Source organism: Lolium rigidum, chromosome 6, assembly GCF_022539505.1.
Source record: "Lolium rigidum isolate FL_2022 chromosome 6, APGP_CSIRO_Lrig_0.1, whole genome shotgun sequence".
NCBI classification, from domain to species: domain Eukaryota; kingdom Viridiplantae; phylum Streptophyta; class Magnoliopsida; order Poales; family Poaceae; genus Lolium; species Lolium rigidum.
Window position 1 is genome coordinate 313,672,511 of NC_061513.1, and position 72,089 is coordinate 313,744,599.

Genomic DNA, 72,089 nt, shown 5'->3' on the forward strand with positions numbered 1-72,089 from the left:
CATGATTGTCTTGATCCTTCGGTTTGAAAAACACCCTCGGTGTGATAACCTAGCTTAGACAGCCTCCCTAAGATGTTTTTACCCTCATCAACGACGCCGTTAGAATACTAACTGCTAGTTACTGGATAAGTTAACTCTGTTAACCATCGATTCTCAACCGTCGGGGAAACTAACCCATACCCCTATCCACGCCGACTACTTTCAAGATCAGCTGGAGCATCTCTACTACGCCAAGAAAGCAGAAGCCCCTACCTTCAAGAGTGACTGCACCTCTGCGAGAAGACATACTAATTTGGACTAACCTTGGAGCATAACCGCACTAACCTCGAGCATATCTTCTTGAAACCACCCTCTAACACGTCGTCTAACAAGCTGAGGGAACAATAGCATCAAAGCCAAGCTGCATCACCTGGTTCATCCGCTCCTCATCAAGTGAAGCTCCTGAAGATACCTCAAGACTCAAGATTAGGTGTAGTTTAACCGCACACTTCTCAACTGGTACAAGTCAGCACCAACTCTCAAGCTCAAGATTGTCTCCGACGACCTTCGTTGCTACTTCATATGGACACAACCAGGCGCTTCATCGACTTACTAACTTACGCACATTATAAGGTTTAGTAAACACCGTGAGTGCCTTTTGAAGCCGTGGTCTACATTTCTCCCCCGAAGATTCTTCAACTAAATACTGAAGATCGACAACTTCTTCAGAAGCCCCAGACAGAACTAAAGGCGTAAGCTCCGAGTTTTTCCGAGAACCCGGTGAAAAATCTTAAGGGTGGAAGACTTCGTCTTCCACTATAAATTGGAGCTAACCCTAACATTTTTAACCTTTCTAAAAACACCGATGGGAACTTGGGATGCACTAACCCCTCTTGGAGCCGTGGACTACACAACGCCCTCAGAAGATGTTCAACTCAAGACGGGAGATCAATGGCTTCTTCAAAAAAGCGCCCGACAAGACCTATGGCTGAAGCTCTAAGTTTTCAGGAACCCCGCTGAACAAATTTAAGGGTGGAAGACTTCGTCTTCCACTAAAATATTAAGCTAACTCTAAAAAAAAAAAAAAAAAAAATTCACCCCTGCTAAAGAAACTGCTCCAGTGCACTAACTTTCCCAGAATCTTGAACCCCCGCTAGGATCGCTTAGAAACTACAGATCTAACACCTGCATGGAGTAGTCAACCTCTTCAAGAAGCTCGCCATCGGCAGAAATCTATCATGTCTCCCAGAAGCTGAAGTTGCGACCTTCTCAACAATGGCACATCTACATAAGAATGGAGTCTAACTTTAGCCAAACTTTACAACCCCTCTAGCCCTACGCTTAGTAATCTCGGGACGAGATTATTTTAAGGGTGGAAGATCTGTAACACCCCACTTTTTGCAACCTTGATTATTTGTCCTTATTGCCAAAAATTAGGGGGAACAAAAAACTTTTTCTATAGGTTTAGTAGATGAATTGCCTTGATTTGTTTGTTATGATGAATTGCCTTGATCTCGTTGGTAGATGAATTGTCTTGATTTGCTTGTTGAGTTTTGTCTTGAGCTACCTCATAGAACAACACCCCTAGTGGTTAAACAAGCAACTCACCAAATAAAACACATGTGTGGCTTAGGAAGAATTGTTTTCCTTCTTACTACATCAAACCTCTCTCCTGATGACAACATGAGTGTGCCATCTTGATTTTTCTCTTTGTGGTACAAGATAGCTCGATCATCCTTAATTCACAACTTGGTGATCTCAATGCATGGATCTCATCTGTGCATCTCCCTCTACAATTTCCACATCCTGCATGTCTCATTCTACCCTTGCATCGCATATATTCAACTTGATCTTATACCCTATCCAATGATTCAACTCTAGATCACTTCCTTCACTTTTACCTCTTGTTTTTATTCAAGTTTAATCTTCACAAAACCAAGAGTGGGAATGATGGGTACATTTTGTAGCCACCATCTACCCTTGAGAACACTCCTCCCTAAATTAGTTTCCCTCCTCAAAAATCCTACTGTTTTCCTTCTCTAGTTTTGATCACAAAACTACTTCTAGTTTTATTAAAAATTTCCAAGATTTCTCTTCAAAGAAAACAAGGAACTGAAATGGGTTTTGTTTTTCATCCCATTTCTACCAAGTATTGATTTATAAAACATTATTTCTATTTTGCTTTGTTTTAACAAAAAGCTTGTTTATGGTACCTATACCATTTCTTGTTTTCCTCTTGATTATTTTACATTTGAGAAAAACTCTACCTAACCTGAGAAAGTAAGTAGAATATTTTGAGCTCCTATGTTCCAACTAGTTTTCTCTCAACATTTTCAAATGCCATTCCACTTGAGATCATTCCCAATTGTCCCTAGACAATTGAGGTGTTTCAAGTACTTTTCAAATAAATTCTATTTCGAATGACAACTCTTGCACATCTTGTGTACATCTCTGATCTACCCCATAATGTTCCTTCATCCTCCAATTCTTGATCAAGTAGATGAACTCTTGATACTTTCTATTGGACTTCCTTCAACTAAACCCTAGACTCAGAGAGTATTTCAAACCACTCCAAATTGACCTCTTATTTGTAGAGCAACTATATTCCATCATACCCATCTCAATCCTCTATTATTTTCCATCATCACCTTGACCTCTTGAATTGATGACTTATGTCACCATATTCATCATTAGAATTGCATCATTATTCCCTTCACTATCTCCCTAAAACTTGGACTCTATATCCCTGGAAGAAAACCTAGTTTCCTTGCATAACACAAGTGGTGTCGTGTGTCTTGCATAGGCACTTGAGCACCATGTGTCTCATCTTGTTTGGAGTAGTCAAGTCTCAAATCTTGTGGAGGCCATCTCCAAGATGGCATGCACATGAAACCTTGTACATCACCATCATCTTCTTGGCACAAAGACATCATGCAACAAATACCATCATGGTATATTTTACCATCACAATCCTCCCCCATCTCTATATCTCTCACATTGTTCATTTTTATTGGCATGAATGGAGCCGGCCAAATGGTGTATGCATGGCAATTTCGGCCAGCCATGCCTCTTCATTTCCTTCCTCCACAAGTCTTGCCTCCCACCTAACCCAATCAATAAATGGGCAGCCACCATCCTTGGCCAATCAAAAAAGGAGGCAGCCACCCCTTTCCCTCTATAAAAACTCCCTAGCCGGCCACCTCCACTCCTCTTGCTCTCATTTTTCTTCTCTCCACTCACTCCTCCACCTTATCTACTCCCTCACACTCTTCTCCTACTCTCCCCCACGAAAATGCAGCTCCACCTAGCTCCCATGGCCGGCCATGGCCATGGAAAGAACTCCAAGATGAAGCTCCCTCCTCCCTCAAGCTCCTCCTCACCATGAGAGCCTCCCTCTCCTTCTTCTCCCCAACCCTAGATGGTTTTCTCTCCTCTTCCTCTTCCTCCATTGCTAAGATTGGATCTTGATGCAGGTGCGTGTTGGTCCAAGCATGGAGAAGCTTGAGCAATCCTCAGATCTGAAGTTCTTGAGCAAAGTTCGTCCAAATCCCTGCAGTAATTTCTGCTATCTTGCTGTTTCAGATTCTGGTACGAACTTGTAAAATCCACCAAATCTCGTGTGCAGATCCAAATTGAGTGATTCAAAGTTCCCCGGATAGGTATTCAAAAGATCTACAACTTGGCGTTGGTCCCATCCTCAAATTCGCTACATATTCTCCCTGGTAAATAAAGTTCTGGAAACATGCAGATTCACTGTTTCTTAGATTTGTTCCGTTTTACAAAACCTTTTTGAGCAAACTCAACTGCGGCCGAAAGCCCTCTTCAATACCTTCATTTTGGCGGTGGTTTCACTTCGATTGACCTCTTGAAACTGAAATGGTTCACAGATCAAGATCTGGACAGATCTGGCTTTGTTGAATTAAACCAGGAGCTTGAGAACGAATTTTTGAATGAAACAAATTGGGTAAGAACCAGCTTTTCAATACCTTTCCGATGCAGCCGACCTCATATTTTTATGAGCCGTGTACGATTTGTGGTGAATTAAACTTGTTCTGTGTGTTCTGCAGACATGGCTGTTAGCTTTTAAATCACCAAAAATCCATTTTTGAACCTAATTGAGTGATTCCAGTTCTGTAGGACTACGGAATGTTTTCTTAATCATCTCAAACAAGTTTCAAACCTTTATCTGTTCTGTAACTCTAGAGGTAAAGCAAATGGTATAGACATGAAGTAATCTTGTCAATCCATTTGTGAGAGTTTAAGAAATAATTTTTACCCAAATCCAATTGTGTATGCCTCTCTGTTTAAATACCTTTCAAATGCCAGTGGTCCCATATTTTTAGGATTTTTCTACGATTTATGGCTTACAGATCTTGTTTTCTGTACAGATCAGATTCAAACAAATTCCTAAATTTGTAGGTTTAATATTTTTGAGTGAATCCAATTGGGTTAGTCTTGTATTAGTACTGGCCATCTAGGAAAAATAGTGTTAGTCTCTGTTCATGCATTTTCGTTACTGTTAGTAAGGTATATGTGTGACATGCATTGTTGGACCAAAACTTGTTGGGTTTATTTAAAAACCTTGACCAACTCTTTTATTTAGAACTGGGCAACCTTTGTTTTATGCTTGCAAAACAAAACCTCTGCAACTCAACTTTAGCCCTATTGTTTTGCTTAAGTTTTCAAATGATGTGGAATGTGGTTTGCTTCCTATTTTGGATGTTGTGTTATGTGAGCAAACTAAGTTAGGAAAACTGTTTTCTACTTTTCCAAAAATGTTTGAAAATGTTTTGTGAATGTATTTGATGTCAAACTAATGCTCTTGTCCTCTTTATGATGTTATCTACCAGGGGATACTTAGTTGTGCCATGGTGATACCTAGAGAGGCAATTGCTAAGTCGTGGCACTCTCATACCTTTACTAGGTAAATAAATGGGGTTTTCTTTTAGTTGCTTTGTAGTATCTATAAGTCTTTTGTATGTTAGCCCTTAGTAAAGTGGTTAGCTATTGATTGTTGAATGTTGCATGCTTGTTATGTTTGGAGCAATGTGATTGATTGTGTTCCTTTTATATTTTCCGGCGATAGATGCGAACAATTTCGGAGGAGAAGAAGAAGAAGTGGAATCGGACAAGGATTTTATTTGTACTCGTGGCAATTCTTATTTGATGGAGTTGAAGAAGTCCAGGGACAAATAAGCCAAGGCAAGCCATCTTTTGATCTCTGATATGATGTCTCTTTGGATGTCATCTTGTGCTATCAATAGCATCATGGTTCTATGTGTGATGATCTCCATGTTGTTGTCATCTATGCTTGGATGCAAGCATGGTACCTCTAGTAGTTTTATCTTGTCAAGGTCTTGGTAATTGGTTGGGTGTATGGTATCATGTCCATTGCTACCCAACTTGTTTTCTATTTTTAGCTTGATCATGTTCCACCTCGGGACAAGATTCATACTACACCACCTTCTAGTGTAGAAGTATCAATACCATGACCTTGGTGTATTCTCAAATTGTGATGAGTATGCCTAATTCCCTAAATGGTGTTGGTGTTGGTCAATTCTCATCCCTATCTGTTGATTGGGTTAGATAGCACCACAAATCTGAAAGTATAGTTTCATCTTATGTTGTCATAATACATGCTTAGCCCAAGCAAGTATGATCCACTCCAATACCTCTTTTTCATACCCTCAATGGTGTGATGACCCTCATCTCGGCCATAGTGTTGTATTAGTCAACTCATGAAACTTTAGGTTGGGAACCCCTCAAGGTTTACCTTGTTGTAAATGTTTATGAAAACCTTGGGTGAGGCAACCTTACCCAAGCGTATGGTTTATGAAAGGAAAGGATCTTGACAAAGATGGTTGGAAAGAGGAAAGTGTGGGTGTGACTTGGGTTTTTGAGAAAAACGACACATGGTTCTTTGTATTCGCCCGGAACAATTACACAGCGCAACCACATTATCCAAAGTGGGTACGGGCTTAGTCTGACGTCTGTTGAAATTGGCATAAGCCACCTTCACAACTCTCTAGGAGGGTCACGATGACCTCTGACACCGGGTTGCGCTCTAAGGAGGCAATACATCGCATTAACTTGCAGCCGGACGACTACTGAGGGTCTTCTGTCATGGCGCCGGAGATACGCTCAAAAGGAGGTATGCTACCGGGGTGCCGGGAAGGGGCAAGCCCGCAGGGAAGGACTCTTGTCAAGGGAGACAGGCGAAGGACTATGACCGATTATCCGAGCCTCGCATACTTTTGTATGTCGAACCGGGGATGATCCCGGCGGATTTATCGGTTCTTGTGGGGAAAGTGCGCACACTCTGCAGAGTTAAAACTATTCGAATAGCCGCGTCCGCGGTCATGGACGGTTGGGATGGCCGTTACCGAGCCGTGTCGAGTTTTGGTTTAGAAAATGATTTCCAAAGGAAATGTGTGTGTTGGATGTACCGGAAGGGTACGGAAAGGCTGGTGCCGACCATATGGAGATGGTCGAGGAAAATGAAACAAAATTGGGTGACCCTTCCTAGTGTTTCATGTAGAGGGACTCTTCTTCAATAAAGATATAGAGATGTCGTAGTTTATCTTTTGAAGTATCTTCTTCAACAAAGATATAGAGATGTCATAGGACTTCCCTAGTATCCCCATCAATTGAGATGGTGGTATGCTACCTCTTCTTTAACAAAGGTATAGAGATGTCATAGGACTCCCTTAGTGTCCCCATCACTCGAGATGCCGGGATGCTATATCCACAAGAGAAACTATTTCTCTTCCACATGCTATATCCACAAGAGAAACTATTTCTCTTCCACATGCTATATCCACAAGAGAAACTATTTCTCTTCCACATGCTACATCCACGAGAGAAACTATTTTTTTCTCTCTTGTCTTCTCTAGTTGGAATTTTTATCACCTTCTTGATGGTTTGCGAGTACAATTCCAAATGTACTCACGGCTTTGTCCCTGGCTATTTACTTGGCCAGACTTGAAGGAGTTCGACAGATGAAGAAGGAGTTGACGACGTCTATGCGAGCTAGGAACGTCTTCCCGCTCGGTTCTCGTAGGGTTATGGCGAGATGACTTGGGTACTGCGCTGCTGAAGTGATGATGCTACTCGATGTTTAGTTAGGCCCTTCGAGGCTATTATGTAAGTATTGGTCATGTGACCATGTTGTAATTTTCTTATTCCGCTTTGTAATGGATGGTGTAATTTGATATCAGTTCGGTTATGTGTTCACGGTGCACTGATCATGGGATCGTGAACTGTATACATAACAGGGAATTTCGGACAGCTAGTCCGGGGTCCCCACAGCGCCATTCCATCTTCTGTGGTCGATCTTCAGCGTCCAAGGTTTACTGAATTTTCACGGCCAGATCGGGCCGCGCTTTCCTCAACGTGTGCAGGTATTGCGCCTCGGCTTCCTCCAAGCTACATAGCCGCTGAACCCTACGCTTTTGGGAGTGACTGAGTCCATCAGGGCACCACCTTGGCCGGTGGTATCTATCTTCTTCTTCTTCTTCATCTTCCAATTCCTCAAGATCTTCCACCCGAGATGACTCAGCTCGCCTGTTCTGAGATGGGAGAGGCCCTAGACGTTTGAACACTGACACGTCACCTGTGTCCTTCTACTTCTGTCTGCATTCCGGGCAGTTGTCGATTGTAGGTAATCGGCTCATTCCTGAATCCCAGCAGTGCTTAAAGAAAGGACAATCCCAGTGTCTGTCCATGTCTTCCTGCTCTCTTGGCTTCTCCTTTGTGCAGCGCTCATATCCTTCGTCGTCTCTATCATACCGACGATATTTTCCATAGTCTACGTCAGACCGATGATATCTTTGGTCATCTCTGTCGTACCTCCGACGTCGGTCGTACTGACGCTCGTATTTGTTAAGGAGATGCGCGGAGAGCGGACGTTGGTACCGCACGTCTCTCACCTGTTCCTCGGTGAGGTATCGTCTGTCATCATGTCGGGGCTGGTCGCATGGGCCGGCCTCCTCCTTTTCCTTGCCACGGGAGTGACCGCTTTCTTCTTTATCCTTGCCATGGTGGTATACAGGCCCTGCCATGTTAACGTCGAACGAGAAATCTAGCCGACGCCTTGCGGAGTGATTAAGTTCCACCATGTTGACGCCAGGGAACGGGTGTGTGTCCACTTTCATGGCAAACTGCCCAAAGATCAAACGTCCTTGTTCTATCGCTGTTTGGATCTGCCGACGCAACTCTTTGCAGTCATTGGTGATATGGGTGAACGAGTGATGCCACTTGCAGTACGGTCCCCCGTTCATTTCTTGCGCCGTAGGGATCTTATGGCCTTCGGGTAACTTCGGCTATTTTTCTTTAAGCAATAAATCAAATATTTGCTCAGCTTTGCTTATATCAAAGTCAAACCCTTTTGCATGCCCTTGTTGTTTCACCCATTTGCAGGACACGGGAGCTGCCCCCGAGCCCATTCAGCCACGGCTACTTACTGGTCTTCTGTAGAATCCTCAACTTCTTCTGTCTCGACCAGGCCGACCGGACGCTTGAACTTGTCTTGGTACAATTCTGGGTGGCGATGCTCATACAATGTTAATTTCTGGACCATGTGCGCCAATCAACTGTACTCTACTTGGAAAGCCAGATCCTTGATCAGCGTTGCGAGGCCCAATGCTGCCAGATCGACTGCTTCTTTCTCAGATAAACGAGCCGAATAACATCGGTTCCTGGCAGTCCTGAAAAGCTGAATGTATTCCGACACTGATTCTCCCCGTTTCTGCCGCACCAGCGCTAGATCGGCAATGCCAGCCTCAGAGCTTCTGAGTGATATTGAACATGGAACTGCTCTTCCAGTTGCTTCCACGTCCGGACTGAGTTTGGTGGCAACGAGGTGTACCACCCAAAAGCTGATCCCGTGAGAGATTGTGCGAAAAACCTTACACGTAACGGGTCTGATGCTGAAATCATGCCCAACTGTGCCAAATATCGGCTCATGTGCTCAATTGAGCTAGACCCCTCTGATCCATTGAATTTTGAGAATTCAGGGAGCCGATACTTGGGCGGCAGCGGGATCAAGTCATACTCGTCGGGGTACGGCTTGGAATAGCCGATTGTTTTTCTCTTTGGCAGATGCCGAACTAGTCTCTCAAGATTGTACTGATTTGTTCCATGGTATGAGCTGCAGGGACCGAGCTTTCATGACTCGTTCCAGTGGCATATTTAGCTAGCCATGCCTGTTTATCGGCGTCTGCTCCAGAAATCCCTCCTGCCACAATCTGGTTCGTGCGCGCCAAGTTATTGCAGTCCGGCACGTATGTGCAGATGTATCCATGTGGGATTTCTTTAGGCGGCTCATAGAGGAATTGGCAATCGCCAGGATCACCTCCAACCTGGTAGACGACGTATGCTGGTGAACCCGGCGGCTCTGGCGCTGCAAGCGCGAATGGCACTGGCGGTCTGGTCTGGAACGGTATCTCTCCCTGGCGCGTTCCTAAGGCAGGCCCTGACAGAGAGTACTGATGCTTCATGATTTCCTGAACCACGCGAACCGCAACGCGCTCGAAAGCGTTTACCAGGATCTCAGAATGACGGTGTAAAGAATGAGCCACCATGTAATTAACTTCCTGGCGCAGAGCTCTGGTACGTTCTTCTGAAGGGGTAGATAGATCTGTCTCGTCGAGAGCGCCTTCGGCTGAGAACCCTTTCCACCTAATGCCATGTGAACGGGTCTTCGTGAAAGAGCCGATGAGGTCGGCTTCGACGAGAGCCTTAATCTCATCATATTTCTTCTTGTGCTCCTCAGGCAGATCTTCGTACTTGACTGGTTCGTCTGCCATCTCAGCTGCAGATGTTGACGTAGTTGCTGAAGAATGTCCCACCGGGCGTGCCAGAATGTGTTGCCTACCAAAACCCACCGGCGAGCAGCGACGGGCAACACGGAGAGCCGGGAGGCTCCCAGGACTGCTGGTGGGCCCTGGTCCCTCGGGCAACGGCCCGCAATGCTCTGGCACGCGTCCTAGCTGGTGCTGAAGGATAACGTTGCATAGAAAACAAAAATTTTCCTACCGCGAACACGCAATCCAAGCCAAGATGCAATCTAGAAGACGGTAGCAACGAGGGGGTATCGAGTCTCACCCTTGAAGAGATTCCAAAGCCTACAAGAGTAGGCTCTTGTTGCTGCGGTAGACGTTCACTTGCCGCTTGCAAAAGCGCGTAGAAGATCTTGATCACGATCGCTTCCGGTGCCACGAACGGGCAGCACCTCCGTACTCGGTCACACGTTCGGTTGTTGATGAAGACGACGTCCACCTCCCCGTTCCAGCGGGCAGCGGAAGTAGTAGATCCTCTTGAATCCGACAAGCACGACGGCGTGGTGTCGGTGGTGGTGGAGAAATCCGGCGGAGCTTCGCTTAAGCGTGCGGGATGTGGTGGAGGAGAGAGACCGCTAGGGTTTGGGGAGAGAGGGGGGTTGGGCGCCGGTCCTCTAAGGGGTGCGGCCAAGGCTGAGGCTTGAAGTGGTCAGCCCCCTCTCTATGCCCCTCATTATATAGGTGGAAGCCCCAAGAGTTCTAGTCCAAGTCTTCGAATAAGACCCCAACACTAAAACCTCCCATATGTGGGAAACCTACTCAAGGAGGGAGTCCTACCCAAGGTGGGACTCCCACCTTTCCTTGAGGTGGGTTGGCCGGCCACCCTAGGGAGTCCACCTTGGACTCCTCCCCTTTAGGGTTGGCTGGTCATGCAAGTGGAGTCTCTTCGGGACTCCACTTTCCAAAGTACCATTCTTCCGGACTTTTCTAGAACCTTCTAGAACCTGCCATAAATGCACCGGATCATTTCCAAACTTGGAATATGAATTCCTATATATGAATCTTATTCTCCGGACCATTCCGAACTCCTCGTGATGTCCGGGATCTCATCCGGACTCCGAACAAATATTCGAACTCCATTCCATATTCAAGTACTACCATTTCAACATCCAACTTTAAGTGTGTCACCCTACGGTTCGTGAACTATGTGGACATGGTTGAGTACTCACTCCAACCAATAACCAATAGCGGGATCTGGAGATCCATAATGGCTCCCACATATTCAACGATGACTTTAGTGATCGAATGAACCATTCACATACGATACCAATTCCCTTTGTCACGCGATATATTACTTGTCCGAGGTTTGATCTTCGGTATCACTCTATACCTTGTTCAACCTCGTCTCCCCGACAAGTACTCTTTACTCGTACCGTGGTATGTGGTCTCTTATGAACTTATTCATATGCTTGCAAGACATTAGACGACATTCCACCGAGAGGGCCCAGAGTATATCTATCCGTCATCGGGATGGACAAATCCCACTCGTTGATCCATATGCCTCAACTCATACTTTCCGGATACTTAATCCCACCTTTATAACCACCCATTTACGCGAGTGGCGTTTGATGTAATCAAAGTACCTTTCCAGCATAAGTGATTTACATGATCTCATGGTCATAAGGACTAGGTAACTATGTATCGAAAGCTTATAGCAAATAACTTAATGACGAGATCTTATGCTACGCTTAATTGGGTGTGTCCATTACAAAGCATTCATATAATGATATAACCTTGTTATTAATAACATCCAATGTTCATGATTATGAAACTAATCATCCATTAATCAACAAGCTAGTTTAAGAGGCATACTAGGGACTTCTTGTTGTCTACATATCACACATGTACTAATGTTTCGGTTAATACAATTATAGCATGATATATAAACATTTATCATAAACATAAAGATATAAATAATAACCACTTTATTATTGCCTCTAGGGCATATCTCCTTCAGTCTCCCACTTCCACTAGAGTCAATAATCTAGTTTACATTTGTAAAGATATAACACCTTGGCCTTCCGGTGCTTTATCATGTTTTGCTCACAGGAGAGGTTTTAGTCAGCGGATCTGACACGTTCAGAAACGTATGTATTTTGTAATTCATTTGCGTCTCAACGCATCACTCATTTTCAAATGAGTCGGCATTAAATATGTTTGGTCTTCTGGTGGAACCTTAATTCCTCGGTCTGAAATATGTCACTAATATTGTCACACACAACATAGCTTCAAAGTTCTGACACTATCGGAACTACACCAAGTTCTCAAAGAACTTCTTGATTTAACATCATTTGTCATTGTCAAAACAATGACATACTCTGCCTTCTTTTGTAGAATCTGTCACAATATTTAGAACTCTTCTAAATCTAGCATAGACAACTTCTAGCTCATTGTGCTACCTTTTAAACAACACTTAGTCTAATTTGAGATTTGAAATTTTATTTTCATATGTGACAAAATTAGTATCGGTGCAACACCTTACAGCGATTTTTTTTGTCATTTCTCCATATAAAACTATATATATATATATACTTGGTTCTTCTTAAGTACTCAAGAATATTCTTACTGTTTTTCAGTGATTATCACATGAATCATGCTCATAACACTCTTAGAGCATAGGATATCTGATTGTGTACATATTATTCGTGATCTATAATCACTCATGTGTTTTTACTCATTGAGTGTCAGATACACTCAAGTCTTGTTAAAACTTCACATGACAAGAACATCTTCTTAATATTTCTATATTGAACTATTTCAATATCCATTCTATGTACTTTGACTTAAACTTATTTTGTGTTTCAATCTATCTTCATAGATCTTGACACTAAATTTGTTTCAGATCCATATCTTTTCATTGAAGTTAATTTCTCAATGAAACCTTTTTAATCAAGTATATAATTACATTATTTATAACCAACTATATGTCACCTACATAAAGTATTATAAATATGTCTTAGCGCTCCCACTTAATTTCTTGCAAATGCAAGCCTCTTCATCGTCTCTGATGAAATCAAAAACTCTTTGACTATTTCATCTGGTGAAGATTCCAACTCCGTGATACTTACTTCATCCAATTTGAAGTCGTTTACCTATCTAGTATTCCACGGACCAGCAAAACTCCTGGTTGTATCTTGTATACACCTTTAATACACACTTCTGATAAGTAATGTATTTTGCCATCCTACTAACATATCTCATAAAGGAAATATGTAGTGTTTACTAGAATAATCCATATGGACTTTAAGCATTGCTACGGAAGATCTAATCTTGTCGTAGTCAACTCTTTGAACTTTGTCGTAAACAACTTTTCGACAAGTCGAGCTTATTCAAGGATAATCCATCCAAGTCCATCAATTTTATAGATCTATTTACTTTCAAAAAGTATTCATCTATCTTGGATTTCATGGCGTATAGCCATTTTAATGGAGTCAGGGCCCATCATAACTTCCTTGTTTGTAGTTGGTTTATTATTGTTCAAAATCAATCCTTTGTCCACAAATCATTCATTTGATCACAAAGTAAACCATACCTACAAGGTTCAATATGTACTTCGATCTCCATGACTAAAACACTTTGTAGTCATGGGAGCCATGATCGTTGTGGCCGCTTCCGAAACCAATTCCGATGCTGCACTACTCTGATCATTATGCTCAGTGTTCATAAACCTTATCAAATTATATTGTCCTCCCACTCAAATACTTCACTAGAAACAATTTCTCGGAAATAAGAAACATTGACAAACACTTTTGTCTTTGTCTCGTGGGAAGAATTCCCAATCAAATCTCTGGGATAACCAACAAAGACATTCATCCGATTTTGGTTGTGTTGCGGTCGAAACCCACCGGTGAGCAGCGACGGGCAACACAGTAGAGCCGGGAACAACTTAGGGCTTCGGTTGGCCCTGGTCCCTCCGAGCGACGGCCCGCAAAGCTTTCTGGTCACACGTCCGATGCTGAATGCAAGGGCGTGCCACCTGACCTATACCCGGTCGGAAGGTGATGGAGATGCCTCGCTTAGTTTCCTGCATGGCATACACGTAAACATTAAATACGAGCCTCGATCGGCTCTCAGGTTATCCTGTGAATCGGCTCATGGGAGCCGATCCACCCATGATTCGTACGAGGTGCACGAATATATGGTGGTCCTGCTTGATCAAGATACAGCTGATAAGATCTACGACGATTTGGGGTTTTCACCGCATAATCGGAACATCCTACTCAGGATTGGGCCTCGCGGCCACGCACGGTGATCGTAAGCCGATCCTAGACAAGGCCTAAAAACCAACACGAGGTTGATTCCCGGAACGTCCTGTCTAGGACTTGCGAACGACACCCTACGTGCCGCTGGATCCTCCAGCCCCTTATAAGGCCTAACTATTGCAGATATTAAACTAATCCTTGAAGAATCAAGGATCAACCGTAACGGATCAAATCTACTATACTATGATCAAGCGGGGTGCCGCCCTACACCTAAGATAGGTGTAAGGGCGGCGAGACATGCTAGGGGTTGCACTACGCAAGCATATGATACGAAGAACTATGCTAACCCTAACACATCTATGATAACTACGTTGCTCGCCATCAAAAAGGCTTCAGTACGAGCAACGCATGAACAACGTGGAGCTTAGTGCTGCCTAGATCGCAAGATGCGATCTAGGCAGCATGTCGCTACCGATAGAAACCCTCGAGACGAAGGAGTTGGCGATGCGCCGAGATTGATTTGTGTTGGTTGAACGTTGGTTGTTGTTTATTCCATAAACCCTAGATACATATTTATAGTCCGTAGACTCTCTAATCGTGGGAAAAGCCCCAACCGGGCACGGGCCCAACTCTAACTAAATCGACACGTATCCTACTATGTTACAGATACAAGGGCAAACGAGCCCAAACTTGCTATTCAAGGCCGATTCACGTATATTCTTCTATATATAATCTTCAAGTCCATCTTGATCGCGGCCCACCTCTGACTCGGTCAAATTCTGGTGATAACACATGCCCCCCTGGTTTTGGAAATGACATTTCCAAAATCATTACGCTTTCCTTTCGTCGGGTCATGTCGTGGCAGAGCAGAACCGTCGCAGCAGTTTTCATCATGACGCCTTGCCTTCTCAACTTCTCTGCACGATTCAACAGTCCTGGCACCACCCCCTCGGAAATCACCATAGCATTAAATCTCCTCGCCCCTTTTACTTTTAACCGCGCAAAGCGGTTTACTTCTTCATCCTCCAGCTTCCGCGATGAGCCGTCGGCAAACAAAAAACCCTCCTCAGCCCCCATGGATTCCTCTTCCTCTTCCAGCCTGTCCTTCCAGTCCTCCTCCTTCAGCGAGCTTGAGCAGGAGGTCGATCTGACGGCCATCTACGAGGCCCGCGCCCCAGAGTATTGGGACGCGCGGGACTGGGACTTCTCCATCGAACTGGAAGACGACGAACCTCTCACTGATGGGGAGGAGGATCTCCAGTTCCTCGTCGACGGTGAATTGGTACCGGCGAGTGATGACGACCTCTTCCCATGGGAGGCAGTCCTCTCCTCCGACGAGGAGGAAGAAGAGGCGGAGGAGTCGGAGGACGACTCCTCCTCCGCGGGATACCCGCCGGCCAAGCGCTTCCGTGGCTGGGCCGGGTCGGAAGACGATGATGACGACGAGGAGGATGAAGCCCCTACCAGCGACTTCATCAACAGCGACGAGGAGCCTGCTGGTAGCAGCGCCGCCAGCAGCTTTGATGACGGCGACGATGGCAGCGACGGCCCTTAGATTAGGGAGTAGCATAGGGCTAGTAGTAGTGGTGGTGCATTAGGCATCGGATGATCTTTTGAGAGCCACCGGCTCTTTCTTGTAAAGAATCCCTCTTAGATCAATGAAAATCGTCCTTCTGCTGCGATTCTCCATTTGTTCAATCTCAAATCTTCCGACTGCCAAAACAAGTTAATGCACTAAGAACCGATAACAATGTATCGGCTTTTCTCCCTCGCATGCTAATAAGGCCGAACTTAGATCACAAATTGGACAGATATCCAGGTAAACACTCCTCGAACTGTAACTTGATATCTGACCACAACCTTTGCGATCTCTAAAGTCAATGTCTGTGCATCGGCTCTGTCAAAAGAAAATTTTCCTACTGGCCAGTTTCATGTACTAGCCTCCACATTTTACTATCCATCAATTCTTCACTGATGATCCTGAGATCTGGTTGACAAAACAAAGTCTCCCGGAACACCTCTGAATTCCTCCAACCAGACCAGACAGTCTTCCTCAAACACTCATCATTTTGTGAAGAAGGTTGTAATGAAGGTTTAGCCGATGGTACCCCAATCGGCTCCTGAACAGAGCATCCAACAGGCCTGCTGCCCCCCGAGCCTTACTTGAGGCGAGTTCGTCAGAAAAGGATGCACCAAAGATCGATTACCTTCCTTCCTTCGAAAGTCGATATACCTCCTCTGACTTCGACGACCATTAGTTTATCCAATGCTCGAGGACTGTCGGCAACGCGTCAGTCCCTGACGATGATCTGCAAGAGAACCCCGGGACTCGTTGCTGAATCGGCTTAGGTGCTCGAGACCGGCATTCCCGTAATCACAGCACCACTCTTCGGTGGCAATTGCGATGTAGAACCAGCCGACTCCGACCAAATTGGGTTTCCAGGGCCAAGAACTTTCGGGATGAGTTGCCATTGGCCTCCCAGTTATAACGCAGGACCAGCCGATTTTGACCAAATCGGCGCAAAGATTTTTTAGGGCGAGCTGCCCCCCGAGCCTTAATCAAGGCGAGAATACCGGCGAGGATGCATAGGCTATTGATCGCCGAACGTCGATGTCGCAGAGGAACACCAAACCGAAAACCATCTTGGCGAAAAAGTGAGCCTTGAGCCCATAGCCAGTAGGTCTTGGTCTTGTGTAACTGTACTATAGTCGATGGCCGCGCATCGGCTTTATATCATGAAATTTTTTTTTTTGTACGGGCCGATATTTTATCGGCCCCAATATGTATGGTACTGCGCATATATTGCACATGTTTCATCTGGACATGTTCTCCTGATTAGGTGCCCCCCGAGCCGAATCTGTCAGGGGACGGCAGATATCGGCTCTGTAACTCGTACGTCGACCTCGATAGGACCAAGGACGAACACACTCAGAACATGTGGTGAGGATAATTTTGGCCGATTGCTGGAATCGGCCTCCACATTGATTGAAGCGCTCAATGAAGGTTCTGTAATGTCCCTTCATAATTTTTTGGGGCCGATCCCAAGAATCAGCCTCGCCTTGTTTGCCCATTGGTTTGTCCTTGCTACTCGGTCAGGCTGGTGGATAGAACCAGCCCAACCTCTGACTTGATGCGCCTGCTGTCGTCCACCTTGAGTGCATCGTAGAATCGTGGAGCACTAAGCTCCGTTGGAAGGACGAGCACCATGTTTGTACCAGCCGATGCTTCTCCATCGGCTTTCCTTTGCTTGGGACGCCACTCCATTTTTCGTGGTCGACCCTCTTCATCCAGGGTTCGCTGAACTTTTGCAGCCAGATCAGGTCGCGCCTTCCTTAGCGTATGCAAATATAACCTTTCGGCTTCCTCCAGGCCGCGCAATCGCTGAACCCTGCGCTTCTGAGAACGGCTGAGTCCGTCAGGGCACCACCTTGGACGGTGGTACCTGTCTTCTTCTTGAGCTCCTCGGTTAAGTCATCGTATGTGACTGGCGTGCCATCCGCCATCTCAGATGTAGATGGCGATGTGGTTGATGTAGAAGCTAGTCCCACTGGGCGTGCCAGAATGTGTTGCGGTCGAAACCCACCGGTGAGCAGCGACGGGCAACACAGTAGAGCCGGGAACAACTTAGGGCTTCGGTTGGCCCTGGTCCCTCCGAGCGACGGCCCGCAAAGCTTTCGGTCACACGTCCGATGCTGAATGCAAGGGCGTGCCACCTGACCTATACCTGGTCGTGAAGGTGATGGAGATGCCTCGCTTAGTTTCCCGCATGGCATACACGTAAACATTAAATACGAGCCTCGATCGGCTCTCGTAGTTATCCCGTGAATCGGCTCATGGGAGCCGATCCACCCATGATTCGTACGAGGTGCATGAATATATGGTGGTCCCGCTTGATCAAGATACAGCTCGATAAGATCTACGATGATTTGGGGTTTTCACCGCATAATCGGAACATCCTACTCAGGATTGGGCCTCGCGGCCACGCACGGTGATCGTAAGCCGATCCTAGACAAGGCCTAAAAACCAACACGAGGTTGATTCCGGAACGTCCTGTCTAGGACTTGCGAACGACACCCTACGTGCCGCTGGATCCTCCAGCCCCTTATAAGGCCTAACTATTGCAGATATTAAACTAATCCTTGAAGAATCAAGGAGCAACCGTAACGGATCAAATCTACTATACTATGATCAAGCGGGGTGCCGCTCCTACACCCCAAGATAGGTGTAAGGGCGGCGAGACATGCTAGGGGTTGCACTCACGCAAGCATATGATACGAAGAACTATGCTAACCCTAACACATCTATGATAACTACGTTGCTCGCCATCAAAAAGGCTTCAGTACGAGCAACGCATGAACAACGTGGAGCTTGTGCTGCCTAGATCGCAAGATGCGATCTAGGCAGCATGTCGCTTACCGATAGAAACCCTCGAGACGAAGGAGTTGGCGATGCGCCGAGATTGATTTGTGTTGGTTGAACGTTGGTTGTTGTTTATTCCATAAACCCTAGATACATATTTATAGTCCGTAGACTCTCTAATCGTGGGAAAAGCCCCAACCGGCACGGGCCCAACTCTAACTAAATCGACACGTATCCTACTATGTTACGTATACAAGGGCAAACGAGCCCAAACTTGCTATTCAAGGCTGATTCACGTATATTCTTCTATATATAATCTTCAAGTCCATCTTGATCGCGGCCCACCTCTGACTCGGTCAAATTCTGGTGATAACAGGTTGTAAACTTATTTACTTATGCTATGCATACCAAAATTTAAGAAAAGACTATCACGTTTCTTACCTATGCCATAACTCGTATGGTGTCATTTCAACGGATCATGATGATGCTCTATTTAGTGTAAAAGCGGTAGTCACTAAAGCATAATCCACAAAAATATAATGGCGTCATAATATTTTTATCTCATCATTAATCCAACAAGGTTTGGATACATATCTTGGAGACTATATCATCATTATGATACTCCAAGAAATGTGAGTTGTTGAACAATTTCATAACTCTCTTAGATGTTCGCTAAAACTCGTAATTCAAATATTTTCACCATGATCCAATCATAGATATTTGACTTTTCTATTACGGTGATTTCCACTTCATGCTGAAATTTATTTGAATCCATTCAAATGTTTTAAACTTCTTCCTTATTGAATATATCCACATATATATACTCAATTCATTGTTGAAAGTTTTCATGAAGTAGAAGAATCTCCCGCACACAACTATGCCCAGTGAACCACATACATCCTGATGTATTTTTCCACTAAGTTAGTTGCCCGTTCAACTTTTGGCCTATGACCGGTATTTAAATCATTCCCTTTAGAAAAGATTTGCAAGCACCAAACGATTCAAAAATCAAATGACTCCAAAAATCCATTTGCATGGAATTCCTTCATGCGTTCCTTTCTAACATGACCTAAATGGCGGTTCCACAAATAAGTGGAATTCAAATCATTTGCCTTATGGCATTTTAGCGTCGATGTTATGTATGTGTGTTTCACCATTAAGATTTATAATAACTTATCCATCGTACATGGAGTAATGTCATAATTTGAACAACTCATTGTTTTCATTTGACCAGAGCAAAATAACAATTATTAAGTTCTTTATTATAAATTCTAATGGCTAGATAGAATGCCAACGACGAACACAATAACACTTTATTTTGTTCCGTACGTGCATTCCTATCATATTCCTTGTCGACTCACTTAGGCCATTGTATTCTTGTATTGCGTTGTTTTGTATGACACTTCATACCAACCAATATGGTACTAATACCCAAGAATTTCATTGTGTGACTTAACTAGGAATACAACCATAACATGTATATCATTTATATACACCTGAGCTACACTTTCTAGTCTTTTCTTTTCTTTTTGCCAAAATATCTTTTGCAGTTTCTCTTTTAGCTTTCCTCATTATTCAGAAAAATACTTCAACATTAATAACTTCTAGGTTTGTTGGTCAAATACCAATAACCTTGAGGTTCTTACTTTGAAGTTGATCATCATATGACAAGTGTTCTAGATTTCACTTATTAGTAACTTTGTAATATGATGAACAATTTCACTCATATCTATCAATTCATGATGACTTTTTGAGACCATGTCTGTACATGCTAGGCTCATAAAGTTTAACCTTAGTATTTGCACGTGCAAATCTGGCTTGCACCCGTTGTATGCACACGTAGAATCTATCACACCCGATCATCACGTGATGCTTCGAAACGACGAGTCTTAGCAACGGTGCATACTAAGGATGATAACTTCATGGATATGCGAATATTATTAGTGCCCCAATAGTTGGAGGATTGTGACACCTGGCGTCTTCAACCTTCATACATTCCCATAAAACTTATGAGTTTATGTAGTCTCACCAAATTTATATTCTATCATCTTGCAATAAGGTCTTAGATATCACATATATCTCATACCTTGATTATTTCTGAAAACTAAATTTTCAGCTCCTTACTTTTCAAGCAGATTTGAACTTCAAGTTTCACGGAGACAAGATATCTTTAGGTACTAATTGAAACCATAGCTCTTTGAATCAATAATGTGAGGTTTACTAAAAGTTTGCAATAGGACTTAATCAATTCTTGATTTTTTAACAATACGGTACTAATCCGTAAAGTTTCTTATCAGATTTAACAGTATTTCTATCTCAATAACAAGACTAGCGCATAGTAGTAAACGGATGCCAATACTACAAAATTAATACAAAATACTACTCAGACTATGTTTATGATAATTAGTTCATGTTTTAATCTAATTACTAATGAACTCCCACTTAATACAACATCCCTCATAGTTGTTAAGTGGTACACGATCCAAATCCACTATACCAAAACCGATCATCACGTGAGATGATGTAGCTTCAATGGTGAACATCAACATGTTGATCATATCATCCATATGACTCGTGTTCAACCTTTCGGTTTCCGTTGTCCCGAGGCCATGTCCGTACATGCTAGGCTCGTCAAGCAAACCCAAGTATTCCGCGTGTGCAACATGGCTTACACCCGTTGTATGTGAACGTTGAATCTATCACATCCGATCATCACGAGATGCTTCGAAACGACGAACTGTACAACGGTGCATACAAGGGGAGAACACTTTATTATCTTGATATTAATGTGAGGGATCATCTTATAATGCTACCGTCGCGATCTAAGCAAAATAAGATGCATAAAGGATTAACATCACATGCAGTTCATATGTGATATGATATGGCCCTTTTGTCTTTGCGCTTTCGATCTTCATCTCCAAAGCACGGACATGATCTCCATCATCAACGGGCATGATCTCCATCATCGTCGGCGTAGCGTCAAGGTACATGGCGCCGTCTTCATGGTTGTTCACCTCATGTAGCAACTATTACAACTACTTTGAAATACTACTCAACATGAAATTTAAAGACAACCATAAGGCTCCCGTCGGTTGCCACAATACAATAATGATCATCTCATACATATTCATCATCACATCATGGCCATATCACATCACCAAACCCTGCAAAAACAAGTTAGACGTCTCTAATTTGGTTTGCATATTTTACGTGGTTTAGGGTTTTTGAGAGAGATCTAATCTACCTACGAACATGAACCACAACGGTGATACTAGTGTTGTCAATAGAAGAGTAAATTGAATCTTCACTATAGTAGGAGAGACGAGACACCCGCAAAGCCTCTTATGCAATACAAGTTGCATGTCGAACGAGGAACAAGTCACATGAACGCGGTCATGTAAAGTTAGTCCGAGCCGCTTCATCCCACTATGCCACAAAGATGCAAAGTACTCAAACTAAAGACAACATAAGCATCAACGCCCACAAACCATTGTGTTCTATTCGTGCAACCATCTATGCATAGACACGGCTCTGATACCACTGAAGGATAACGTTGCATAGAAAACAAAAATTTTCCTACCGCGAACACGCAATCCAAGCCAAGATGCAATCTAGAAGATCGGTAGCAACGAGGGGGTATCGAGTCTCACCCTTGAAGAGATTCCAAAGCCTACAAGAGTAGGCTCTTGTTGCTGCGGTAGACGTTCACTTGCCGCTTGCAAAAGCGCGTAGAAGATCTTGATCACGATCGCTTCCGGCACCACGAACGGCAGCACCTCCGTACTCGGTCACACGTTCGGTTGTTGATGAAGACGACGTCCACCTCCCCGTTCCAGCGGGCAGCGGAAGTAGTAGCTCCTCTTGAATCCGACAGCACGACGGCGTGGTGTCGGTGGTGGTGGAGAAATCCGGCGGAGCTTCGCTTAAGCGTGCGGGATGTGGTGGAGGAGAGAGACCGCTAGGGTTTGGGGAGAGAGGGGGTTGGGCGCCGGCCCTCTAAGGGGTGCGGCCAAGGCTGAGGCTTGAAGTGGTCAGCCCCTCTCTATGCCCCTCATTATATAGGTGGAAGCCCCAAGAGTTCTAGTCCAAGTCTTCGAATAAGACCCCAACACTAAAACCTCCCATATGTGGGAAACCCACTCAAGGAGGGAGTCCTACCCAAGGTGGGACTCCCACCTTTCCTTGAGGTGGGTTGGCCGGCCACCCTAGGGGAGTCCACCTTGGACTCCTCCCCTTTAGCGTTGGCTGGTCATGCAAGTGGAGTCTCTTCGGGACTCCACTTTCCAAAGTACCATTCTTCCGGACTTTTCTAGAACCTTCTAGAACCTGCCATAAATGCACCGGATCATTTCCAAACTTGGAATATGACTTCCTATATATGAATCTTATTCTCCGGACCATTCCGGAACTCCTCGTGATGTCCGGGATCTCATCCGGGACTCCGAACAAATATTCGAACTCCATTCCATATTCAAGTACTACCATTTCAACATCCAACTTTAAGTGTGTCACCCTACGGTTCGTGAACTATGTGGACATGGTTGAGTACTCACTCCAACCAATAACCAATAGCGGGATCTGGAGATCCATAATGGCTCCCACATATTCAACGATGACTTTAGTGATCGAATGAACCATTCACATACGATACCAATTCCCTTTGTCACGCGATATATTACTTGTCCGAGGTTTGATCTTCGGTATCACTCTATACCTTGTTCAACCTCGTTTCCTGACAAGTACTCTTTACTCGTACCGTGGTATGTGGTCTCTTATGAACTTATTCATATGCTTGCAAGACATTAGACGACATTCCACCGAGAGGGCCCCTAGTATATCTATCCGTCATCGGGATGGACAAATCCCATCGTTGATCCATATGCCTCAACTCATACTTTCCGGATACTTAATCCCACCTTTATAACCACCCATTTACGCAAGTGGCGTTTGATGTAATCAAAGTACCTTTCCAAGCATAAGTGATTTACATGATCTCATGGTCATAAGGACTAGGTAACTATGTATCGAAAGCTTATAGCAAATAACTTAAGGACGAGATCTTATGCTACGCTTAATTGGGTGTGTCCATTACATCATTCATATAATGATATAACCTTGTTATTAATAACATCCAATGTTCATGATTATGAAACTAATCATCCATTAATCAACAAGCTAGTTTAAGAGGCATACTAGGGACTTCTTGTTGTCTACATATCACACATGTACTAATGTTTCGGTTAATACAATTATAGCATGATATATAAACATTTATCCTAAACATAAAGATATAAATAATAACCACTTTATTATTGCCTCTAGGGCATATCTCCTTCAGGTGCGAGGGCGTGCCACCTGACCTATACCTGGTCAGGAAGGTGATGGATTGCTTCGATTAATTCCCTGCATGGCAGACACGTAAACATTAAATCCGAGCCTCGATCGGCTCTCAGGTTACCCTGTGAATCGGCTCAAGGAGCCGATCTACCCATGGTTCGTATTTACGATAACATGGTGGTCCTGCTTGATCAATATTAAGATAAATCCATCTACGACAGTCTAGGGTTTTCACCGCATAACCGGAATATCCTACACGTAGTTGAGCCTGGAAGATACGTAAGATAATAGAAAACTAGTCCTAAAGAGGCCTAAAAACCAACATAAAGTCGATTCCCGGAACAATCCCTCTAGGATAAGGAAACTACACCTTACGCACTACTAGATCGTTCAACCCGTTTACAAGGTCTAATCATGCGGATATCAAACTAATCCTTGGAGAACAAGGAACAACTATAACAGATCAGATCTACTAAATAAAGATTAAGCAAGATGCTGCCCTTACACCCAAGATAGGTGCAAAGGCAGCTAGATGTTGAGGGGCAGCATAGCTAAGCAAGTATATCAGGACAGTATCCACGTCAGCCCCAAAACATCTACGATAACGGTGTGGCTCGCTATCAACAAGGCTTCAGCACGAGCAACACCAAGCAACGAATAAACAGATACTGCCTAGATCGCAAGGCAGCATGACGCTTACCCGGAAGAAACCCTCGAAACAAGGGGTGGCGATGCGCCTAGATTGGTTTGTTGTGAACGTGATCGTCTCTTTTCTCAATAACCCTAGATACATATTTATAGTCGTAGACTTTCTAACTTGGGAATAAACCCAACTGCGTACGAGCTAAACTCTATCTCTTAATTCTAACCGACACATAATCTACCATAATTTACAGATACACGGGCAATCTAGCCCAAACTCTCGCACGAGGCCGATTCAGAACTATTTTACGTGCATAGCCTCTAAGCCCATCTAAATCACGGCCCATCTCTTGATCCGGTTAAAATCCGGTTATAACAGATGTGTGTTGCACTTTGTGTCCATTTATTCATGATTTATGCGAGTGTTTGATCTTGTGAGATGCATAGTAGTGTAGAAAGTTGTTTTCCGCGCCCGCGCGCGCTGTATTTTGGCGCGCCTGGCGGAGGTCCATTTTTACCGCTCGCGCAGGTGCAGCATTTTAGCGCGTCCGGCGGGGCAAAATCCGGCCCAGCGCGCCATGCGTTTACCGCGCGGCGAAACGGAGGTTTAGCGCGCCAGCTTTTTGCGCGCCTGTTGGAGATGCTCTAAGGGAATTACGGACAACATATGAAGACTTATTTTATTGACTCGGTTTGCAGGCTCTCCAGTCTTCTTTTTTATGTAGGAGTGCATGGTTAGCGTTGTTTAACGCCACTAGATTTAAATGTGCGACTTGGCGCACAATCCCGTAAAATTTGCATCGATTTACAATTTATATAAGAATGATAAAAATCGGGTGAAAAATGAAAATATGATTTTTAGGTTTTACAAAACAAAGTCGGTAGGATGAAATCAGGACAAAGCACACTAAATCATGAATGGAGTGGCAAACGCTTATATACAATCAAGAAAAGAGGAAATAGAGCAATATTTTGGGGCTTTCCATGGCTCGCGGCTCCAGTAAACAGTTTGTAAAGTACTATATTAAGCATCTATAGATATCGACGGTAATAAAACATCAAATGAAAAAAAAAACTATTCGATAGGTAAAAACACTATGTAAACTGTCATTAGTACGACATGTCAAAGGTTGTTGGTTGTATAGTCAGACTTCTCCATCGGAATGGTGTTTATGACATGTTGTCGGAGAGAATGTCACCGGCACTTCTTCCTTCGCCCTTGGTGGGTATGGTGTTGTGAATGGCTTTGGAAACTGCATACAGTGAACGCCGCCTTGATCATGACCCTGGATGGAATCTCACCGACATCCATAGCTTGAACCTGGTATGAAAGGACCGGAGATCATATCAGCTAAGGGTAAAAGTTTGTGATCAGGAGCCCGCCTTGGCATATAGGTTCCCCATCTTTGGTAAACGATTTGGCAATCGCTATATTAATTGTGCATAAAAATATAAAGCTAACTAAGCTATAAATGAAGAACACACATGACTTACTCATTCCAAAATGAAATATAGAAACAACTAGTATCCTTGGATTCAATTCTTAAATGGTAATTAGAAAACGAAATGTAAATGAAAATGGTACACTCTTATGTTCCAGATAGACATGTAGCAATGTCTCTGCGGCTGTGTTTCTAAAACTATTAATTTCTCCTTGTGCATTGTGTGTAGCGATGTAACAAATAGAACTCAACTTAGTAAAAAACTGATGGGTGGCTCACTTCTAAAAACAGAGGTATGTAAGTCACAACTTTGCCCTGTTCATTTGCCTTTTGGAGACATCCTCAGCTTTGCCCTGCTGTAGCAACCTAAAACACCAGAGCAGGACCATCTATCGGATTTTTATTGTACAACCCATATCCCTCTTTTATAGAGCATGCATCAGATGCTATTTCTTGGAACAGTGGAATTGTCTGCCCAATTTCTTGACCTTGCAAGATCTGCAAGAACCCAACAAATTCACCAAAGCCTACAACTTTTTGTATTAGTAAGGAATATCGAACCATCGGAACGTTCAAATTATGTGGCCCCAGCTGGCTGAGGAGAATATGTAACACGATGAGTTCCATAAGTCATCAATTCTTGACCTGGCAAGACCCTGGGGAGCTTACCAGCTACCACGGAGTCAGACGACCATTTATAAATACACTTTTGACTGCTTATTGTAATAACCGTTTCGTTGGTTTCTATTAAGAAATATAAAACTCTATGCAACTAAATTATATAAGTATTGTAAATATGCCAAAATGTACTAAGTATCATATAGCTTTCTCCATTTCCTCCGGTGAACAATATCACTTTATAGGCACCTTCTTTTATTTGTGAGATAATATGGGATATATTTCTCATCTGACAATGTCGAGGGGCGGCTTGAATTTTGCAAAGTCATATTAATGCTAAAATATTTAATTGGAATTCGATAAAAATAAGTATATTCGGAGTATTCTTCTAACCAATATAAGTTTGATTATCTAAAAAATTAATGAGTTCAGGCAGTGAAAAAAAAGCCCAGAAGGTGCACTGTTTAGTACAACCTCTTGTCTCTAGCTAGTTGTGAAGCTTCCGCACAAATATATAGAGCGTGTAGCAATTGATACTAAAATAAACTCATTTTCTTTAGTCCACCAAAATATATTGTTTGCTACTGATCTACAAACTCTAGCAACAAACTAATCTGCATAGATAGAGAACACGTTCACACCCATATTATGTGAATGCAGAGCCCATAATATTATAACTGGTTATATTGAGTTGGACAACCTTTTTCATTTTCTATTTCTTTTACTCAAGTTCATTTTTAATCTATAGCCAGCCTATTTGCTCCAAGCTTGTGGTCGACATATCACTTTCCTATGCCCATAAGATATACTGATGTCGGTAAAGGTTGAGAAAAATATTTGTAGAGATATGGAGCAGAGGACAAACCTGATGAAATTCAGAAACTTAAGTAAGCCCAAATGACTAATTACTTGGGCTGCCTACCTCTATATAGTTTCCTTGTCAGGCACCTGAAATTTTTCAGTGGCTGGCAAACAAGTAACTTTTTTTTTAGTTCAAAAGAGTGTAACAAACAATGTCAGCTAATGTTTGACCTTACTTTCCATCTTATGTAGCAATGCATACATAGTCCATAAATAAAATAATATGCAACTAAATCTGAAATTAATGAGGTCGGAGTACCATGGTAATGAAAATAAAGATAGTGGATTACTTCATATTCAAGGCTGGTATTGGTTTGAGCTGCATTTTATTATTATGTTCTCAATGTATATCACATTTACTAATTAGGTCTCGTTTTGATGTTCTGCAAATAAAGAATGATGGAAGTTGAATGGAATTTTGGCAACTTCCGTTCAAAGCAATGTACAAAATGAGCTCCATGGTGAAAATCCAATGATTACATTCCTGTAAAATTAGGGAAGTATGGAGCAAATTGGCCGTACAAAGCAGCCACGTCCACTTGAGGCGTTGAAGCTAATTGGCCGTAGCTGTGAACACCGGTCTCTACGTGGTATCAAGACGGAAAGCAATCAAGAGGGAAATAGAAGCTAACCTGCAAAGGCTTCCGCGACGTGCGATGAAGACTCCAGCAAAATAAAATAATAATAGATAATCCAGAACGATCTTAAGGACCGGAATAATAAAGATGTGATAGAGCTTTAGGCAAGAACTTATTTGTATGGCACCTGGAAAATAAAAAAATACTCAATCAAAGTGATGAAGCAAGCAAATACTAATACTTTTTCGTAAATTCATGAAACATGTAAATACGTGGCTGGCTAGCTGAACATTCGAGCTCCACGCTAGAAATTTCCATCTAGGAAGAGCAGTATCATTTCCCAACCAAGATTACTGTATGCAACTTTTTATATATTTATAACAGGCCGGCAATATATTCTATCATTTATAGAAGTGAGATATTAAATTCGTATAAGTAATAAGTTTTCAGAATTGAGAACTGATCGAACATGTAAGATAAATAACAAATCTACGTATGCAACGGAACTTCTTGGACATGCCAAACAATGCATTCTTCAGAGAGCAGATACAAGCCATAATCATTTATTAACTTTGATCAAACCCCGTGAATCCAAGATGTACTGGTCCATGTTTAGGTTTTTCCATACCATATCTCAAATCAAGCATCATATCTGGCCTATTACCCAGCTTGCAGATATATGGAACCTTAACCTTGTCAAAGTCATTATTATTCTAGCACTTCTTTCATAGTTTAGGGTCAATTTGAACTGAAAGGACTTCACTATAAAGTGTACCCGCCGCGACAATACAACTATCAATTAGATATATGTACCCTCCTTCATATATTAAATGGATGTAGTACTCGGTTTTCATCAAATTGAATATTTTTATGTAAAATTGCAGTTATTGATAAATTCTATTCGCTCTTCCCTACTGGAATGCCATGATTAGTTAAGCACATATAATTTTCACCAGCTTCTATTGAGGTCATCTCACACTGAACTATATACTGATAAATTAGAAGATAACTTATCAAACTGTATAAAATAATTTGTATACAATATTATTAGGCAGAGCTCATTGCCTGTTGTATTTCGCTATCGGGACGGTTGTTCGGGAAGTATATTGGGGTTGCTTGGCTCGAAGTTGTTGCTTTGCAAAGGCAATCACTATTATCCGTTGACATAACTTGTTCTGATGTTACTTATAGTGGGTTAACACGCAAAGCTTACTGTGACCGAATCTCGGAGCATGGCCTTAATCCACCTTGCTTTGGAAGTAAAGTGCAGGAGATCATGCACATGAATTGCATCACAACATCAATCCCCACACAAAATCCTAAATATACATTGCTATTTAAACAATGAGCTACAGGCGAAATACCTTTCACTTGATGAAGGACACAACAATTTGCTTCGTATCTCCCAAATCACTCCGGCCTTTATATCTGTAGTAGCAAATCAAATGTGAGAAAATGTGATATCATAAACGTCACTGGTCTGCAAAATTGGACATGCATTCATTTAAAATAATGTAAAAGAAAAAAAAACATTTACATTAGTGCATCACGTATACCTCTTTTCTTTTCAAACTGACTAAAGTTCCCACTTTGATAATTTTCTGACAAGTATGTTCGTAAGTTTATATGAACTCGACTTCTATGTTTCATGCAATCGGCATATTCAATCCTATCATTCTATCAGAAAAAGGACGGGCGCAGCAAGGCGCACCATTATGGTCTAGTACAAAGAGTATAGCCCGTCGTCATCCAAACCGACCTCCGACACTTCACCAACTAAATGAGATAGAAGCTGACCATCTGATGTGGCAATCGCTTCCTCCTCATCTGGATAGGTGGTATTCAACACGGCCGAAGCTTTAGGAATAACCATAAGACAGTCAAATTTCATACACCTCAAGACACTAGTTGAAACATCTGTCTCTTTATTATTACTACCCAACCTAGCACCGACATTATTGAGCTTCGACAAAATGGATGGAGATGAAAAAGAAAGAAAAGACTTGGATGAAATTTTCGTACCATGCAAGTCCAAATTATGAGCCGCCTTGCGACGCATAGCTTTCTACATCGAATCCTTGTCTGTCACCGAAGCACCGTCCGCAGCCACACCATGTCGTCCACTTCAGCGAATAGGAGTGAACCCATCCACGAAGGATGACAAGTCGAATGAGGCGTGCAAGGCGAGACAAGCTCCGAATCTCGAAGCATACCCGACAACGAAGAGTGGACACGGGTCAGGGATGTCGCAGTAGAAACCGACCCATCAACCACCATCGTGTGCATCGAAGAAGTTGTCGATGGAGACGAAGTCGTTGCCGTGCTGAAAACCGTCGCAGCAGTGGCCGAAGTAGACGTGATAGCAGCCACCGTCATAGCTACACCAAGCCGAGCATCAGCTTTCTTAGTTCCGCAGCACTGGCATAACACGCAAGGATAATTTACAAAGAGGCCCCCGGAGAAATAGCGAAGTAACAAAATATTTCTCAACTTTTACAAGAAAGACCTACACTAAAATTGTAAAACTCAATCGAGTCATGTCTTCTCTACCGCAGGTAAGGGAAGATCTCCAGTCACATCCACATTGGTCGACACCACGGACTACACCACTTGGATCGATTGCCATCAGTGTGGAATGCCACACTTAGACCAAAGATCCTCCGCATCGGCACACTGGCATGGAGGAAGAAGATTTGCGGTGCCAGCTGATGGCTCCCAAGTGCAGGAGATCAATTGTAGTACTTTTTAATAAGGAAGGTTATCCAACCCACGAGAAGCTGAAGGTATTGGTTAGCAGAAACGACAAGAAAACAGTAATAGTAAAGTAACGGTTTTGGTGTTTTTGGGTACAAAATTCGCGATAAATATAAAGTGCAGAAAGTAAATAGAAAATAAGTAAGAGGCTAGCCACGCCGCCACCCCGCCGGAGCTGCACAGACGTCGCTCCATGGTTGAGCGCCGTCGCCTCCTGCGCAGAAGCGCCGCCCCTGCCCGCGCCGGCCCGCACCGCCACCGTCAAGCGAGAGGGAGAGGAGGCCCCGCCGCCGTGGCACTCCTGGGGCTTTGTCCGGCGACGCCCTCTAGCGACGGCGAGGGAGGGGCTTTTTCCGGCGACGCCCTCTAGCGACGGCGAGGGAGGGGCTTTTTCCGGCGACGCCCTCTGGTACGAGTATAGGGAGTGAAAATGCAAGTTTCGTCGGCTCCAGCAGCAATAGTTATTGCATTCTGGAATTCGTTCATGAAATTGCAGGGCGGGGTACGTTGCTGTTCAGTGTTTGCCATTCAGCAGTCATAGATTTCAGAGAGCGAAAGCAGAGGCTCACTTCGCATCCTAGAGCCAGCAAAAAGAAGAAGGTGGCATGGATCTTACCTCCATAGGTGTCGCCGCACCGCGGAGGCGATGGACGGGGGAGCCCCGGAGGGGCAAGAGGACCCGTCTGTGGCGGCGCGTGGGGGGGCGATGGTGTTGAGGAGAGGCGTGGACCGGCGAGAGACGCCGCAGTTTGGCCGGATTTTCATGGCCGGTGGAAGGTGAGAGATGGCTGGTGCGCTTAGCTGGAGATTCGTCGCCGGTGCAAGGGGAGAGGTCACCGGCGGTGGGGCGTGCCCGTGGACGGAGAGGAGGCAGGAAGTACTCTCTCGTGGGCCTCGCAACGTACAATGTGTCCACGCGTCAGCCAAATAGCCCTTCCATCTCCCCTCCCATGCATTCTCAAAAAAAAAAAAACTCCGTTGCGCCGGCTGCGGCCCCGTCCTCGATCCAGTTCGCCGGCGTCGAGGACCGACGGCGGCGCCTCCGAGCTCTGCGGCGAGCGCCCACCATCCAGTGACGATGGCTTGCGCATCGTTTACGGGGCCAATGGCAGGAGGCGGATCTTGGATCCCCAAATCCCCGGCGCGCGGTGATGGGCTCCTCGTCGGGCGGCGTGGATTTCTAGCGCGGGGCGGAGCGTGCGGGTTGGCTGAACAAGCAGGGCAAGAGGTGGTGGACGTGCTGAACCGCCAGTTCGCCTTTGAGATCTCCACTCGTCGGCAGCGTGCTCGGTGAGATAGAGCTCAGGGAGCTGATGTGGCGGCCGCTGGAGCAGCAGCAGCTCGGCGCCGTGCTGCGGCAATGCTATGCGCTCCTCAGCGCGTGCCACGATTGCGGTTACCGCCGCCGCCTGTTGATTGGGGCACGGATGGCCAACGAGCTACACACAGTGCAATAGGAGTTCCACATTTTCATCCGCCTCATCCCACTCATCATCACCTTTGTCCACAGTTCTGCAAATAGTCGTCTTGTCAAGGTACCGATGTTTCACATTCTAGTTAGTTTACTGAGTACTTTTGCCCATATCAAAATTTGAAGCTTATGATGTCTAGCCAAACGACCTCTTAATGTAATCTCCCTTGTACTATGAATAGGTCGCTAACTAATATCCGAGCTTAATACAAAGTGGTGTTCTCTCCGGCCATGTCTCCATTGCCAAATTCTTTTCTGTCAATTTGCAATGTCGAATTTGTGTGTTTCTGTTTAGGACAAAAAAAAACCAGCAACACATTTATTGTATTAATCCAAGACTATCCTAATGCAATTTCAGGTCCCAGGAACAACGGATTTAAGTGGGGATAAATTTGATATAAATCGCCCTGTTCGCACCATGCATGTAACCAAGTCCAGAACTCATGTCAGTTCGCGCAACTGTATTTTGAAGTCAGGAATTCCGGTAGGACAACTGCATTGCAGAATTACTTGAGTGAGGATAAATCACTACAACAACGTAATAAGGTAACCATCCTATCATTCCCAATTTAACTGTTAAATACGAGTTGAATCTGATATGCTGCAAAAACGTGAAATATTACATGCTGGTTACTGAAAGTCCAAAATACACACATGAGGATAGCTCAGTTATTCCACTAAATTATGGTACTGTGTTCTCCATGTTTTGTGGCACAGGGTAAGTTTCAGATGAAACAAAAGGCTTTGGTGGTATCTGTAGATTCTGCAACCTCCCTGTTAACATATTTACCACATTTGTCATTGAGGGCCGGTTCTTTGGGTTCCACTGGATGCACCACAGTGCCACGATGGCCAGCTGTCTCATCTTTACTTTCTCTTCCTCTGCCAGTTCCCTTGAAAATACCAAGTCCTGGCCAGTGGTTACTTTCTCATAGATCCACTCCGGGAGGTAAACCTCATTCTGGCTGTCAATATCTTGGTCTGAGTTCCTCCTTCCACTCACCATTTCCAACACTAGCATACCAAAGCTATATACATCTGACTTGTAGGATACACCTCCAAAGTTACGAGAATATAGCTCTGGTGCAATGTATCCCATAGTACCTCTTGCTGCAGTTAAGGTGACTATACTTTGATCCCTGGCGCACAGTTTTGCAAGGCCAAAGTCTGAGATTTTCGGAGTAAAGTTGTAGTCCAGCAAGATGTTGTGTGGCTTGATGTCAAAGTGAAGGATGCGCTGGTTGCATCCTTGGTGTAGGTACTCCATTCCTCTGGCGATGCCTAATGCAATGTCTAGCATTTTCTGAGGTACTAGTAGATCTTGGAAAACATGAGAATCACGTGAGAATATGTATTTCTCCAGTGACTCATTAGGCATGAATTCGTAGAGAAGAGCCCGTCTCGTCCCTTCAGAGCAAAATCCCACGAGGCGGACAATATTGGCGTGGTGGATTAGTCCGATGGTTGCAACTTCATTGATGAATACTTCTCCCTCTCCTGTAGAGTACTCCAGCACCTTAACTGCCACAGGCACTCCATTTGGTAACTCACCTTTGTATACGCTTCCAAATCCTCCCTGTCCTACTTTTACCTTAAACCGTCTGGTTATCTTTTTAACTTCAGAGAAGGTGTATCTCGTGGGTTTTGAGGTTCCATATGTTTTGAGAAACATTTCAACCTTCAAATGTATCTCTTTGTTATAATTTGTCTTGAGTGAAAGATACACTGCAGTGGCCACTATCAAGAGAAGAACAATTAATGTGGCCACTGATGATGTTGCTGGATAAACAGAGAACATGAAATTAGCAAATTGCACAACACAGGATTTGTGCATGGTCATTTATCCAGCCCGCGGAGCACAAGCAGGTCATGATTTGTGTGTGCAACCATTTGGAAGTAGTTGAACGAGATTTATACGACTAGTGCGTTTGGAGTAAGACATCATGTTGATGCGAAGGCGCTTCAGGTTGGTATCTTTTTTTAGATGGTTGATTCATGTATCGACGTTATATGACCCTTGAGATGTAATCTCTTGGAAACAAACTTCAATAATGGCTTTTTTTTTAGTGTTCACCGGTGTTCAATAATAATTAAATAAACGGCTATATTCATCAATTGATGCAGAGGCTTCCCCTTTTCGGAAAAAATGAAATTAGCATATTGTATTAACATTGGAAACAATTACTTACTGATTGTAATGTGGATAAGACCAGCATGTAGTATCCATATTACGGAAATAAATTAAATCTGGTGTTTCAAACTATATTTTTGGCTCTGCTTGTTATTGTCTTTCTTTTGTCTGAATCGTTATGGTGGCCACATGCTGACTGAGTTTGTAATAAACGTTGGTTGTGTGTGCATCTGCAGATGTTGGGAGATGATTTGTTCCATTTTCTAAAAAATGCAATTTGTGAGTATTGGGAAGCTTCGTTTCCTATATTTTTCTACGTTTATTATTCTTTTGAAATAGATAGAAATATATGGTCTGTGGTAATACCTGCAATGACTTTGATGCGTGAACCTGCAAATAGAACGAAAATTGAGATTTGGTTGTTGATTTAGGAAGAAAAAAAGTAACTGTACTTTTTAAAAAAGCTTGGTAGTTGCTCAAACGTTTTATAGGTTAAAAATCTTTCAGACTGCAACATATTGAATTGTAGCATGGGAAAATTCTGGTAAAAAAACTTCAAGGTGCAATTAAATTTAAACTAGTTCACAAAATAAAAGGGGATGCCACGATCATATTGTGCTAATGGCCAGTTAGGAACTATACCATGTGGCATGCAGAATGTTTTATTCCTTTGCGAGCTGAATGCACACCGTCCCCCCTTGTGTTCACAGTCATAGCACTGCCATTGATCTTCCCATCCCAGTGTCATCTCTGCTGATTCGAGGATTCTTTCTACACTTGTATTGAGCGTAGCTGACCAGTCTTGCCTCGGATAGGGTAACCGGACTAGGTCGCCTGAGATGACCTCACAGCTCAATGGAAGATCTGTCATAAGTAGATAAGTCGGCAATAAATACGATAAGTGAGTTGTGTTGCTAAGGCAGGAGATTGGCCCAGCAGCTCCAATGCTTGGTGTTATCTCTCGCAAGCAGCATACAAGCATCACGTGCCTCTCGTCATATATGCCACAAAGGGCCTGGTTTGACTGCTCTGCATAGGCGTATTGAATTGGAATGGTTTGGGAGATGAGTTTCTGGAGCGGACAGGGAGACAAGGCTGGAGGCGGGATGAGTTCAATGACAAGACGACTGTAATATATGTGGGTTACTTTGCATGGGCCAAGAAGTGGGTGAACTAGGATGGTGTCTTCGCCGGAGCATGCTAACTCCATGCAGAGCCTGCCACATGATGTATTGCTGGCCTCGAGCCGGAAAGGAAACCTAATCTCTGGGCCATGTTTGCTGCACTTGGAGGGTGGACAGTACCTGAAGAAATCTTTATCGTCCCACGCCATGGCCAAGTTGGTTCTGTGGTTGATAAGAGAAAGTAGGAAGGCTGTGACAAGCAGTGTACACATCTTGCTGTGCTGTAACAGATATGGAGAGGAAGAGGAAGATACGAAGGCAAGCAAGGCGCTGCACGTATATAGAAGGAAAAGGCGTTGCAAGTGGCAGTCAACTCAGTCTAGCTAGTAGCATATTACTATAATGGTCTAACAGCAGGTTGCCTTAATTGTGGTGTACAATTTCCAAATGTGCATGCACCCCCGCCGTGTTCTAGTCAACCAAGTGCGACTGAAGGCTCGCTAGCGTCCATGATTTAGTACTCGGTAGACCTAGTGCACTTAATTATTGCTACCTCATGGAAATGCGTACAGCCAGAAGGTGGGTCTTTTGAACTTGAGACACTTTCTTAGATTTCCTTATATCTGCCCTCCTTAGTTATTGTGGTCAATTGTACGTGATGTAGTGATTTGAGTGTGACCCATCACTGGATACAATCAATAGTCAAATAGGGCACTGATTGGAAATTTCGGTACTGATAGCTATATGTGTACTAACCCTACTGTACTGTGATAGCTACCTCTTATAAGGCCTGTGTCGTCTGAATAAGTAGTAATCTTCTTCATAACAGCAAACCTACGATATCAACCTGCGAAGCTGTCATGACGAACACTGGTGCATTTCATCGATCCATTGCCTTGCAAACCTTTATGGTCCTATTTGTGCTTTCAGTTTTTGCAGCAGACGTCGAGGGAGGAGATGGATGCCCACGTTTCTCCTGCGGTCATCTCCGGGATGTCCGGTCTCCTTTCCGCCAGCGAGATGATCCACCTGAGTGTGGCTCTCAGTCACACGAGCTGGTTTGCAGCGATAGTAAAGCTATAATTTTCATGGGCAATACAGCATACTATGTGGCTACCATCAACTACACCACTTCATCTTTCTGGGCTGTGAATGCCAACTTGGACATGAACAGCAGCTTCCCTCTTCCTTACTCCTCTCTCCCTTTTGGGGGAATAATTGATTCAGATGGCTATGTCGATTTCTCTGCTACTGCCGCTTGGGCATGCTTTGTTAATTGTTCCCGAGCAATAGTGAATAATAGTTGGTACAAACCTGTTGCTTGCCTGAGTGCCAAAAATGCACATGTTTATGTCTGGGTTGACATATTTCCGTGTGAAATCGTATATCTCCAACCTTTTTGTCGAAGCTTGAACATGATTCCCTTTGGTGCACGATCGGATTTTTTAGTCTCCAACCAAGAGCTACTGAATGCAAGTTATGTTGACATCATGGAATTCATAAGGATGGGATTTTCTGTTGAATTTCCTTTTCCTAGTCTTCGTAGAAATTCCTCGACGGCTGAGATTATCAACAAATGCGTGAACAACTCAACAAGGTGAGCCCATTTCCTCCCGAATTTGTTTTTTTATAATTGTATATATAAGAACTGTGCCCTTCTCATAAAATCATTTTCTCTCAATTCTGGCTTGCAGCTACTTCAAAAAGCTTTTCTCTGATCCAACAGCAGTGCACTGGTTTCGTGCTATTTTTTTTACTGGGAATCAATTCATAAGCTGTTTATATGGTTACGATGAGCAGATACAAATATCAAGAGCTGGACGTTATGTTCGTGTAACGACTGCATATCTATCTTCCGATGCTGAAACCATAATATATCCTATATATGGCCTCAGGTTTCTTTTTGGTATGTGATATTTACCTACTTTTAACCATAACCTCCGCAGTCATACATACATTATGTGGTTGTCCAACTTATGCAAGCATGTCGGCTTGTTTGGGAAGTGCTCTGCAGATTTGTCCTCGCACCCTTGGCTGTATTAATCTTCCTTGCCCACAAGTATTGGAAAACAAGGATCACAATTGATGCGGTTGAAAAGTTCCTCTGGATGCAACAAATGATTGGCCCGGTGAGGTACGCCTATACAGACATCACTGCAATCACAGGCCATTTCAGAGATAAACTGGGCCAAGGGGGCTGTGGCTCCGTGTACAAGGGAGTGCTTCTCCCAGGCGATGTTCATGTTGCGGTGAAGATGCTAGACGGTAACTCCAATTGTAATGGAGAAGATTTCATTAGTGAGGTCTCCACAATTGGCAGGATCCACCATGTGAATGTAGTTCGTTTAGTGGGGTTCTGCTCTGAGGAAATGAGGAGGGCGCTAGTCTATGAGTACATGCCTGAAGGTTCTCTCGACAAGTACATTTTTTCCGCGGAGAAGATTTTCTCTTGGGACAAGCTCACTGAGATTGCATTGGGCATTGCCAGGGGGATCAACTACCTCCATCAAGGGTGTGAGATGCAAATCGTACACTTTGACATCAAGCCACACAACATTCTCCTTGATGGCAATTTCATCCCCAAAGTTGCTGATTTTGGTCTCGCCAAACTTTACCCAAAGAATAACAGTTTTGTGCCACTGAGTGTTCTACGGGGAACTGTCGGGTATATAGCTCCTGAAATGATATCCCGAAGCTTTGGCGCCATATCGAGCAAATCCGATGTTTACAGCTTTGGGATGCTGCTGCTAGAGATGGCTGGAGGACGTAGGAACTCTGACCTGAATGCAGCCAACTCGAGTCAGGAATACTATCCGTCATGGGTGTATGACCAGCTAAAGAAGCAAGAAGTAGGAGAGGATGACATATCTACTGCAGCGGCTGAGATGCATGATGTGGAGAGGAAGTTGTGTATTGTTGGGCTTTGCTGCATCCAGATGAAGTCCCACGACCGGCCGATGATGAGCGATGTCATAGATATGCTTGAAGGTGGTGTTGATGGCTTGGAGGTGCCTTCCAGGCCATTTTTCTGCGATGGCGAGGACAGCGATATAGTAGATTCTTACCATTTCTTCTCTGAGCTTACTGCCATCTCCGAGGAGGAGGTGAGCGAAGACATACATACATGCAACTGATTTAATTATTCCGAGGAGGTGATCCACCTATTTAGCTTTTGAAAATTTGAAGCTATGGTTGTAGTTGCACGGAGTAAGAAATAATTCTCCATGTCTATCTATAGATTACCTCTGATCTTTTATGCCGAAACTTTGTAATAGCTAGGCACTAGATTATGGATGGGTGTTCATGGTAAACTGCTATATTGTAACTGGAAAGGGCATATAGTACTAGGTGAATTAATATACTCCCTCAGTCCATTAATAGATGTCAATTGGTTCGTCTAAATTTAGATGTATCTATACTTTAAATAGTATCTAGATACATTTGAATTTAGATAAATTTTTGACATCTAAAAATGGAAAGAGGTAGTATTATGAGATGAGATGGATAAAATATACTCCCTCTGGTCCATTAAAGTTGTCTAAGATTTATCAAATTTTAAATGTATCTACATAAACTTTCATGGCGGATTACTAAATTAGAAGTAATATCATATCTTCGGGCCCGCTCCTTGCGTTCTGTGGAGTAGCACTAAGGCTTCAAGAAACGTATTTCGACGTCTATTTTTTCTTTAATCTTATATTGAGATCCTCCTGGTGTTTGTATTCTGCCGCTAGAGATTTTCTACAGTCCGTAATCATTTTTGTTGTAGAAGCATGCATCTCCACTACTAATAAAAGAGCCAACAAGAATTTTTCTAAAGCCACCCCGTCAATTGTACACGGAAAGATTACCACCACACGATTAGCCCCAGTAGTTTCGATCAGACCGTCAGCGTTAATCTTGTGTGCACTTAGCATTTTACAGTGACTGACCATTCTCCACCTCCAGAGGAATATTCCACGGAACACTCCGTCCGATGAGGAAAACTACCCGTCCCCAAATCCACAGCCCCTAGCAGAATAGAAACGTCCTTTCCATTCCTCGGGCATGGGAATCTCGCCGCCGCCGCCACCGCCACACCGCAGCTTCGGCCGCCGCCGCCCCTCCCCGACAGCTGGTACAGGGCCGGCGGTACATCCCACTCGACGGTCCTCCATGGTAAGCTCCTTCTCCCCTCCTTCCTATATATCTCCTCATTCCACGCCTGCCCTCGCCGCCTTGAGCGGTCTAACCCAGAGCCTCGCTGGATCGAGCAGAGAATCTAATGGAGGAAGCGGAGATGGACATAGGCCCTCGGAAGCTCTAGGCCGCGCAGGGCGCCGTCGAGCGCCAGCAGGGGAGGTAGGACAGGGAGTTGGGGGCGAGGTCGATTGGAGGGGATGGGGACGGCTAGCACGGAAGGGAATGTAGCCGGAGGGGAAGGAGGAGCTAGGGGCCCCAGCTGTGAGGAGGGGGAGGGGAGTGAGGATCAGAGGAGATCGAGGGGAGAGCATGGCGTGCTCTGCCTCGGATGTGTGTTTGGCTGTTGCCGCTGATTACTAAGCTGTGTGTGCGTGTGTTTTTGGCTGCTGATTACTAACCGTGTGTCTGCTTTGGGTGTAGTTCGCTCTTGCTGAAATTGTTGTAGCTGGCTGGTAAGATGAGTTGGTCCTGGATCTGGATCCACCGCTTCCTTCCTCTGAATTTTTGTTGTAGGTCATTTATTCTTCATCTCATCTGAAAGCTGATTGTTACATTGACCTTGTAACATATATAATACCAGTGTGCAAAATGTTGTAAATTACTGTAGGATTATAGTTCATTGAATAAGCATCTTTATATTCAGTATATATGCTCATTTGCACATCAAAGATATCATCCAGAGTAATATGTTTTTGGTTTTAAAGTATTCCTTCTGATTTCTGAAATATTGAAATTTCACACAACACAAATTTGTCTTACAGATGTATAAGATATGAGATATCTATACTGTGTCTTTCTGGTTGTGCATCTGTTAGTAGCATTTGTGTTGGATCTCCTGAATGAGCTGCCATTATGTGGAGTTGACTTGTATGCTCTTTTATTTCAGCAAATGGAGGAGCAGCTCAAGACATTGATAGTCCTTTCTCGCTACCTAGAGGTACATACTTCGTCTAATTAATTGACCAATATATAGATGTCTGAGAGCTAGCGTGTATTGAGTATTTATTGCTAAACCTCATTTCATCTGCTTACAGACTGGTAGGTTCCGCCAGTTTTGGGATGAGGCATCAAAGAACCGTAACATATTGGAAGTTGTTCCAGGTATATACTTCTTGACACATTGAAGCTTAGTTGGCTATATCTTAAGTGAACTTGTTGCTAGCAATTATAGTACGAGTTCTTGTGCATGTTAATTCCCACAGAAGATTTCTTGAAAAGTTTTGAACCATATCAGTATTTGCCTTCCGATTTCTGTCAGCAGACTTTACTGTGAGTTGCAGCACAGATTTTCTGCTTTACTGTATATGCTAAATAAACTTAGTTTTTGCACAACCCTTTTTTCATTAGCGTTTTTGTTTTCAGTGTGCATATGCATGGCAAGTTCATCTCAAACAAATTAAATGTTTCTAGATACTATGATGCGCATGAACAAAAGCTGTAGTTTTTGCAGTTCTGTGGTGTTGTACATGTTTTTCTCTTTCTTGCAGTGGCGGAGCTGGCATAGAGATTAGGAGAATTTGATTGCAAGTATATGCCAATTCGTGCAGGTTCAAAGAACTTGAAGAAATCAATATGACAATAGGACAAGCTTCACCAGTAGAGCAACAAGGAGGCGTCAGCAAAGTAAGTTGTTATGTAAATACTCTTTTTGAATGAGATAAGAAGCACCAGCGAGGTAGATTACAACGTGAAGAGTATCTTTTTATTTTTTGCCTAGAACAGATCTTAGCCATGGATTCTACTTGGAACTTACATGATTGTGTTTGTATATTGTAGGTTTGAGAAGTTTTAGGCTACGTCAATTTCAGACCTGATGTTGGGTTACTTACGTGTGTGTTGCTCCTTTCTGTGCAAGTATTAATAGATTGAGATGCAATACCACAGTATTTGCAACTGTTGTAAGATTATGTCTGTCCTGCATGATATGTAGCGTTACATTTCTAAACAGTCTATTAAATAAGTTGTGGTTATCAAACAAATTCATGAAAAGGGGCATTTCAGGTTCTAAATAAATGATTTATGCAATCTTCAAAGTGCTTCACTAAATGTAAGTACCTTAGTGGTTTTATATTTTTGAACGTTATAGCTTAGTAATTAAGCGTTGAACATATTTTTAGAAGCATTTTCTTCACTCGGATGGTAGTTATGAGTAATATGATTTTGAGATCTTTTAAGTGGTTTCATTTGTATTTGATGCGAACGACAACAAATGGCAAGACCTTATAGATTTTGAAACATTTTATGGGCTTTTATTTGTATTTGTTGAAAATGAGAGAAGCTTTATAACCACTAACAGATGGAGTCTGCTCCTATTGTCCTTGCATGAGTGTTAAGACAAGTGTAACAATAACTGCCTTAACAAATCCACGTGGAAGTGTTTGTTGAGATAATCATTGTTAAGCCGTGCAACGCACGGGCACGCTTACTAGTAGCAAATAAAAACCGAGACTTGCTGCGGCCCAGTTCCGTCAGGAAAGGGTCATCGCCACCTCTGCTGCATATCAGTGGACAAGTGTAACATCCCAAAAATTGCAAAACAAAACAAATGAATTTCCCTTTTTTCAAATTTTAGAACTAACAAAAACTTTTATTCAATTAAGTTTGATCCATAGTAATCTTGCTTAATTCTTGTGCTATTGCTATGATTGCTTGCTGTTAGTATTTGAAATTATCTTTACCCTATACCCTTCTACTTTATTTAGAGGTTTGGAAAACCTTCATAAACCTTACCTAGCACCTATCAAATCAAATCCAAAGAAAATCCAAAGAAAATAAAAAGAAACTAAAAATGCCATAGAGGCATATGAGAGTAAAATGCAAATTTGCGAAATTGAGGATCTTGGCCCTGGGACTTGATGTGAATGGTGGGATTACTCCTATATACCATTTCAACACTTCACAACACCAATTGGGTCAAGCCAAGTCAAATTAAAAATCAAATGCAACCTATGCATAGATGCATATGTGGCACTTAGCCATTTTTCCCAAATCTTGTTCTAAGCATCTAGACCTTACCCAAATGGTGTGAAACCATCTTTAAACTTAATCTCACATCACATGGACCCTAGACCTTGCCCAAATGAAGCCAAGAAAAATAAAATAAGAAATCAAGAAATTTGGATTTTCACTTCTTATGCATTAAGGCCAATTTTGCAAATCTTTGAGCAAGACCATTTGAATTGGTTTCAATGGTTGGAAAATGTTTGTAAACAAATAAGAATCACATTAGAGTCAATAAAAGTCAAATCAAATGGAGAGAAATCAATTAGTGAGAAAATCCCAAAATTCACTCACATACACTTAGCCCAATTTTGCAAATCTTCACCAAAGGCCACCATTGCTTGATCTATGGTTTGTAAAACTCTTATATATGATAAACAAACACACTTGCATCAAAGAAATCAAAATCAAATCAAAGCAAAACTCAAAACTATCACACATATGATAATGGTCATATGTCACATTTATAATATCTTCCCCTCTTTGCACCTCTGGTTATATCTTTTCCTAAACCAAACTTTGCTAACCCTTGCCACCTCATCCAAGACCATGTCAATGTCAACAACTTTCATGTTGACCACCATGGCTAAAGTTGACCAGGTTGACCAGTAGAGATTTGACAAGTGAGGACTTTGAATCAAAATGAAGATGATCCACTTTTTGAAATATTGCAAAACTTCATCAAAATGGACACCACCACCACCTTTCCATCACCTTAAATATAAGAATGAAGTGCACCAAAAAGATTTTCGAAATTCAAACTTTATTTTCATGCGGCCATTTTATCGAACACTTGGCAGGCATGAATTGCAATTTGACATACATGCTTATACCCACTGGTTTTTAGCCTCCACCCCTTTAATTTGGTGATCATCACACCCCGGTACCTCCTCCGCATCGAACCCAACTCATTTGCTCCGGTTAAAGTGAGGCAATGATCAAGTTTCGCCCATGCCAAGCTCTCATGCCGGCCACCATGCCACCCTACCTCAATCCCTCTCTCGATCCCTCAAACCTTGTCGACTAGATGCACTAGGGAGTACTTGGACACACTAGACACGATGCCTCTCCAAACCATGCACGACAACGCCCCGGACGCGTCGTGATCACCGCGCCCGATACACGCCGGCCGCGCGCATGGGCATGCCGCGGTACCCGCCGGCACACCTCTCGCCCGGACGCCCCCGTCCTCCTCTCGCCTTTATCCTTCGCACGCGTGATCACCACCCCTCCTTCTCCCTCCTAGACACGCCCATTGGCCGACGCTCGCCCGGACACCGTCGCCATTATCAAAGTTCTGCCGCCACGATACTGCAGGAACTCCACCGTCGTTAGCACGCCTCAGACCATCATCCGGCTTGCAATCACGCGCGTTAGCTCCGCCTAGCCGTCGCCTATCTCCTGCGCCCCCTAGCTTGCCCCTTCGAGCATCGGAGACGCCACGCCGTCGACGACCTCCCACAGCAACCACGACACCATCTGGGCACTATAAAAGGAGCACTCTCTCGACCCAACCATTCACACCATCGGCCTCCCCTCTCCTCCCTCGCTCTCCTCGACCCCTTCTCCACTCCACCATCGCCTCCATCGCCGGAATTGCAAGATCATCTCCGCCGGAGCCCGCAGACCATCGCCATCGACCGGAGCGTCGCCAAGCTCCGCCACCGCACCCGGGAGTTTCTACACCCTCGCCAACATCGCCTCGTACCTCTCCCTCGACCGCCGGCGGCCTGGTACACCCTCCGACCCCCTTGCTGCGCCGTCGTAACCCTGCTTCTCGTCGCGGTAGACGATGAACCACGACCGTTGATCTCGTTTCTAATCCTACGCTTCACCTTAGTCCATACCGATTCGGCGTTTAACGCTCGCTGACGCCTGGAGCCCACCTGTCAGGCGGCCCGCTCGCGCCAGACGCATAGCTGGGCCAGCCCAACTCCTCTCCCTCTCTCTGGCCCGTCAAGTTTCCCGCGCTGGCCCTTTTATTTGAATTCAATAAATTCTTTTAGATTGAAAATCAATACTGGTGCAGTACTAGAAATTGACTAGTTTTAAATCTACAAATCCAAATCTTGTGTTTCAAAATGTTTTGGAAAGCCCACGAAATGCTCTAACTAACCTCACTCGGTTTCAACCCCAGATCTTGGGTAGAATTTGAATAGCAAAATTAACAAACCAGAGACTTTTCAGTATTCAAATAAATCTTAAAAATCAACCAATTTGAATTTTGTAGTGAATCCAATTGCATTAATTCACATTTAACCAACTCTAATTTAGTATGTAAAAATATATCATAGGTTATGGTCATGATCATGGGCTAGAAGCAAATATTGGCTATATAGTCAATGTCTAGCCCATTTAAACTATTTCAAATTTTAGGAATTTAAATCTATGAGGTGTAGCACCTCATTTAAATCATTTTCTCAAGTGATATAAAGTAATGTGTTGACCTTTAATTGCTTAGGCTCATACTTGCTCACTTGTAGATTGTAATTCAAAATAGTATTTAAAGTACAATGGTTATTTAATTCACATGAGTTAATGAAGCTCATTCAAAACTTGTTTCTCAAATAATGAGTGTGAAATGTTGACTTTGGTCAACATGTGATTGATACGTCCCCGACGTATCCATAATTTCTGTTGTTCCATGCTTGTTTTATGACAATACTTACATGTTTTGCTTGCACTTTATGATGATTTCATGCATTTTCCGGAACTAACCTATTAACAAGATGCCACAGTGCCAGTTCCTGTTTTCTGCCGTTTTTGGTTCCAGAAAGGCTGTTCGGGCAATATTCTCGGAATTGGACGAAATCAACGCCAAACCTCCTATTTTTCCCGGAAGGCTCCAGAACACCGAAGAAGAGTCGGAGAGGGGCCAGAGGGCCACCAGACCATAAGGCGGCGCGGGCCAGAACACCGAAGAAGAGTCGGAGAGGGGCCAGAGGGCCACCAGACCATAAGGCGGCGCGGCCTGGCCTGGGCCCGCGCCACCCTATGGTGTGGAGCCCCCAGGCACCCCCCTGCGCCGCCTCTTCGCCTATAAAATCTATTTCGACCTAAAAACACCGTACCAATTGACGAAACTCCAGAAAAGTTACTAAGGCGCCGCCGCCATCGCGAAACCCCGATTCGGGGGACAGAAGTCTCTGTTCCGGCACCCTGCCGGGACGGGGAAGTGCCCCCGGAAGCCATCTCCATCAACGCCATCGCCTCCATCATGCTCCGTGAGTAGTTCCCCCATGGACTACGGGTTCTAGCTGTAGCTAGTTGGTATTCTCTCCCCCATGTACTTCAATACAATGATCTCATGAGCTGCCTTACATGATTGAGATTCATCCGATGTAATCGGTGTTGTGTTTGTCGGGATCCGATGGATTGATACATTATGATTAGTCTATCTATAAAGTTTGTGAAGTTATTGTTGTCTGCAATCTTGTTGTGTTTAATGCTTGTCACTAGGGCCCGAGTGGCATGATCTTAGATTTGAGCTCTATACTTATTGCTTAGATTGTATCTACAAGTTGTATGCACATGTCACTGTCCGGAACCAAAGGCCCCGAAGTGACGAAATCGGGACAACCGGAGGGGATGGCGGTGATGTGAGGGACACATGTTTTCACGGAGTGTTAATGCTTTGCTCCGGTGCTCTATTAAAAGGAGTACCTTAATATCCAGTAGTTTCCCTTGAGGCCCGGCTGCCACCGGCTGGTAGGACAATAGATGTTGTGCAAGTTTCTCATTGCGAGCACGTACGACTATATATGGAAAACATGCCTACATAATTAATAATCTGGATGTTCTTTCTTAATGCCTTATCAATCCTATCAATTGCCCGACCGTAATTTGTTCACCCAACACTTGTTATTGGAGAGTTACCACTAGTGTAGATAGCTGGGAACCCCGGTCCATCTCTCATCATTATATACTCGTTCTACATGACATTGGGAGTAGTATCAACTATTTTCCGGTGCCATTGCTCTCATATTGCTATTACTGCTGCTGTGTTACTATTACTATCGCTCTCATATTACTCGCTACTTTCACATCACCCACTGTTACTAGTGCTTTTCAGGTGCAGCTGAATTGACAACTCGGTTGTTAAGGCTTATACGTATTCTTTACCTCCCTTGTGTCGAATCAATAAATTGGGTAATACTACCCGCGAAGACCGCCGCGATCCCCTATACTTGTGGGTTATCAAGATCGTTTTCCGGCGCCGTTGCCGGGAGGCATAGCTCTACTCATAAGTTCACCCGGGGAGTACACTCTACCTCTCTCTCTCGTTTTATTTTATTTTGTTTTGCTTAGTTTACTTTTTCCTAGTTTACTTGTGCTTAGTTTATTTCTGTCTAGTATTACTTTGCTTAGTTTACTTTTGTCTAGTTTATTTCAGTTTTGTTTTATTTTGCTCATATACCCAAAAATCCATAAAAATTTGAAAAACCAAAAAATTAAAAACTGCTGTCATGGGAGAACCAACAACCTACTTGGAGCTTATGGAATGTTATAATTGTTATAGAGAATCAAGAACTGGTAAAGTAATGAGTGCTATGATAGAAAAATTGAATACAATTGCTATAATCTTGCTTAGACGCCATGATATAAAACTGTTGCTCTCGACAGGACACTAAACATCTTAAATTTCAATGTGGCTTTAGTGAGGAATTCTTAATTAAGAGCTATAATCGGAATTGCTATATTCATTATGGGTTCGAAGAGGTAGAACAATTTGTCTTATTTATGGGAGCCTCCGAGATAGAATCCTTCATGGTTGAGAATTATGAAACTTGTGCTATTTGTAAGGACCTTAAAGATTATGTCTCTACTATCCTTAATTCTTGCATAGAATGCTACAGTGGTAATCCTTATATCCTTGATTATAAAGAGAGACTCATTAATGCACAAGAATGCACTCACAATTTGCAGGAACCGGTGGAAGAAGAAATTGATGAACCTGAAAGCTCATTGGATGAAAAAGAGGAGGAAATTGATGAACCTGAAAGCTCATTGGATGAAAAAGAAGAGGAGAGCGACGAACAAAAGGGGGAAGAATGGATTAGCTACCCATGCCAACCTTCTAATGAGAGTAACTCTTTATCTCTTACACTATTTGATTGTCCTCCATGCTTACCGAAAGAGGTTAAATGTTATGTTCCTGTGGATTCTCTTGAAATATTACCTATGAGTAAAACTTGTGAGAATAATTATGATACTGTTATATATGATAATCCATGCTACTTTGATAAATCTTATGATAATGCTTTGTTTGTGCCCGATGTCGAAATGCATGGTACTAAAGAATTTTGCTTAGCAAATGTTTATGATAAAGCTCTAGATGATGGTCCTATGTTACTTGATACTATTAATTGTACTACTAATGAAAATGGGATTGGAGAGTTCTTGACTTATTCTATGAGTCCCATATCTCTTGAGATTGATCAACTACCTTGTTATATTATTAATAAAAGTAAGTTTGAAAGTTTTAATTCCACTATTCTTGAACTTGATAAAAATTATGTGTTTGGAAATCATGAAAAGTATGCTGCATGTGATAGTTATATTGTTGAGTTTATTCATGAAGCTACTGAAAATTATTATGAGAGAGGAAAATATGGTTGTAGAAATTTTCATGGTACTAAAACACCTCTCTATGTGCTTAAAATTTTGAAGTTACACTTGTTCTATCTTCCTATGCTTGTCACTTTGTTCTTCATGAATTTATTTGTGTACAAGATTCCTTTGCATAGAAAGCATGTTAGACTTAAATGTGTTTTGGATTTGCCTCTTGATGCTCTCTTTTGCTTCAAATACTATTTCTTGCGAGTGCATCATTAAAACTGCTGAGCCCATCTTAATGGCTATAAAGAAAGCAACTTCTTGGGAGATAACCCATGTGTTATTTTGCTACAGTACTTTGTTTTATATTTGTGTTTTGGAAGTTGTTTACTACTGTAGCAACCTCTCCTTATCTTAGTTTTGTGTTTTGCTGTGCCAAGTGAAGCCTCTAATCGAAGGTTGATACTAGATTTGGATTTCTGCGGAGAAACAGATTTCTATCTGTCACGAATCTGGGTTGTTTTCTCTCTAGGTAACTCAGAAAAATATGCCAATTTACGTGCGTGTTCCTCAGATATGTACGCAACTTTCATTAGTTTTGAGTTTTCTGATTTGAGCAACGGGAGTATTTATTTAAAATTCGTCTTTACTGGCTGTTCTGTTTTGGCAGATTCTGTCTCTGTTTTTTGCATTGTCTCTTGTGGACTTTAAGCGAGGTTTTCTAGACGTGGAGAGCTGTAGCTAATGTTTTATTAAGTTCTTGCAATGTGTCACTACAGGACCAAGGTGGATTCAAGTTTTTTGAGTACTAACCCCTCTAATGAAGTTTATGAGAAGTTTGGTGTGAAGGAAGTTTTCAAGGGTCAAGAGAGGAGGATGATATATGATCAAGAAGAGTGAAAAGTCTAAGCTTGGGGATGCCCCGGCGGTTCATCCCTGCATATATCAAGAAGACTCAAGCGTCTAAGCTTGGGGATGCCCAAGGCATCCCCTTCTTCATCAACTTATCAGGTTTCTTCTATTGAAACTATATTTTTATTCGGTCACATCTTATGTGCTTTACTTGGAGCGTCTGTGTGTTTTTATTTTTGTTTTTGTTTGAATAAGATCGGATCCTAGCAATCCATGTTTGGGAGAGAGACACGCTCCGCTTTTTCATATGAACACTTGTGTTCTTCGTTTTACTTTTAATGTTCAATGATAAAAGTTGGAAGCTACAATACTTATGGTTATTTGGTTGGAAACAGAAAATGCCTCATATTGTCTTGGATAATTTGACACTTGGCAATTGTTTTGAGCTCTCAAGTAGATCATGATTAAGTTTTTTTTTTCATGTAGTTTAAACCAATTAGTGGAGAACTACCGTAGAGCTTGTTGAAATTGGTTTGCATGATTGGTCTCTCTTAAGGTCTAGATATTTTCTGGTAAAAGTGTTTGAGTAACAAGGAAGACAGTGTAGAGTATTATAATGCTTGCAATATGTTCTTATGTAAGTTTTGCTGTACCGGTTTATACTTGTGTTTGCTTCAAATAGCCTTGCTAGCCTAAGCCTTGTATCGAGAGGGAATACTTCTCATGCATCCAAAATCCTTGAGCCAACCACTATGCCATTTGTGTCCACCATACCTACCTACTACATGGTATTTCCTGCCATTCCAAGTAAATACTTCATGTGCTACCTTTAAACAATTCAAAATTTACTATCTCTTATTTGTGTCAATGTTTTATAGCTCATGAGGAAGTATGTGGTGTTTTATCTTTCAATCTTGTTGGGCAGCTTTCACCAATGGACTAGTGGCTTCATCCGCTTATCCAATAATTTTGCAAAAAGAGCTGGCGCGGGGTTCCCAGCCCCCAATTAATTAACTTCATTAATAATTCTCTTCACATGTTTTGCTCGATTCATCGGTAAGCAACTTAATTTTGCAAATAGACACTCCTCCATGGTATGAGATTGTTGGAAGGAACCCGAGGATTCGGTTAGCCATGGCTTGTGTAAGCAAAGGTTGGAAGGAGTGTCACCCATAAATAAACACTAAAGTACATGTGTAAACAAAAGAGAAGAGGGATGATCTACCTTGCTGGTAGAGATAACGTCCTTCATGGGAGCCGCTCTTTGAAAGTCTGTTTAGCAAGGGGGTTAGAGTGCCCACTACCATTCGTTGACAACAACAAACACCTCTCAAAATTTTACTTTTATGCTCTCTATATGATTTCAAAAACTTAAAAAGCTCTAGCACTTGATTTAATCCCTGATTCCCTCTGCGAAGGGCCATTCTTTTACTTTATGTTGAGTCGGTTTACCTACTTCCTTCCACCTTAGAAGCAAACACTTGTGTTAAGCTGTGCATTGATTCTTACATACTTGCTTATTTGCATTCATCATATTACTTTATGTTGACAATTATCCATGAGATATGCATGTTGAAAGTTGAAAGCAACTCGCTGAAACTTATATCTTCCTTTGTGTTGCTTCGATGCCTTTACTTTGAATTTATTGCTTTATGAGTTAACTCTTGTGCAAGACTTTTGATGCTTGTCTTGAAAGTACTATTCATGAAAAGTTTTGCTATATGTTATCTACTTGTTAGAAACTATAGATCATTGCCTTGAGTCACTTCATTCATTTCATATGCTTTGTAATAGTATGATCAAGGTTATGTAAGTAGCATGTCACTACAGAAATTATTCTTTTTATCGTTTACTGCTCGGGACGAGCGAGAACTAAGCTTGGGGATGCTGATACGTCCCCGACGTATCCATAATTTCGTTGTTCCATGCTTGTTTTATGACAATACTTACATGTTTTGCTTGCACTTTATGATGATTTCATGCATTTTCCGGAACTAACCTATTAACAAGATGCCACGGTGCCAGTTCATGTTTTCTGCTGTTTTTGGTTCCGTAGAAGGCATGTTCGGGCAATATTCTCGGAATTGGACGAAATCAATGCCAAACCTCCTATTTTTCCCGGAAGGCTCCAGAACACCGAAGAAGAGTCGGAGAGGGGCCAGAGGGCCACCAGACCATAAGGCGGCGCGGGCCAGAACACCGAAGAAGAGTCGGAGAGGGGCCAGAGGGCCACCAGACCATAAGGCGGCGCGGCCTGGCCTGGGCCCGCGCCACCCTATGGTGTGGATCCCCCAGGCACCCCCCTGCGCCGCCTCTTCGCCTATAAAATCCCTTTCGACCTAAAAACACCGTACCAATTGACGAAACTCTAGAAAAGTTACTGAGGCGCCGCCGCCATCGCGAAACTCCAATTCGGGGGACGAAGTCTGCGTTCCGAGCACCACGCGGGACGGGGAAGTGCCCCGGAAGCCATCTCCATCAACGCCATCGCCTCCATCATGCTCCGTGAGTAGTTCCCCCATGGACTACGGGTTCTAGCTGTAGCTAGTTGGTATTCTCTCCCCCATGTACTTCAATACAATGATCTCATGAGCTGCCTTACATGATTGAGATTCATCCGATGTAATCGGTGTTGTGTTTGTCGGGATCCGATGGATTGATACATTATGATTAGTCTATCTATAAAGTTTGTGAAGTTATTGTTGCTGCAATCTTGTTGTGTTTAATGCTTGTCACTAGGGCCCGAGTGGCATTATCTTAGATTTGAGCTCTATACTTATTGCTTAGATTGTATCTACAAGTTGTATGCACATGTCATCGTCCGGAACCAAAGGCCCCGAAGTGACGAAATCGGGACAACCGGAGGGATGGCGGTGATGTGAGGGACACATGTTTTCACGGAGTGTTAATGCTTTGCTCGGTGCTCTATTAAAAGGAGTACCTTAATATCCAGATAGTTTCCCTTGAGGCCGGCTGCCATCCGGCTGGTAGGACAATAGATGTTGTGCAAGTTTGTCATTGCGAGCACGTACGACTATATATGGAAAACATGCCTACATAATTAATAATCTGGATGTTCTTTCTTAATGCCTTATCAATCCTATCAATTGCCCGACTATAATTTGTTCACCCAACACTTGTTATTGGAGAGTTACCACTAGTGTAGATAGCTGGGAACCCCGGTCCATCTCTCATCATTATATACTCGTTCTACATGACATTGGGAGTAGTATCAACTATTTTCCGGTGACATTGCTCTCATATTGCTATTACTGCTGCTGTGTTACTATTACTACTGCTCTCATATTACTGCTACTTTCACATCACCCCTGTTACTAGTGCTTTTCCAGGTGCAGCTGAGTTGACAACTCAGTTGTTAAGGCTTATAAGTATTCTTTACCTCCCCTTGTGTCGAATCAATAAATTGGGTAATACTACCCGCGAAGACTGCCGCGATCCCCTATACTTGTGGGTTATCAAGACTGTTTTCTGGCGCCGTTGCCGGGGAGGCATAGCTCTACTCATAAGTTCATCTGGGGAGTACACTCTACCTCTCTCTCTGTTTTATTTTATTTTGTTTTGCTTAGTTTACTTTTTCCTAGTTTACTTGTGCTTAGTTTATTTCTGTCTAGTATTACTTTGCTTAGTTTACTTTTGTCTAGTTTATTTCAGTTTTGTTTTATTTTGCTCATATACCCAAAAATCCATAAAAATTTGAAAAACCAAAAAATTAAAAACTGCTGTCATGGGAGAACCAACAACCTACTTGGAGCTTATGGAATGTTATAATTGTTATAGAGAATCAAGAACTGGTAAAGTAATGAGTGCTATGATAGAAAAATTGAATACAATTGCTATAATCTTGCTTAGACGCCATGATATAAACTGTTGCTCTCGACAGGACACTAAACATCTTAAATTTCAATGTGGCTTTAGTGAGGAATTCTTAATTAAGAGCTATAATCGGAATTGCTATATTCATTATGGGTTCGAAGAGGTAGAACAATTTGTCTTATTTATGGGAGCCTCCGAGATAGAATCCTTCATGGTTGAGAATTATGAAACTTGTGCTATTTGTAAGGACCTTAAAGATTATGTCTCTACTATCCTTAATTCTTGCATAGAATGCTACAGTGGTAATCCTTATATCCTTGATTATAAAGAGAGACTCATTAATGCACAAGAATGCACTCACAATTTGCAGGAACCGGTGGAAGAAGAAATTGATGAACCTGAAAGCTCATTGGATGAAAAAGAGGAGGAAATTGATGAACCTGAAAGCTCATTGGATGAAAAAGAAGAGGAGAGCGACGAACAAAAGGGGAAGAATGGATTAGCTACCCATGCCAACCTTCTAATGAGAGTAACTCTTTATCTCTTACACTATTTGATTGTCCTCCATGCTTACCGAAAGAGGTTAAATGTTATGTTCCTGTGGATTCTCTTGAAATATTACCTATGAGTAAAACTTGTGAGAATAATTATGATACTGTTATATATGATAATCCATGCTACTTTGATAAATCTTATGATAATGCTTTATTTGTGCCTGATGTCGAAATGCATGGTACTAAAGAATTTTGCTTAGCAAATGTTTATGATAAAGCTCTAGATGATGGTCCTATGTTACTTGATACTATTAATTGTACTACTAATGAAAATGGGATTGGAGAGTTCTTGACTTATTCTATGAGTCCCATATCTCTTGAGATTGATCAACTACCTTGTTATATTATTAATAAAAGTAAGTTTGAAAGTTTTAATTCCACTATTCTTGAACTTGATAAAAATTATGTGTTTGGAAATCATGAAAAGTATGCTGCATGTGATAGTTATATTGTTGAGTTTATTCATGAAGCTACTGAAAATTATTATGAGAGAGGAAAATATGGTTGTAGAAATTTTCATGGTACTAAAACACCTCTCTATGTGCTTAAAATTTTGAAGTTACACTTGTTCTATCTTCCTATGCTTGTCACTTTGTTCTTCATGAATTTATTTGTGTACAAGATTCCTTTGCATAGAAAGCATGTTAGACTTAAATGTGTTTTGGATTTGCCTCTTGATGCTCTCTTTTGCTTCAAATACTATTTCTTGCGAGTGCATCATTAAAACTGCTGAGCCCATCTTAATGGCTATAAAGAAAGCAACTTCTTGGGAGATAACCCATGTGTTATTTTGCTACAGTACTTTGTTTTATATTTGTGTCTTGGAAGTTGTTTACTACTGTAGCAACCTCTCCTTATCTTAGTTTTGTGTTTTGTTGTGCCAAGTGAAGCCTCTAATCGAAGGTTGATACTAGATTTGGATTTCACGCAGAAACATATTTCTATCTGTCACGAATCTGGGCTGTTTTTTCTGTAGGTAACTCAGAAAAATATGCCAATTTACGTGCGTGTTTCTCAGATATGTACGCAACTTTCATTAGTTTTGAGTTTTCTGATTTGAGCAACGGGAGTATTTATTTAAAATTCGTCTTTACTGGCTGTTCTGTTTTGGCAGATTCTGTCTCGTTTTTTGCATTGTCTCTTGTGGACTTTAAGCGAGGTTTTCTAGACGCGGAGAGCTGTAGCTAATGTTTTATTAAGTTCTTGCAATGTGTCACTACAGGACCAAGGTGGATTCAAGTTTTTTGAGTACTAACCCCTCTAATGAAGTTTATGAGAAGTTTGGTGTGAAGGAAGTTTTCAAGGGTCAAGAGAGGAGGATGATATATGATCAAGAAGAGTGAAAAGTCTAAGCTTGGGGATGCCCCGGCGGTTCATCCCTGCATATATCAAGAAGACTCAAGCGTCTAAGCTTGGGGATGCCCAAGGCATCCCCTTCTTCATCAACTTATCGAGGTTTCTTCTATTGAAACTATATTTTTATTCGGTCACATCTTATGTGCTTTACTTGGAGCGTCTGTGTGTTTTTATTTTTGTTTTTGTTTGAATAAGATCGGATCCTAGCAATCCTTGTTTGGGAGAGAGACACGCTCCGCTTTTTCATATGAACACTTGTGTTCTTCGTTTTACTTTTAATGTTCAATGATAAATGTTGGAAGCTACAATACTTATGGTTATTTGGTTGGAAACAGAAAATGCCTCATATTGTCTTGGATAATTTGACACTTGGCAATTGTTTTGAGCTCTCAAGTAGATCATGATTAAGTTTTTTTTTCATGTAGTTTAAACCTATTAGTGGAGAACTACCGTAGAGCTTGTTGAAATTGGTTTGCATGATTGGTCTCTCTTAAGGTCTAGATATTTTCTGGTAAAAGTGTTTGAGTAACAAGGAAGACGAGTGTAGAGTATTATAATGCTTGCAATATGTTCTTATGTAAGTTTTGCTTTGTACCGGTTTATACTTGTGTTTGCTTCAAATAGCCTTGCTAGCCTAAGCCTTGTATCGAGAGGGAATACTTCTCATGCATCCAAAATCCTTGAGCCAACCACTATGCCATTTGTGTCCACCATACCTACCTACTACATGGTATTTCCTGCCATTCCAAGTAAATACTTCATGTGCTACCTTTAAACAATTCAAAATTTACTATCTCTTATTTGTGTCAATGTTTTATAGCTCATGAGGAAGTATGTGGTGTTTTATCTTTCAATCTTGTTGGGCAGCTTTCACCAATGGACTAGTGGCTTCATCCGCTTATCCAATAATTTTGCAAAAAGAGCTGGCGCGGGGTTCCCAGCCCCCAATTAATTAACTTCATTAATAATTCTCTTCACATGTTTTGCTCTGATTCATCAGTAAGCAACTTAATTTTGCAAATAGACACTCCTCCATGGTATGAGATTGTTGGAAGGAACCCGAGGATTCGGTTAGCCATGGCTTGTGTAAGCAAAGGTTGGAAGGAGTGTCACCCATAAATAAACACTAAAGTACATGTGTAAACAAAGAGAAGAGGGATGATCTACCTTGCTCGGTAGAGATAACGTCCTTCATGGGAGCCGCTCTTTGAAAGTCTGTTTAGCAAGGGGGTTAGAGTGCCCACTACCATTCGTTGACAACAACAAACACCTCTCAAAATTTTACTTTTATGCTCTCTATATGATTTCAAAAACTTAAAAAGCTCTAGCACTTGATTTAATCCCTGATTCCCTCTGCGAAGGGCCATTCTTTTACTTTATGTTGAGTCAGTTTACCTACTTCCTTCCACCTTAGAAGCAAACACTTGTGTTAACTGTGCATTGATTCTTACATACTTGCTTATTTGCATTCATCATATTACTTTATGTTGACAATTATCCATGAGATATGCATGTTGAAAGTTGAAAGCAATCGCTGAAACTTATATCTTCCTTTGTGTTGCTTCGATGCCTTTACTTTGAATTTATTGCTTTATGAGTTAACTCTTGTGCAAGACTTTTGATGCTTGTCTTGAAAGTACTATTCATGAAAAGTTTTTCTATATGTTATCTACTTGTTAGCAACTATAGATCATTGCCTTGAGTCACTTCATTCATTTCATATGCTTTGTAATAGTATGATCAAGGTTATGTAAGTAGCATGTCACTACGAAATTATTCTTTTTATCGTTTACCTGCTCGGGACGAGCAGAACTAAGCTTGGGGATGCTGATACGTCCCCGACGTATCCATAATTTCTGTTGTTCCATGCTTGTTTTATGACAATACTTACATGTTTTGCTTGCACTTTATGATGATTTCATGCATTTTCCGGAACTAACCTATTAACAAGATGCCACGGTGCCGGTTCCAGGTTTTCTGCTGTTTTTGGTTCCGAAAAGGCTGTTCGGGCAATATTCTCGGAATTGGACGAAATCAACGCCAAACCTCCTATTTTTCCCGGAAGGCTCAGAACACCGAAGAAGAGTCGGAGAGGGGCCGGAGGGCCACCGCGACCATAAGGCGGCGCGACCCGGCCCGGGCCCGCGCCACCCTATGGTGTGGAGCCCCCGAGCACCCCCTGCGCCGCCTCTTCGCCTATAAAATCCCTTTCGACCTAAAAACACCGTACCAATTGACGAAACTCCGGAAAAGTTACCGAGGCGCCGCCGTCATCGCGAAACCCCGATTCGGGGACGGAAGTCTCTGTTCCGGCACCTCGCCGGGACGGGGAAGTGCCCCCGGAAGCCATCTCCATCAACGCCATCGCCTCCATCATGCTCCGTGAGTAGTTCCTCCATGGACTACGGGTTCTAGCTGTAGCTAGTTGGTATTCTCTCCCCCATGTACTTCAATACAATGATCTCATGAGCTGCCTTACATGATTGAGATTCATCTGATGTAATCGGTGTTGTGTTTGTCGGGATCCGATGGATTGATACATTATGATTAGTCTATCTATAAAGTTTGTGAAGTTATTGTTGCTGCAATCTTGTTGTGTTTAATGCTTGTCACTAGGGCCCGAGTGGCATGATCTTAGATTTGAGCTCTATACTTATTGCTTAGATTGTATCTACAAGTTGTATGCACATGTCACTGTCCGGAACCAAAGGCCCCGAAGTGACGAAATCGGGACAACCGGAGGGGATGGCGGTGATGTGAGGGACACATGTTTTCACGGAGTGTTAATGCTTTGCTCCGGTGCTCTATTAAAAGGAGTACCTTAATATCCAGTAGTTTCCCTTGAGGCCCGGCTGCCACCGGCTGGTAGGACAATAGATGTTGTGCAAGTTTCTCATTGCGAGCACGTACGACTATATATGGAAAACATGCCTACATAATTAATAATCTGGATGTTCTTTCTTAATGCCTTATCAATCCTATCAATTGCCCGACTGTAATTTGTTCACCCAACACTTGTTATTGGAGAGTTACCACTAGTGTAGATAGCTGGGAACCCCGGTCCATCTCTCATCATTATATACTCGTTCTACATGACATTGGGAGTAGTATCAACTATTTTCCGGTGCCATTGCTCTCATATTGCTATTACTGCTGCTTTGTTACTATTACTACTGCTCTCATATTACTGCTACTTTCACATCACCCCTGTTACTAGTGCTTTTCCAGGTGCAGCTGAATTGACAACTCAGTTGTTAAGGCTTATAAGTATTCTTTACCTCCCCTTGTGTCGAATCAATAAATTGGGTAATACTACCCGCGAAGACTGCCGCGATCCCCTATACTTGTGGGTTATCAAGACTGTTTTCTTTACAATATATAGATTTAAAATTGCTATTCCAAAGTAAATTGCTTGAGTGCTACCTTTAAAATTTCCATTCTTTACCTTTACAATATATAGCTCATGGGACAAATAGCTTAAAAACTATTGTGGTATTGAATATGTACTTATGCACTTTATCTCTTATTAAGTTGCTTGTTGTGCGATAACCATGTTCCTGGGGACGCCATCAACTATATCTTTGTTGAATATCATGTGAGTTGCTATGCATGTTCGTCTTGTCTGAAGTAAGAGAGATCTACCACTTTTATGGTTAGAGCATGCATATTGTTAGAGAAGAACATTGGGCCGCTAACTAAAGCCATGAATCATGGTGGAAGTTTCAGTTTTGGACATATATCCTCAATCTCATATGAGAACATTAATTTTTGCTACATGCTTATGCATTAAAGAGGAGTCCATTATCATGTTGTCTATGTTGTCCCGGTATGGATGTCTAAGTTGAGAATAACCAAAAGCGAGAAATCCAATGCGAGCTTTCTCCTTAGACCTTTGTACATGCGGCATAGAGGTACCCCATTGTGACACTTGGTTAAAACATGTGTATTGCAATGATCCGGTAGTCCAAGCTAATTAGGACAAGGTGCGGGCACTATTAGTATACTATGCATGAGGCTTGCAACTTGTAGGATATAATTTACATAACTCATATGCTTTATTACTACCATTGACAAAATTGTTTCTTGTTTTCAAAATAAAAGCTCTAGCACAAATATAGCAATCGATGCTTTCCTTCTTGTAGGACCATTCTTTTACTTTTATGTTGAGTCAGTTCACCTATTTCTCTCTACCTCAAGAAGCAAACACTTGTGTGAACTGTGCATTGATTCCTACATACATGCATATTGCACTTGTTATATTACTTTACATTGACAATATCCATGGGATATACATGTTACAAGTTGAAAGCAACCGCTGAAACTTTATCTTCCTTTGTGTTGCTTCAATACCTTTACTTTGAATTTATTGCTTTATGAGTTAACTCTTATGCAAGACTTATTGATGCTTGTCTTTAAGTACTATTCATGAAAAGTCTTTGCTTTATGATTCAGTTGTTTACTCATGTCATTACCATTGTTTTGATCGCTGCATTCATTACATGTGCTTACAATAGTATGATCAAGATTATGTTGGTAGCATTGTCACTTAAGAAATTATCTTTGTTATCGTTTACCTACTCGGGACGAGTAGGAACTAAGCTTGGGGATGCTTGATACGTCTCAAACGTATCTATAATTTCTTATGTTCCATGCTACTTTTATGATGATACTCACATGTTTTATACACATTATATGTCATTATTATGCATTTTCCGGCACTAACCTATTAACGAGATGCCGAAGTGCCAGTTCCTGTTTTCTGCTGTTTTTGGTTTCAGAAATCCTAGTAAAGAAATATTCTCGGAATCGGATGAAATCAACGCCAAAGATCTTAGAATCAGCGGAAAAGCATCCAGAACACCCGAGAGCCGCCAGAGGAGGGCCTTGTGGGCCCCACACATGCAGGTGGCGCGGCCCAGGCCCTGGCCGCGCCACCCTATGGGGTGGTGGCCCCACAAGCCCTCTGACGCCTCCCTTCCGCCTATTTAAAGCCTCCGTCGCGAAAACCCTGATACGTTCGACGAAACCCACAGAAACCTTCTGTAGCCGCTGCCATCGCGAAGCCAAGATCTGGGGGACAGGAGTCTCTGTTCCGGCACGCTGCCGGAGCAGGGAAGTGCCCCCGGAAGGCTCCCCCATCGACATCACCGCCATCTCCATCAACACTGCTGTCTCCCATGAGGAGGGAGTAGTTCTCCATCAAGGCTAAGGGCTGTACCGGTAGCTATGTGGTTAATCTCTCTCCTATGTACTTCAATACAATAATCTCATGAGCTGCCTTACATGATTGAGATTCATATGATGATGATTGTAATCTAGATGTCGTTATGTTAGTCAAGTGAATTTTACTTATGTGATCTCCGGAGACTCCTTGTCCCACATGTGTAAAGGTGACAGTGTGTGCACCGTGTGGGTCTCTTAGGCTATATTTCACAGAATACTTATTCACTGTTATGAATGGCATAGTGAAGTGCTTATTTATATCTCTTTATGATTGGAATGTGTTTGTATCACAATTTATCTATGTGCTACTCTAGTGATGTTATTAAAGTAGTTTTATTCCTCCTGCACGGTGTAATGGTGACAGTGTGTGCATCAGTGTTAGTACTTGGCGTATGCTATGATTATGATCTCTTGTAGATTATGAAGTTAACTATTGCTATGATAGTATTGATATGATCTATTCCTCCTTTCTTAGCATGAAGGTGACAGTGTGCATGCTATGTTAGTACTTGGTTTAGTCTTATTGATCTTTCATGCACTCTAAGGTTATTTAAATATGAACATTGAATTGTGGAGCTTGTTAACTCCGGCATTGAGGATTCGTGTAATCCTACGCAATGTGTTCATCATCCAACAAGGGTGTAGAGTATGCATTTATCTATTCCTGTTATGTGATCAATGTTGAGAGTGTCCACTAGTGAAAGTCTAATCCCTAGGCCTTGTTCCTAAATACGCTATCATTGCTTGTTTCTTGTTTTCTTGCGTTACTACTTGCTGCGTTACTACTGCTTGTTTACTCGTCCCGGGCAAAGCACTTTTACGGTGCCGTTGCTACTGCTACTATTTATTCATACCACCTGTATTTCACTATCTCTTCGCCGAACTAGTACACCTATTAGGTGTGTTGGGGACACAAGAGACTTCTTGCTTTGTGGTTGCGGGGTTGCATGAGAGGGATATCTTTGACCTCTTCCTCCCTGAGTTCGATAAACCTTGGGTGATCCACTTAAGGGAAACTTGCTGCTGTTCTACAAACCTCTGCTCTTGGAGGCCCAACACTGTCTACAGGAAAAGGAGGGGGCGTAGACATCAGTGATCATCCCTGGTTGTTTGAGAATATTAAATCTTAAGAAGATTCAATGAGAGGAAATTATTTCTCACAAACTAAAGAGAAACCCTAACTCCTTTTTAATGAGAGGAAATTATTTTCCTATTATTAAATAAGGAAACCCTAGAATAATTCTTGGATAAATGTTAAGAAGTGATGCTAGATCAATGGTGTGAGCCATTAAGGCTAATTAGGACTACTTAAGTATTGTTTGGTGATTGTATCCTCGTATTCATTTATAGACGCTAGTACCGGAGACTATCAAGAGGAAGAGGTTTTCTACCAAGAGGAAGAGCAAGAGAACTTTGATCACATCACCAACCAAGGCAAGCTATTACCAATGCAAGCTAGACTAATGCAAGCTATTTTGTTTGCCAGCTTTTACCAATTGCAAGTTAGATTAGTGCAAAGTTCTACAAAAACAAGGCACCTTTACCTTTTTTACTTTATGATCCTATCCCAAGTTTTCTTTACAAGTTTTCTTGTATTTTATTTATCAAAGTTACTTTTTTGCTTTATGATTCACTTGGTTAGTATTGGATTAGTACAAGGGTATCAAAGTTAGCCTAGAAGCAAAGCAAAATACTTAGCACCCCTCGTACATAGATGCTAGTGCTAAATTAAAAGTGACTACTCTAGTTGGGAACTTGTGATTTGAAATGAATTTGAAAACCTTGGAATGATGAGTCATTCTATTGAGAGATTTTGAAGGTGAATATGACTGGTGAATGATTTGGTGAAACTTACCAAAATCTGATGGTTAGGTTCGGATGCGACACCATTCCAATTTTACAAGTACCCCCACAATACCTGAATCTGGGTAGGCTTAACTGGAAACTTATGTATTTTAGTATGGGTTCCCTCTGAACAAGCGTCATAGGGGTTATGCCGAGACTGCCTCCATTGAAAGTGAAATGACGTGAAATGAGGTGAATGTCCGGCCCAAGCCCTGTGCAGTTCCCGGGTTGACGGTTTGTTTTCACCGGGAGGCCAAGCTCATTGGGAGAGGTGCCTATACTAGGGTATGTAAATGAAAGGTTAGGATTGGTAGTTCGCGTACTGCGTACGATAAATCAGGGCCAGTTACCCCTGACGAACTATTGCAATTATTGTGGCACAAGTGTACAACCTCTGCAGAGTTTAACCTATTCGAATAGCCACGTCCGCGGTTATGGAGAGTTGGAAAGGCCATACTGTTCCTTCATCAGAACTTTTCCAAAAATATGAATGGTGACTTGTGATTTTGAATTGAAAGGTGACTTTGACTTTGAATCACAACTGAGTTGTGGGAATGACACTAATGTTCCCACTTGAGTTAAGTTAGGCAAATGAAGAGGTTTTGTTTACTAAAGTGTTTATGAAATAAAACTGGCTTTATGCAAATGAAACTAGAGCTTAGAACCCCCTTACTATAGTTGATAGTATTTACCTTAGTACTAGTTTGCGAGTACTTTAAAGTACTCATGGTTGTGTCCCTGGCTATTCAAATGGCCAGACTATGAAGACGAGTACCAGAACCAGGAAGAAGGACAGCCGGACGTCTACAACAACTAGGATCACTCCTGACGTCAGCAGTTGCCTATGGAATAGATGGACCAAGACCGCTACTACTTCGCTTCCGCTATGTGATTTGTATTTGGATCTCTAGATCCCCTATGTTGTATTAAGACTGGATCATGTGATCCTTTATTTGTAAGGCGATTATGTGTTGTAAATGAATGATGTGTTGTGATATCAATCTATTATGTCTCGCAAAAACAATAACCTGGGATTGCGAGGAATGGCATAATAGGCACCTGGACTTAAAAATCCGGGTGTTGACAAGTTGGTATCAGAGCCATTGTTTGACCTTAGGAGACCCTAGTTAGAATGGACGTCTGCAAAAACTTAGTTTTAAAACCAAAGAAGTGAATATTTGCGAAAAACTTATTCTCACTCTTATCCTTGAGATCTTCTTCAAAATGAGAAATTCATGCCCTACTTTTCATTGCCATTTCTACATAAAATTTTGCACACTGGAATACTTCTCTAATTTACTCCTCTTTGTTCATAGATGGAATACAAATGGGAGTGCTATCAGCTTGGTCACGGAGGAGAACTGTGGTTCGAAAAGGATTTGAAGCAACTAGTGGAATATCTAGGACACCCGTATCCTGAGTACTTCAGAATATCCCTCAACAACCACTCCGGAGAACCCCCTCGGTGGGAAGTTTCCACTGATCTACGAAGAAAGCCTGGAGCCCCGGTATGGGAAACCATCTGGTTTTCTGTAACGGGAAACACTTGGAAGGAAGGACTAGTCAGAGCTATGCAAGAAGCAATTTTCCGTCTGTGTGGACAAAATGAGAACAAAATCAAGAACACTCGCTTCATCTACTACCCAAGACATGACTCCAGGGGAAGATCAATGATCATACCACCACACACGAAGATGAACCACTATGTAGCACATCAGGACTTCAGGCTGTACCAAACCCGCAGGAATTTGGACAACGCCCTCGCCTCTCGCCAAGCACATCACCCGTGAAGACAAAGAATCCACCCCGAAGAGTAGTATCATTAAAGCACTTTCGTAGGTGTGAGTTGTATCAGGATCTCCCTTGTATCGTAGAGCGATGAATGGTTCTTCAAACCAACGGTGTGTTAGCTTTGTAATATGTGATGTTTGGTATGAATGAAAAAGTGTTGTCAGTTTTACCCCTGCAACACTACCCAACTTTTTACGTTATGAACTTTTAAAAACTCTACCAAAAACAAAACATAGAAAATTTCCCTCTTATCTCATCATCTACCTCAATGTTCAGATGGCCCCACCAACCCGCAACACCACCCAGGAAGCCATGATGCAACTACTGCAGACAATGATGGCAGACCGAGAAGTCGAGAGAGCTGAACGCCAAGCCAACATCGCTGCACTGCAACAGATCGCTCAGAACAACAACGGCCATGGAAACCACGACCACCCTGGGTCAAAGCTGAAGAACTTTCAGAACACCAACCCTCCGATGTTCAACAAAACTGAAGAGCCCCTTGATGCTGATGACTGGCTCCAGACCATGGAGAACAACCTCGAAGTTGCGGGAGTTGAAGCCGCAGAAAAAGTACTGTTTGCCACCCACTACCTGTCAGGACCTGCCAGAGCCTGGTGGACAAGTGCCCGTGCCATGAATGCAGGACAAATGATGACCTAGGAAGACTTCAAGCTGAAGTTCAGCAAATACCATGTACCCCAAGGACTGATCAAGAAAATGAGAGACGAGTTCCGTGAACTCAAACAAGGAAGGATGTCCGTGGTGGAATATCGCGATAGGTTTCTTACTCTGTCAAGGTACGCCCCGGATGAGACCGACACCAACGAGAAAAGGAAGGAGAGATTTCTGAACGGACTGCATGACGAGATGCAAACCGTGTTAGTGAACATTCCGTTCGCCGACTTAGAAGCACTGGTGGACTCAGCCATCCAAATGGAAGGGAAGTTGCATCAAGCCAACGAGAATCGCAAGAGAAGAATGATGAACCAGAGTGACCCCACCATAACCAGAAGTATCGCAATAACTCCTCCGGAGGATTCACCCCAAGAAACAACAAGCCCCCTGCTCAGAATTATCGCCCCAACTACCCCAATAACAACGGAGGACCCCCAAAGACCGGAGGCAACCACAACAACAACCACCACAACAGCAACAGTAACAATGGGAACAACAACAACACCAATACTGCCCCGAGAACTGGAAGCAATACCACCCCCGCCACCCCGAAGGACAAGTCAACTGTGACCTGCTATGAATGTGGCACTATTGGCCACTACTCAAATGAATGCCCCAAGAAACTAGCCAAGACTGCCCCCAATACTGCTGCACCTGCCCAGCAACAGCGTCGCTTCGCCGGTAGAAGGAACCAGAACAACAACAACGGTCGTTTCTACCACATGAATGCCACTGAAGCCCAGGAAGCATCCCAGACCATGCCAAGTATGTCTTCCTGTAAATCAATTTCTCAATCTCTCTTAGGAACCTAACTTTTCTTAAAATCTCGGGACGAGATTTGTTTAAGGGGGAAGGGTTTGTAACATCCAAAAAATTGCAAAACAAAACAAATGAATTTCCCTTTTTCCAAATTTTGGAACTAACAAAAACTTTTATTCAATTAAGTTTGATCCATAGTAATCTTGCTTAATTCTTGTGCTATTGCTATGATTGCTTGTTGTTAGTATTTGAAATTATCTTTACCCTATACCCTTCTACTTTATTTAGAGGTTTGGAAAACCTTCATAAACCTTACCTAGCACCTATCAAACCAAATCCAAAGAAAATAAAAAGAAACTAAAAATGCCATAGAGGCATATGAGAGTAAAATGTAAATTTGCGAAATTGAGGATCTTGGCCCTAGGACTAGATGTGAATGGTGGGATTACTCCTATATACCATTTCAACACTTCACAACACCAATTGGGTCAAGCCAAGTCAAATTAAAAATCAAATGCAACCTATGCATAGATGCATATGTGGCACTTAGCCATTTTTCCCAAATCTTGTTCTAAGCATCTAGACCTTACCCAAATGGTGTGAAACCATCTTTAAACTTAATCTCGCATCACATGGACCCTATACCTTGCCCAAATGAAGCCAAGAAAAATAAAATAAGAAATCAAGAAATTTGGATTTTCACTTCTTATGCATTAAGGCCAATTTTGCAAATCTTTGAGCAAGACCTTCTGAATTGGTTTCAATGGTTGGAAAATGTTTCTAAACAAATAAGAATCACATTAGAGTCAAGAAAAGTCAAATAAAATGGAGAGAAATCAATTAGTGAGAAAATCCCAAAATTCACTCACATACACTTAGCCCAATTTTGCAAATCTTCACCAAAGGCCACCATTGCTTGATCTATGGTTTGTAAAACTCTTATATATGATAAACAAACACACTTGCATCAAAGAAATCAAAATCAAATCAAAGCAAAACTCAAAACTATCACACATATGATAATGGTCATATGTCACATTTATAATATCTTCCCCTCTTTGCACCTCTGGTTATATCTTTTCCTAAACCAAACTTTGCTAACCCTTGCCACCTCATCCAAGACCATGTCAATGCCAACAACTTTCATGTTGACCACCATGGCTAAAGTTGACCAGGTTGACCAGTAGAGATTTGACAAGCGAGGACTTTGAATCAAAATGAAGATGATCCACTTTTTGAAATATTGCAAAACTTCATCAAAATGGACACCACCACCACCTTTCCATCACCTTAAATATAAGAATGAAGTGCACCAAAAAGATTTTCTAAATTCAAACTTTATTTTCATGCGGCCATTTTATCGAACACTTGGCAGGCATGAATTGCAATTTGACATACATGCTTATACCCACTGGTTTTTAGCCTCCACCCCTTTAATTTGGTGATCATCACACCCTGGTACCTCCTCTGCATCGAACCCAACTCATTTGCTCTGGTTAAAGTGAGGCAATGATCAAGTTTCAGCCATGCCAAGCTCTCATGCCGGCCACCATGCCACCCTACCTCAATCCCTCTCTCTGGTCCCTCAAACCTTGTCAGCTAGATGCACTAGGGAGTACTGGACACACTAGACACGATGCCTCTCCAAACCATGCACGACAACGCCCTGGACGCGTCGTGATCACCGCGCCAGTACACGCCAGCGCGCGCATGGGCATGCCGCGGTACCCGCCAGTACACCTCTCGCCTGGACGCCCCCGTCCTCCTCTCGCCTTTATCCTTCGCACGCGTGATCACCACCCCTCCTTCTCCCTCCTAGACACGCCCATTGGCCGACGCTCGCCCGGACACCGTCGCCATTATCAAAGTTCTGTCGCCACGGTACTGCAGGAACTCCACCGTCACTAGCACGCCTCAGACCATCATCCGGCTTGCAATCACGCGCGTTAGCTCCGCCTAGCCGTCGCCTATCTCCTGCGCCCCCTAGCTTGCCCCTTCGAGCATCGGAGACGCCACGCCGTCGACGACCTCCCACAGCAATCACGGCACCATCTGGGCACTATAAAAGGAGCACTCTCTCAACCCAACCATTCACACCATCGGCCTCCCCTCTCCTCCCTCGCTCTCCTCGACCCCTTCTCCACTCCAATTACTGCCTCCATCGCCGGAATTGCAAGATCATCTCCGCCGGAGCCCGCAGACCATCGCCATCGACTGGAGCGTCGCCAAGCTCCGCCACCGCACCAGGAGTTTCTACACCCTCGCCAACATCGCCTCGTACCTCTCCCTCGACCGCCGGCGGCCTGGTACACCCTCCGACCCCCTTGCTGCGCCGCCGTAACCCTGCTTCTCGTCGCGGTAGACGATGAACCACGACCGTTGATCTCGTTTCTAATCCTACACTTCACCTTAGTCCATACTGATTCGGCGTTTAACGCTCGCTGACGCCTGGAGCCCACCTGTCAGGCAGCCCGCTCGCACCAGACGCATAGCTGGGCCAGCCCAACTCCTCTCCCTCTCTCTGGCCCGTCAAGTTTCCCGCGCTGGCCCTTTTATTTGAATTCAATAAATTCTTTTAGATTGAAAATCAATACTGGTGCAGTACTAGAAATTGACTAGTTTTAAATCTACAAATCCAAATCTTGTGTTTCAAAATGTTTTGGAAAGCCCACGAAATGCTCTAACTAACCTCACTGGTTTCAACCCCAGATCTTGGGTAGAATTTGAATAGCAAAATTAACAAACCAGAGACTTTTCAGTATTCAAATAAATCTTAAAAATCAACCAATTTGAATTTTGAAGTGAATCCAATTGCATTAATTCACATTTAACCAACTCTAATTTATTATGTAAAAATATATCATAGGTTATGGTCATGATCATGGGATAGAAGAAAATATTGGCTATGTAGTCAATGTCTAGCCCATTTAAACTATTTCAAATTTTAGGAATTTAAATCTATGAGGTGTAGCACCTCATTTAAATCATTTTCTCAAGTGATATGAAGTAATGTGTTGACCTTTAATTGCTTAGGCTCATACTTGCTCACTTGTAGATTGTAATTCAAAATAGTATTTAAAGTACAATGGTTATTTAATTCACATGAGTTAATGAAGCTCATTCAAAACTTGTTTCTCAAATAATGAGTGTGAAATGTTGACTTTGGTCCACATGTGATCATCCTTGGTTGTTTGAGAATATTAAATCTTAAGAAGATTCAATGAGAGGAAATTATTTCTCACAAACTAAAGAGAAACCCTAACTCCTTTTTAATGAGAGGAAATTATTTTCCTATTATTAAATAAGGAAACCATAGAATAATTCTTGGATAAATGTTAAGTAGTGATGCTAGATCAATATTGTGAGCCATTAAGGCTAATTAGGACTACTTAAGTATTGTTTGGTGATTGTATCCTCGTATTCATTTATAGACGCTAGTACCGGAGACTATCAAGAGGAAGAGGTTTTCTACCAAGAGGAAGAGCAAGAGAACTTTGATCACATCACCAACCAAGGCAAGCTATTACCAATGCAAGCTAGACTAATGCAAGCTATTTTGTTTGCCAGCTTTTACCAATTGCAAGTTAGATTAGTGCAAAGTTCTAAAAAAACAAGGCACCTTTACCTTTTTACTTTATGATCCTATCCCAAGTTTTTGCTTTACAAGTTTTCTTGTATTTTATTTATCAAAGTTACTTTTTGCTTTATGATTCACTTGGTTAGTATTGGATTAGTACAAGGGTATCAAAGTTAGCCTAGAAGCAAAGCAAAATACTTAGCACCCCTCATACATAGATGCTAGTGCTAAATTAAAAGTGACTACTCTAGTTGGGAACTTGTGATTTGAAATGAATTTGAAAACCTTGGAATGATGAGTCATTCTATTGAGAGATTTTGAAGGTGAATATGACTGGTGAATGATTTGGTGAAACTTACCGAAATCTGATGGTTGGGTTCGGATGCGATACCATTCCAATTTTACAAGTACCCCCACAATACCTGAATCTGGGTAGGGCTTAACTGGAAACTTATGTATTTTAGTATGGGTTCTCTCTTAACAAGCGTCATAGGGGTTATGCCGAGGCTGCCTCCATTGAAAGTGAAATGACGTGAAATGAGGTGAATGTCCGGCCCAAGCCCTGTGCAGTTCCCGGGTTGACGGTTTGTTTTCACCGGGAGGCTAAGCTCATGGGGAGAGGTGCCTATACTAGGGTATGTAAATGAAAGGTTAGGATTGGTAGTTCGCGTACTGCGTACGATAAATCTGGGCCAGTTACCCCTGACGAACTATTGCAATTATTGTGGCACAAGTGTACAACCTCTGCAGAGTTTAACCTATTCGAATAGCCGCGTCCGCGGTTATGGAGAGTTGGAAAGGCCATACTGTTCCTTCATCAGAACTTTTCCAAAAATATGAATGGTGACTTGTGATTTTGAATTGAAAGGTGACTTTGACTTTGAATCACAACTGAGTTGTGGGAATGACACTAATGTTCCCACTTGAGTTAAGTTAGGCAAATGAAGAGGTTTTGTTTACTAAAGTGTTTATGAAATAAAACTGGCTTTATGCAAATGAAACTAGAGCTTAGAACCCCCTTACTATAGTTGATAGTATTTACCTTAGTACTAGTTTGCGAGTACTTTAAAGTACTCATGGCTGTGTCCCTGGCTATTCAAATGGCCAGACTATGAAGACGAGTACCAGAACCCGGAAGAAGGACAGCAGGACGTCTACGACAACTAGGATCACTCCTGACGTCAACAGTTGCCTGTGGAATAGATGGACCAAGACCGCTACTACTTCGCTTCCGCTATGTGATTTGTATTTGGATCTCTAGATCCCCTATGTTGTATTAAGACTGGATCATGTGATCCTTTATTTGTAAGACGATTATGTGTTGTAAATGAATGATGTGTTGTGATATCAATCTATTATGTCTCGCAAAAACAATAATCCTGGGATTGCGAGGAATGGCATAATAGGCATCTGGACTTAAAAATCCGGGTGTTGACAACAAGGAAGTCTGCAAGTGTGCCGAGTCTTGCCGGTATTTCGCTACAGGCAAGTATCAGTAAACACTGTACATCAGACGAGAGTTTCCGCAAAGTGTTTGTGGACTTTAGTGCACAAAAATACGGTCCTCATCGGGTAACCTGTTTCTTCTTGTCAGTGTTTGGTGTTGGGACTGAAGACAAGTCACCTGAATCTGACAACCCTATGGCTGACTGACTCTGTGCTTAATTTGCAGGTTAGGTATACCTAGTTGCCAAGTTTCCAGGTCGGTCGGGTCGACGAACGGGAACGGAGGTCCAGGATAACTGCTGCCAGAAAATATGGAACGATGATGATTTGATTCTGTCTAGTGTTTACCGTTTCTTGTTGAGACCTCCGTCATTTGCCTTAGACAAAAGGCTCATCCCAACAAGGTATCCGACTTGGCTCGTGGGCAAGGGAACAAAAAAAACGAGAAGAAACAAAGTATACCCTAGGCACAGATATGCATCAATCATCACAGGATTTCCAGGAACACCAAAACGAAAGAAGAAACTAGTGCTGCACAACACCAAGTGCCTAGAAACAACTCAGCCAAATTCAACATGGTCTCTTGCATCAGAGCTCATCTCCTCTTTCAGTCTTTTTGGAGCAATGAGCATACACCACTGCAGCACGAAGTAAACTGATTTAAACCGATGATTGAAGTGGCTATGCGAAATTTTCAGATTACATGTTTAGGCAATCTCTCGACAAACACCAGACAAAACAGGCAATGTGGGTGTTCAATTAGTGTGTTTTACCAGTTGTCTCATATTAATTGTATGCCAGTGAAACCATCAGAGAAGTTATGCGACAGAATGAGATGCTGGGCAAAGAGGACAAAATACTTGGCATCAAATCCAATTACACCGTGGTATTGGTTATCATATAGAAGTGAATAGACCTGTTGTTTTCCAACTATCTGGCAAATTCTTTTAAAACAATTGCACGAACTACATTACAGTGCAAGTAAAACAGAATCCATCCCCTACTTGTCAAACACTCGAGAACGAGTCCTGCACAGAACTCGCGAACTGCGCGCCAAGGTGCAGCGACATCAGGCATTCGCCCGGGCTGAACTCCGACCGCTGCTGCATTGCCGCTGACGCCTGTTGGTGATGCTACATGCCATCGCTTCTCTTAGTTGACTGCTTGCTCACGCTGAATAGTCCCAGGTATCTCTGCTAGTAGACAACATCGATGTCACACAGTCACGCAGCGCCATCAGATCAACCGCAATAAGAGTCATTGGAGGCGGGGCTTCAAAGGGAGGGGCACGCGGCGGCAGTGCTCTGGTAGTAGGTTGACGGCGGTGATCCGGTGGTACGTTGATGGCGGGTAGGAGACGAAGGTTATTTTACCTAGGGATCGACCGCTGGCATATATGGTTTCTGGGTTGTTGAAGCATCATAGAATTAAGCATAAGTTATCATTTTGATTTAATCAACAGTTACGAAAATTTGGACTCAACCAAACAGGACAGAACCCAGATTTTATGCCAATTACTGTAAAAAAGCTCTATTTAGACATCAAATATTGACCCGGGTGGAAAACAAAGGAAAAATATGATGTTCCTAGTATACCACTAGCACATTTAGCATTTTTTTTTTTTTGAAAATCACAGTACAAACGGATATGCTTACGTATAAGGGTATATACTCACCCTATGAATATACACATGCACATCTTACCCCTATGAGTACCTCTGAGGCGCGGATCGAATCTTAAAATTGACACCACAGTCGCCTTGTTGTCGATGGAAACGTCACCTCCTATTGAAAGAATATTCTGCCTCGACCAATCAAAACGCAAGAATCAATATCACATGTATGGTGTGTTTGTTTACGCATGTTGGGAGCCGTTGGATGACCGTGCATCTGAATCTGGAGTTGTCCAACATACCAGTGGCACACCACAAGTCCTGGTGTGCCACTGCTCACTTCCTTTTTTTGAATTTTTTTGGCAACAAAAACTAAAAAGTTAGAAACTCCAATTTTAATTTTAATTTTGAGGATTCTAAAAAAAGGTAAACGGACGTAAGCCGTTGAAATGGATGTAACTTTTTCTGTAGATATATATTCATATA

The 72,089-nt window shown here is 42.6% G+C and overlaps 1 protein-coding gene, 1 long non-coding RNA gene and 1 pseudogene across 3 annotated transcripts; 2 read left to right on the forward strand and 1 right to left on the reverse strand.

Annotated features, from left to right (window-relative positions):
• Positions 1-32,747: 32,747 nt before the first annotated feature.
• On the reverse strand, positions 32,748-35,631 carry LOC124660432 (annotated as a pseudogene).
• On the forward strand, positions 32,788-38,670 carry LOC124660431 (rust resistance kinase Lr10-like). Of its 2 annotated transcripts, none has more exons than XM_047198245.1 (3): positions 32,788-36,935; positions 37,033-37,244; positions 37,343-38,670. In XM_047198245.1, the coding sequence occupies exons 1-3, from the start codon at positions 36,199-36,201 to the stop codon at positions 38,470-38,472; spliced, it is 2,079 nt and encodes a 692-aa protein (XP_047054201.1). In that variant the 5' UTR covers positions 32,788-36,198; the 3' UTR covers positions 38,473-38,670. The 2 variants fall into 2 exon arrangements, with proteins under 2 accessions (XP_047054201.1, XP_047054202.1); XM_047198246.1 differs by having other exon boundaries at positions 36,797-36,935; positions 37,139-37,244.
• A 1,146-nt stretch (positions 38,671-39,816) lies between these two features.
• Positions 39,817-41,429, forward strand: LOC124659437. The gene is made up of 5 exons (XR_006989581.1): positions 39,817-40,029; positions 40,407-40,457; positions 40,555-40,621; positions 41,068-41,143; positions 41,297-41,429. It is a non-coding gene; the product is annotated as an uncharacterized LOC124659437 (long non-coding RNA).
• The last annotated feature ends 30,660 nt before the right edge of the window (positions 41,430-72,089 follow it).

Coding starts and splice junctions, on each gene's coding strand:
- LOC124660431 (XM_047198245.1), top strand. CDS start 36,199: ATGACGAACACTGGTGCATTTCATCGATCCATTGCCTTGCAAACCTTT. Junction 36,936..37,032: donor TGCGTGAACAACTCAACAAG/GTGAGCCCATTT, acceptor TCTGGCTTGCAG/CTACTTCAAAAAGCTTTTCT. Junction 37,245..37,342: donor TGGCCTCAGGTTTCTTTTTG/GTATGTGATATT, acceptor TTGTTTGGGAAG/TGCTCTGCAGATTTGTCCTC.